This window comes from Hordeum vulgare, chromosome 2H, assembly GCF_904849725.1.
Source record: "Hordeum vulgare subsp. vulgare chromosome 2H, MorexV3_pseudomolecules_assembly, whole genome shotgun sequence".
NCBI classification, from domain to species: domain Eukaryota; kingdom Viridiplantae; phylum Streptophyta; class Magnoliopsida; order Poales; family Poaceae; genus Hordeum; species Hordeum vulgare.
The window spans coordinates 594,344,277-594,416,365 of record NC_058519.1 but is presented as its reverse complement, the minus strand read 5'-3'; the positions used below and the strand labels follow the sequence as shown (position 1 = coordinate 594,416,365).

Here is a 72,089-nt window from a genome sequence, read left to right as displayed (position 1 = left end):
ACTCCGTTCCAAAATCAGATCTGAAAAAAATCCAAAAACACAGAGAAAACAGGAACTGACACTTGACACTGAATTAATAAGTTAGTCCCAAAAAAGATATAAAAGGTAAACAAAACATCCAAATATGACAAGATAACAACATGAAACCATCAAAAATTATAGATACGTTTGAGACGTATCAAGCATCCCCAAGCTTAACTCCTGCTCGTCCTCGAGTAGGGAAGTGATAAAGAATGAATTTTTGATGCTTTCATGCTACCTAGCATAGATGTCCTTTGCAACTCCTCTTATGTGACGTGAATGTTCAGATCCATTAGATTCAAAACAATAGTTTTCTATTGACGTGGAAACAATAATACTTCAAGCAAACTAGCAAGGTAATCATGAACTTTCAAAATAACAAGGCCAAAAGAAAGTTATCCCTCCAAAAGCATATAGTGTGGCTATGCTCTATAATCATTGCACAACGAATTTAAATCATGCACAACCCCGGTATTAGCCAAGTAATTGTTTTCACACCTTTACTTTCTCAAACCTTTTCAACTCTCACGCGATACATGAGCGTGAGCCATGGTTTTAGCACTATAAGTGGTGTGGAGTGTGGTGGAGGTTGAAGACAAACATGGAGAAGATGGTCACATTAACTAGGCATATCAATGAGCTGTGGAGATGCTCATCAATAGATATCAATGTGAGTGAGTAGGGATTTCCATACAAATGATGCACTAGAGCTAAGAGTATGTGAAAGCTCTTAAAGAAAACTAGTGGGTGTGCATCCAACTTGCTTGCTCACGAAGACCTAAGGCAAATTTGAGGAAGTCTATCTTTGTAATATACAAGCCAAGTTATATAATGAAAATTTCCCACTAGCTATATGGTGGTGACAAAACGAGAGACTCTCAATCATGAAGATCATCGTTCTTAATAAGCACAGGTTTGGAAGGATAGTAGCATTGTCCCTTCTCTCTTTTTCTCTCATTTTTTGTGGTCTTTTTTTTATTTTTTTTCGTGGGCATCTTTGGTCTGTTTTTGTATATGGGCTTCGCTGGCCTCTTTTATTTCCTCACATGGGACAATGCTCCATCAATGATGATCATCACACTTACAACTCAAAACTTAGAGCAACGATGACTCTATATGGAATGCCTTTGGTAGTGTACCGTGACAATGATCTAGCATGGCATAGACATTAAAACATCATGCTAGCTATCTTACGATCATGCAATGGCAATGTAGAAGTGGTGGCACATGTCATGGTGGTAGTTGCCTGGCAATATATCTCGGAATGACTTTGAAAAAGCCATAATAGGTAGGTATGGTGGCTGTTTTGAGGGAGGCTAATGGTGGGTTTTGTGCAACGGCGAAAGTTGTACGGCACTAAGAAGATAGTGATGGTGGAAGGTGAAAGTGCATCTAAACCATGGACTCAACATTAGTCATGAAGAACTCATATACTTGTTGCAAAAGTTTTAGTAGTAATCGAAACAAAGCATTCAACGCATACTCCTAGGGGAAGGGTTGGTAGGTATAAACCATCGCGCGATCCCGACCGCCACACAAAGGATGACAATCAATAGACTAATCATGCTCAGACTTCATCACATAGCGGTTCACCATACGTGCATGCTACGGGAATCACTAACTTCAACACAAGTATTTCTAGATCCACAACACCTTACTAGCATAACTTCAATATTACCACAACCACAACTCAAAACTAATTGAGATGAATCAAACTTCTCTAACTATTCAATGCACATGAAGGTGGAAGTTTTCATATCCCTTTGGATAACTACCCCTTTTGAGATTACTTTCAAAGCATAGGTCAACTACCAAGCCACGCACCGCCATGCTCTAAAAGATATAAGTGAAGCACATAGAGCAAAATCAACTAGCTCAAAAGAACTAAATGAAGCACATGTGAGCTGAATTGTCTACCAAAGGATATAAGTGAAGCTCGACAAAATCACGGTTAGTGCATGTCTCTCTCTCTCTAGGTGTGCAGCAAGGATGATTGTGACACAAAAAAATAAAATACTCCTACTATACAAGACGCTCCAAGCAAAACACATAACACGTGGTGAATAAAAATATAGCCCCAAGTAACGTTACCGATGGATTGAAGACGAAAGAGGGGATGCCTTACCGGGGCATCCCCAAGCTTAGGCTTTTACGGCATCCTTGAATCATCTTGGGGTGCCTTGGGCATCCCCAAGCTTGAGATCTTGCCACTCTTTATCTCCTTGTCCATAAGAACTTCACCTAAAACTTGAAAACTTCACAACACGAAACTTAAACACAAACTCGTGATAACATTAGTATAAGAAAGCAAACCACCACTTCCTTAGGTACTGTAGCAAACTTAAATTATACTTATGTTGATGTTGAGTTCCTGTATTTTCAATCTTCCATGGCTAATACCCCCCGATACTATCCATAGTTTCATCAAAATAAGCAACCAACACAACAAAAACAGAATCTGTTAACAGCGGAGTAGTCTGTAGCAATTTGTATACTTCGTATACTTCTGGTACTTCAAAAATTCTGAAAATTTACGACATTCTGAAGAATTTCCGTAGCAATCAGCAGCAGAAATAATCAACTCAAAAGCTCTTTCAGAAAAAAATGAAAATTCTTTTCATGAGCAGAAAGTTTCTGTCTTTTCCAGCATGACCAAACGATCATCCCCAAGACTAATCATAACGGTTTTGCTTGGCACAAACGCAAAAAGAAACACAAAAAACACAATCATAACAGAATTATGAAAGTGCGAAAAACACAAAACAGAAGGAAAAAGGATAGATTCATTGGGTTGCCTCCCAACAAGCGCTTTTATTTAACGCCCTTAGGTAGGCAAAAGGTGATGGAATCACGTATAGTCATCTTTGGTGCTCAAACCATAAGTTGTGTGATCATTTATCATCTTAAGATCTTCATATTTATTGGATGACTCACCACTAGCTTTAGGAACAAAAACAGACTTGACGGTCTTTTTGAGAGTGAGATTTGGAGTATTTTGCACAGCGGCAAAAGTGGAACCCAAGTTGGTTATGACATCTTCTAGTTTGCCAATTCTAGAAGAATCATTAACTATAGGTTCCTTCTCCCTTAATTTTTTCAAAACATTTCCCACTTTGGATCCGTACTGAGTAATTTGATTGTGGATCATTCTATCCAAACCCTCAATAAGCTCAACTGTGGCAATTTTGTTTTCAATAGCGTCAAGCCTTTGCATCACATGTTCCAAGGATAAGGTAGTTCCATTAACCATGAGCGGGGGTGGGCCTACCAAATTCATGATAGCTCCATAGTAGTCAACAGTATGGCTCCCCAAAAAATTCCCGCCTACAATGGTATCAAGGATATACGTATTCCAAGGAGAAATTCCAACATAAATACTGCGAAGAAGAACGGTAGTGGATTGCTTACGAGTATATCTACTTTGAGCATTGCAAATCCTATACCAAGCATCCTTTAAATTTTCTTCCTCATTCTACCTAAAATTGAGAACTTCATTCTCAGGGGTATCGTTTGGACTGGTGGGTCTAACCATTGATGGACTATCTCACACACAAACGAGCGGGAAGAGAGAGAGTGAAACGGGCAAAACAAAACGGCAAAGGAGAAAGGCAAATGAAAACGGCAAATGTGAAGTGGGGGAGAGGAAAACGAGAGGCAACTGGCAAAAAAGTAAATGCAAGAGATGAGTTTGTAAGACCTACTTGGATAGATCTCTCCTTCCCTAGCAACGGAGCCAGAAATACTTCTGCTACTGGAACAAAAGACCTTCCAACGGCGCCAGAAACAAGCGTGCTGACAGGAGACTATTCTTGTCTTGATACAACTCAGCAACGACACTAGGAATCCTTCTGCTATGGCTACGCCTTTAGGGACTTCCTTGGCAAATATGCAAAGGATTCCCCCGTGGCCTTGGAGCCTTGCGTTGGTGTTCCCTCAAAGCGGAAAGGGTGATGTAGCACAGCGGCGGTAAGTATTTCCCTCAGTTTTGAGAACCAAGGTATCGATCCAGTGAAGGATTATCACAAGTACCTACACAAACCCAAAGATCTTGCACCCAACGCTATGAAGGGGTTGTCAATCCCTTATAGATTGTTTGCCAAGTGAGAATTGAAAGCAACAAAGTAACAAAGCAAAGTAAAAGTGAAAGTGGAAACGATAGGTGTGAATTGACCCGGGGGCCGTAGTGTTCACTAGTGGCTTCTCTCATGAAAGCAAGTAGACGGTGGGTGAACAAATTACTGTCGAGCAATTGATAGAACCGCGCAATTATCTATGGCAATGATTATATCTATAGGCATCACGTCCAAAACAAGTAGACCGATATTTTCTGCATCTACTACTATTGCTCCACATGTTGACCGCTATCCAGCATGCATCTAGTGTATTAAGTCCAAGAGAATAGAGTAACGCCTTAAGCAAGATGAGATGATGTAGATGGACAATCTCATATTTACGATAAAATACCATCTTGTTACCCTTGATGGAAACAACACGATGCGAGCCTTGTTGCCCCTTCTGTCACTCGGAAAGGTCACCACACGGTATGAACCCAAAACCAAGCACTTCTCCCATTGCAAGAATCATAGATCTAGTTGGCCAAACAAAACACAAGACTCGGAGAGACTTACAAGGATATCAAATCATGCATATAAGAAATCAGCAAAGACTCAAATATATATTGTAGATAATCTGATCACAAATCCACAATTCATTGGATCTTGACAAACACACCGCCAAAGAGGATTATATCGGATAGATCTCCATGAAGATCATGGAGAACTTTGTATTGAAGATCCAAGAGAGAGAAGAAGCCATCTAGCTACTAACTACGGACCTGTAGGTTTGCAGTGAACTACTCACGAGTCATTCGAGGGGCGATGATGTTGATGTAGAAGCCCTCCAACTCCAAAGTCCCCTCCGGCAGGGCACCGGGAAGGGTCTCCAGATGAGATCTCGCGGAAACGGAAGCTTGCGGCGGCGGAAAAGTGTTTTCGTGGATTCCCCTATTTTTTTCTGTATTTTAGGGAATATATACGCGGAGGAGCTAAGTCAGGGGGGCGCCAGGGAAGCAACAAGCCTGGTAGCCGTCGCCCCCTGGTGGCGGCTACACGGCTTCTGGGCCCCCTGTGTCTCTCTTGCCTTGGCCCTCAAGCCCCGTGATCTTCTTCCGTTTTAGAAAATTTTATTTTGGGGATTTTATTCTGTTTGGACTCCGTTCCAAAATTAGATCTGAAAAGAGCCAAAAACACAGAAAAAACATGAACTGGCACTTGGCACTGAATTAATAAGTTAGTCCTAAAAAAGATATGAAAGGTAAACAAAACATCGAAAGATGACAAGATAACATCATGAAACCATCAAAAATTATAGATACGTTTGAGACGTATCAAGCATCCCCAAGCTTAACTCGTGCTCGTCCTCGAGTAGGGAAGTGATAAAGAATGAATTTTTGATGCTTTCATGCTACCTATCATAGATGTCCTTTGCAACTCCTCTTATGTGACGTGAATGTTCAGATCCATTAGATTCAAAACAATAGTTTGATATTGACGTGGAAACAATAATACTTCAAGCAAACTAGCAAGGTAATCATGAACTTTCAAAATAACAAGGCCAAAAGAAAGTGATCCCTACAAAAGCATATAGTCTGGCTATGCTCTATCATCATTGCACAATGAATTTAAATCATGCACAACCCCGGTATTGGCCAAGTAATTGTTTTCACACCTTTACTTTCTCAAACCTTTTCAACTCTCACGCGATACATGAGCGTGAGCCATGGTTTTAGCTCTATAAGTGGTGTGGAGTGTGGTGGAGGTTGAAGACAAACAAGGAGAAGATGGTCACGTTAACTAGGCATATCAATGAGCTGTGTAGATGCTCATCAATAGATATCAATGTGAGTGAGTAGGGATTGCCATACAAATGATGCACTAGAGCTAAGAGTATGTGAAAGCTCTTAAAGAAAACTAGTGGGTGTGCATCCAACTTGCTTGCTCACGAAGGCCTAAGGCAGATTTGAGGAAGCCTATCATTGGAATATACAAACCAAGTTATATAATGAAAATTTCCCACTAGCTATATGGTGGTGACAAAACGAGAGACTCTAAATCATGAAGATCATGGTTCTTAATAAGCACAAGTGTGGAAGGATAGTAGCATTGTCCCTTCTCTCTTTTTCTCTCATTTTTTGTGGCCTCTTTTTTTAATTTTATTTTTTTATTTCGGTGGGCATCTTTGGCCTCTTTTTGTATATGGGCTTCGCTGGCCTCTTTTATTTCTCACATGGGACAATGCTCCGTCAATGATGAACATCACACTTACAACTCAAAACTTAGAGCAACAATGACTCTATATGGAATGCCTTCGGTAGCGTACCGTGACAATGATCTAGCATGGCATAGGCATTAATGGAAACATCATGCAATGGCAATGTAGAAGTGGTGGCACATATCATGGTGGTAGTTGCATGGCAATATATCTCAGAATGACTTTGAAAAAGCCATAGTAGGTAGGTATGGTGGCTGTTTTGAGGGAGGCTAATGGTGGGTTTTGTGGACCGGCGAAAGTTGCACGGCACTAAGAAGATAGTGATGTTGGAAGGTGAAAGTGCATCTAAACCATGGACTCAACATTAGTCACGAAGAACTCATATACTTGTTGCAAAATTTTTAGTAGTAATCGAAACAAAGCATTCAACGCATACTCCTAGGGGAAGGGTTGGTAGGTGTAAACCATCGCGCGATCCCGACCGCCACACAAAGGATGACAATCAATAGACTAATCATGCTCAGACTTCATCACATAGCGGTTCAACATACGAGCATACTACGGGAATCACTAACTTCAACACAAGTATTTCTACATCCACAACACCTTACTAGCATAACTTCAATATTACCACAACCACAACTCAAAACTAATTGAGATGAATCAAACTTCTCTAACTATTCAATGCACATGAAGGTGGAAGTTTTCATATCCCTTTGGATAACTACCCCTTTTGAGATTACTTTCAAAGCATAGATCAACTACCAAGCCACGCACCTCCGTGCTCTAAAAGATATAAGTGAAGCACATAGAGGAAAATCAACTAGCGCAAAAGATATAAGTGAAGCACATGTGAGCTGAATTGTCTACCAAAGGATATAAGTGAAGCTCGACAAAATCACGGTGAGTGCATGTCTCTCTCTCTAGGTGTGCAGAAAGTATGATTTTGACACAACAAAAATAAAATACTCCTACGATACAAGACTCTCCAAGCAAAACACATAACATGTGGTGAATAAAAATATAGCCCCAAGTAACGTTACTGATGGATTGAAGACGAAAGAGGGTATGCCTTACGGGGGCATCCCCAAGCTTAGGCTTTTACGGCATCCTTGAATCATCTTGGGGTGCCTTGGGCATCCCCAAGCTTGAGATCTTGCCACTCTTTATCTCCTTGTCCATAAGAACTTCACCTAAAACTTGAAAACTTCACAACACGAAACTTAAACACAAACTCGTGATAACATTAGTATAAGAAAGCAAACCACCACTTCCTTAGGTACTCTAGCAAACTTAAATTATACTTATGTTGATGTTGAGTTCCTGTATTTTCAATCTTCCATGGCTAATACCCCCCGATACTATCCATAGTTTCATCAAAATAAGCAACCAACACAACAAAAACAGAATCTGTTAACAACAGAGCAGTCTGTAGCAATCTGTATACTTCGTATACTTCTGGTACTTCAAAAATTCTGAACAATTACGACAGTCTGAAGAATTTGCGTAGTAATCAGCAACAAAAATAATCAACTCAAAAGCTCTTACAGAAAAAATGAAAATTCTTTTCGTTAGCAGAAAGTTTCTGTCTTTTCTAGCATGACCAAACGATCATCCCCAAGACTAATCATAACGGTTTTGCTTGGCACAAACGCAAAAAGAAACACCAAAAATACAACCATAACAGAATTATGAAAGTGTGAAAAACACAAAACAGAAGGAAAAAAGATAGATTCGTTGGGTTGCCTCCCAACAAGCGCTTTTGTTTAACGCCCTTAGCTAGGCAAAAGGTGATGGAATCACGTATAGTCATCTTTGGTGGTCCAACCATAAGTAGTGTGATCATTTATCATCTTAAGATCTTCAGATTTATTGGATGTCTCACCACTAGCTTTAGGAACAAAAACAGACTTGACGGTCTTTTTGAGAGTGAGATTTGGAGTATTTTGCACACGGCAAAAGCGGAACCCAAGTTGGTTATGCCATCTTCTAGTTTGCTATCTCTAGAATAATCATTAACTATAGGTTCCTTCTCCCTTAATTTTGTTTTCAACTGTGGCAATTTTGTTTTCAATAGCGTCAAGCCTTTGCATCACGTGTTCCAAGGTTAAGGTAGTTCCATTAACCATGAGCGGGGGTGAGCCTACCAAATTCATGATAGCTCCATAGGATTCAACACTATGGCTCCCCAAAAAATTCCCGCCTACAATGGTATCAAGGATATACATATTCCAAGGAGAAATTCCAACATAAAAACTGCGAAGAAGAACGGTAGTGGATTGCTTACGAGTAGATCTACTTTGAGCATTGCAAATCCTATACCAAGCGTCCTTTAAATTTTCTTCCTCATTCTGCCTAAATTTGAGAACTTCATTCTCAGGGGTATCGTTTGGGGTGGTGGGTCTAGCCTTTGATGGACTATCTCACACACAAACGAGCGGTAAGAGAGAGAGTGAAACGGGCAAAATAAAACGGCAAAGGAGAAAGGCAATTGAAAACGACAAATGTGAAGTGGGGGAGAGGAAAACGGGAGTCAACTGGCAAAAAAGTAAATGCAAGAGATGGGTTTGTGAGACCTACTTGGATAGATCTCTCCTTCCCCGGCAACGGCGCCAGAAATACTTCTGCTACTGCAACAAAAGACCTTCCAACGTCGCCAGAAACAAGCGTGCTGACATGAGACTATTCTTGTCTTGATACTCCTCAGCAACGGCACCAGGAATCCTTCTGCTACGGCTACGCCTTTAGGGACTTCCTTGGAAAATATGCAAAGGATTCCACCATGGCCTTGGAGCCTTGCATTGGTGTTCCCTCGAAGCGGAAAGGCTGATGTAGAACAGCGGCGATAAGTATTTCCCTCAGTTTTGAGAACCAAGGTATCGATCCAGTGAAGGATTATCTCAAGTACCTGCACAAACACAAAGATCTTGCACCCAACGCTATGAAGGGGTTGTCAATCCCTTATAGATTGTTTGCCAAGTGAGAACTGAAAGCAACAAAGTAACAAAGCAAAGTAAAAGCGAAAGTGGAAACGATAGGTGTGAATAGACCCGGGAGCCGTAGTTTTCACTAGTGGCTTCTCTCACGAAAGCAAGTAGATGGTGGGTGGACATATTACTGTCGAGCAATTGATAGAACCGCGCAAAGTCGTGACGTTATCTATGGCAATGATTATATCTATAGGCATCACGTCCAAAACAAGTAGACCGATATTTTCTGCATCTACTACTATTGCTCCACACGTTGACCGCTATCCAGCATGCATCTAGTGTATTAAGTCCAAGAGAATAGAGTAACGCCTTAAGCAAGATGAGATGATGTAGATGGACAATCTCATATCTACGATAAAATACCATCTTGTTACCCTTGATGGCAACAACACGATGCGAGCCTTGTTGCCCCTTCTGTCACTGGGAAAGGTCACCACACGGTATGAACCCAAAACCAAGCACTTCTCCCATTGCAAGAATCATAGATCTAGTTGGCCAAACAAAACACAAGACTCGAAGAGACTTACAAGGATATCAAATCATGCATATAAGAAATCAGCAAAGACTCAAATATATATTGTAGATAATCTGATCACAAATCCACAATTCATTGGATCTCGACAAACACACCACCAAAGAGGATTACATCGGATAGATCTCCATGAAGATCATGGAGAACTTTGTATTGAAGATCCAAGAGAGAGAAGAAGCCATCTAGCTACTAACTACGGACCCGTAGGTTTGCAGTGAACTACTCACGAGTCATTGGAGGAGCGATGATGTTGATGTAGAGGCCCTCCAACTCCAAAGTCCCCTCCGGCAGGGCACCGGGAAGGGTCTCCAGATGAGATCTCGCGGAAACGGAAGCTTGCGGCGGCGGAAAAGTGTTTTCGTGGATTCCCCTATTTTTTCTGTATTTTAGGGAATATATAGGCGGAGGAGCTAGGTCAGGGGGGCGCCAGGGAAGCAACAAGCCTGGTAGCCGCCGCCCCCTGGTGGCGGCTACAGGGCTTGTGGCCCCCCTATGGCTCTCCTGCCTTGGCCCTCAAGCCCCCTGATTTTTTTCCATTCTAGAAAAATTTATTTCGGGGATTTTATTCCGTTTGGACTCCGTTCCAAAAGCAGATCTGAAAAGAGCCAAAAACACAGAAAAAACAGGAACTGGCACTTGACACTGAATTAATAAGTTAGTACCAAAAAAGATATAAAAGGTAAACAAAACATCCAAAGATGACAAGATAACAACATGAAACCATAAAAAATTATAGATACGTTTGAGACGTATGAGTTCTCCACGTTGATACGTGGAAGTGAAATTTGAGAAGCTTATTACTCTTGGGTTCTTGGTACCTTAGAGCTTGTTCTTCTTGGGTGCTTTGGCGGCCTAGAAGCTTGGTGGTGCCTCAGAGCTCAATCATTGTGGTGCAAAGCTCTGCGCAAGCGTCGGGATCTCCAATTCGGTTGTGGAGGTCGCCCCGAGCAGTTGAGGGTACCTTGAAGCCATATTTCATTGTGGTGAAGCTTCATGGTCTTGTTGGGAGCTTCCAATTAAGTTGTGGAGATCGCCCCAACCTTGTTTGTACAGGTTCGGTGACCGCCCTGAAGGGTCCCTTAATGGAATCACGTCATCTTGCATTGTGCGAGGGCATGAGGACATTACGGTGGCCTTAGTGGCTTCTTGGGGAGCATTGTGCCTCCACAACGCTTCAAATGGATATTAGCATCTACAAGGGTGTGAACTTTGGGATACATCGGTGTCTCCGCGTGCCTCGATTATCTCTTATTCGAGCCCTTTACTTATGCACTTTACTTTGTGACAGCCGTATTGTTTCTTGATTATATATCTTGCTTTCTCTTACTTGTTTATCTTGGTTAGCATAAGTTGTTGGTGCACATAGGTGAGCCTAGTTGTTTTAGGTTTTGTGCTTGACGAATCAAATGTTAGTTTTATTCCGCTACTGTTCAAGCCTAAATCGTAATTATTTTAAAACGCCTATTCACCCCCTCTAGGCGACATCCATGTCCTTTCACCTATATTTTCATATCTAATGGGTAACACCGCAGATTTGGAGGGGTTGATGTGCAGTCCTGTGGATGCTCCGTAATCATGAAGGATGTGTAGTAGTGCGTCAATCTCCCGTTTTGCAGGGTTTGCAAATATAACGATGGCATCAACATAGAGACTAATTCTAAGCTTAAGTTCCCATCCTGAAAGTGGTGGAATGATTTGTCTAGTAAATGGTGTAGTGGATCAATCTGGATCAATCGCCAGAATGAATAATAAGGGCGATAAGGAGATCACCTTGCCGCAGGCCCCGACAATGGTGAATCTGCTGTCCAGGAACACCATTAAGGAGGAATTACGACGAGGATGTGGAAAGTAGTAGTGCGATCTAATCTCTCCAGCCTACACTGAAACCCATCTTCTGCAGTAGCTCTAGTTATTTTCTTTTGCATGAGTTGTTTAAACATTTGTTATTGTGCTCATCAACTCTGTGCAAAGAATTGAATATGTCAAAATAAATATAAGTAGTGCAACTTTCTGCAATAACTACAAGGCATGCAAGGAGAGGAGCAAGATTCATGCTCCGACTTGCAGCTTGGGTCTTCCGTAGAAAGAAAGGATGGGCGCCAGCGTTTTTTCCGCTTGCTGGATGAAGGAAAGGCTGTTTGGAGTAGATTATGAATATCTTCATGTAGGCTTATGGTGTGCTTATTTTGTGATGGTGGTTTGCAAAGGTTTCTAGTTTGAACTGATGCAAATAGTGAGAGTTATTTGGCTTTGAGGTTATCCTTTTGTTCTTGGAATGTAATCCTGCCATTCACAAATATAAAACGTTTTGGATATGTCAATATGGATTACATATGTTCTAAAATGGGTGAATAGACACAGTAAAACATGTATATATATATATATATATATATATATATATATATATATATATATATATATATATATATATATATATATATATATATATATATATATCCAAGTTAGGAAAAGTTAGAACATCTTATTTTTATGAAAGGAGAGAGTATCATAATTTTGGGACCTACCTAGAGGGAACGGTCCTCGTGGGATTGATTTATCAATTTCATTGGGAAATTATTATTTTTGAGGAAATTGCATAAATACACATCATTTGAGGATGCGGTAACAAAAAACCACAACTCTAGAGGATTTTGACAAACACAAACAAAAATCTAGGACTAATCAGTAATAGAAAACACAAATAGATCTTACTAGTCACTTAATGAGAAATATGGTGTGCGGGTACCATGTGTTAAGTAACTAGAGAGATGACTCAGACGAGATGAGCCGAGCTCTTTGAAAAATATAGAATATTTAAAGTTAAAAAACAAACTTTCAAAAAATCGATTTTTTTAGTAATTCAGTCCATCTTTGTTGATCAATATTGAAAAATCAGCCTATTTTACGTAGCCGATTTAAAGTTTTGACAACTTTCGTATGAACGTGAATGAGTTGGCTTAAAAATTGTCCAAATATAAAAATGGCTAAGAGAAAAAGGCTACATATTTTCCAGATTGATGAGTGAAGATGGGTTGAATTCCTGGAATTGTTTCACAATTTTTTTGAGTATTAGCAAAAGAAATATTAAAACAATGTTCAGACAATGAATATTTTTTTACTTAGAGATGAGTTTACTTGGCTCGGCTCAAGCCAATTAGCCCCTCTAATCACTTAACACATGGGACCCACACGTCATATTTATCATTAAGGTATTAATCAAAGAAATTGGTGTTTTTGTTACTTGTTAGTCCTGTAGTTGTGGTTTTTTGTTAAAGTCCCCTAGAGTTGTAGTATTTTGTTACCTCGGCCCCAAAGTGTTGTGTATTCGTGCATTTTCCTCAAACAAAATTGGAGGGGGGCGGGGCTTATAATCCTAAAGGATATTTTTGATACATATATGCACTATATGATAATTGTGGCAATTAATTTCTTGGCAACCCACGATTGTATCAAAGAGTGAATAGATAGTCACCAACTTAGATGATTGCAATAGTAAAGAAGAAAGTAAGAACGAGTGCAATGCACCATGTGACGAGGCGAACATGAATATTTTTTTAAGCTTGCACCACCATCACCATTTGCTAAGGCCGACACACGCTCTTGTGGCACATAACTGGAGCGGAAAAGCGACCCTAAAGTTACTGGCCCCGGAGCTCTGCAAGATTGCTTCCGAGAAGAACATGACGGTGCAACATGAACTTTCTAATGAAAGCTCGAACAACTCGGGGAGTATGTCACCCTAGGTTAGTCAGGTTTCACCTTACACCCAACTAGGAGGATACCATATCTTAGAATCTTACTACAAATGGCACTTACTCTTTGGCGTTTGTCTATGCTGTCCAGTTCTATTTTCTTACCCCGGGTTCGAACCTGCGAGGATTTGGTGTGCACACCCTGATCTTAAATGCAAGTTCTTCACTTGGTTTGCCCTTCATGGCAGAATTCTTAGCCCGGACATGCTTGCAATCTAGGGTTTGACGCATGACCCATGATACCAGTAATGCCTCGAGGCACCTAAAATGGCGACCCTCTTGTGCAAAGATCATCCCTTCTTTGTTTATGTATGGGATTAAGTGATTACTTGGACAAATGAGGAACTTTGAGAGTCTAATTTTCTGTTGTACCCTAACGGTATTTCAATATGGTGGGACGAGCTGATTTTTTTACCCTCAAATCATAAAACAATAGTTCTATCATATTTTTTATATATAAATTAAATAATTACATGGAAGGTTCAAAAAAACCATCAAAAAATTACCCAACTTTTGTTCTAGGTATCAGTATTATTAGATTACAAATTATTTTCTATCCAAAGTGTGAAGCTATGTGAATACTTTTCTTTAACCTTGAACTTCACTATTTTCAAATCACTACTGGAATTCATAATTTTGCCGTCTGCTGACGCATGACAAAGGTACTCTTTGCTGTCAGCTGTCACAGTGCTAACGGCAAAGAGGTGGCTGATGGCAAAGGTTTATTTTGCCGTCGACCACCTCTTTGTCGTTCGCTAACGGACGGCAAAGAAGCCCTATGCGGACGGCAAAGGGTAGGCAGACGGCAAAGAACCCCCAAACGGCCGAAACACCACCCCCACCCACCCCTCCCCTTTGCCGTATGCCTGGGCACCCTTTGCCGTCCGCCTGGGAGCACGGCGGACGGCAAAGGGGACGGCGACTGCCCCCACCCGATGCCTCCCCCACCGCCCCTTTGCCGTCTGCCTGGGAGTCCTTTGCCGTCCGCCTGGGAGCACGTCGGACGGCAAAGGGGCGGCCCACCAACCACACTCAGGCCCGCCCCCTCCAACCCCCGCTTCGCACGTAGCCCATGCTCGAATCCCCCACCCCGCCCGACGTCCCTCCACGCCGACGTCCCTCCGCGCCGCCCCGACGTCCCTCCGCCCCCCGGTGCAGCCCCCTGCGCCGCCATGACGTCCCTCCGCCCCCCGGTGCAGCCCCCTGCGCCGCCCCCTCCCCTCACCCGCCGCCGGCCCCCTGCGCTGCCCCCTCTCCCCACTCGCCGCCAGCGCCGCCCCGTGCGCTGCCCCTCCCCTCACCCGCCCCCTGCGCCGCCCCTCCCCTCACCCACCCCTGCGCCGCCCCTCCCCTCACCCGCCCCCTGCGCCACCCTTCCCCTCACCCGCCCTCGACGCCGCCGCTCCTCTCACTGGCTGCGGGCGCCGCCCCCTCCCCTCACCAGCTTCCGGCGACGCCCCTCCCCTCACCGGCCGTCCCCAACTCCGGTGAGTGCATAGAATAGTTAGTTTTTTCTATTTTTTCTGTTAAATTAGATAGTTAGTTTATTAGGTAGTTAGTTTTTTTTATAATTTTTCTATTTTTAGTTAGTTTATTAGATAGTTAGTTTTTTTCTATTTTTCTGTTAAATTAGATAGTTAGTTTATTAGATAGAATAAAGTAGATAGAAAAGCAAAAAATTAGAAGATAATAGTAGAAGAAAAAAACTAGAAGAAAGAAGAAGAAGAAGAAGAAGAAGAAGAAGAAAGAGGAGAGGAGGAGAAAGACAAAAGAAAGAAGAAAAAGAAGAAGAGGAGGACGAGGAGAAAAAAGAAGAAGAAGAATAATAATAATAAGAAGATGATCAAGAAGAAGAAGAAGAAGAAGAAAAAGAAGAAAAAGAAGAGAGAGGAAAAGAAGAAAGAAGAGGAAAAAAGGAACCCCGGCACCCCGGCACAGACCCTCGATCCCCGACCCCTGACGCCCGATGCCACGGACCCTCGACCCTCGACCCCCGACGCCACTGACCATCGACCCCCGACCCTTGATCCCCGACGCCCGACGCCACTGACCCTCGACCCCCGACCCCTGACACCTGTTCGGTCTCTTGTTGACCGAAAAGACACCAACCCCCGACGCCAGTGACTCTCGACCCCCGACGACACTGACCCCCGACCAGCGATGCAACTAACCCCCAACCCCCGACGCCACCGACACACGACACCACCGACCCTCGACGCCACTAAGCCCCGACCCCCAACACCTCTTCTGCCTACTGTTGAATGAGAAGGTGATTTTCGGCCTTCTAGAGGCCGACGGGGGTCATAGTTTTGTATATTATGAGTTAGGCCACATATTTTCCGATTATGTTAATTATAAAAACATCGTATTTTTGTTGATCATGTGAATTTCAATGTGCAGTTATTCGACGACCTCCACGTGCGTTGGACGAGCTCCGCCCTTGCGTTTGTTGGTGAGCACAAATGACTTCTCCTCCTACCCCCTTAATTTGCTCTATGCCGGTCTTCGTGCTGATGAAACTTGCTAGCTATAGGTTTCTTCAATCATGAGTATGCGTGACCAGTATGCGTCTCCCGTTCGAAAGGGCGACATCTATAAATATACATTTCTTTGCATATTTATAACCGCCATCCTTTCGAATTGTCCAACATTATCCATGGACAGCCCGAGTATGTATAGATTGGGTTCGTTTTCCCGTATGCTGTGCTCTGGATCCGATGCAGAATTTCGTCAGTGCCTCCCTATTGTTCTCCGGGTACACATCCTCTCTGATTATTGCCGAGACGTGTATCAGGAGAACAGCGGGGAGGTGCTGCCGAAATTCCGCGTCACACCTAGAGCAGTACATGGGAAAACGAACCCAATCTACACATACTTGGGTGGGATTAGGACCTATCTTTACCTATTAGCGTGTAGGTTGCATGGACGTAATAAAACTGACAAACTTGATTAGCGTATGAATATATATGATGAATTATATATTTATTTCTTGTGCCCCCATAGGTAGCTAGGCAACATGAGTGATCGTGCTTGGATGTACATTGGTCACCCTAGTCAGAAAGACATGACCCATGAATGGTTAACAAAAACCAGGGGGTTTGTGAGAGCCGCATTTGCAAATGGCCAGCAAAAAACATGGTGCCCCTGTCCCAACTGGGACAACTGGAAAAAGCAGACAAAATTTGAAATGGGTAAACACATGCAGAAGTGGGGTTTTACGCCTAATTATACGGTGTGGACTTTTCATGGTGAGTCTGACCAACGTGCCAGAGCTGAGGTGATTCGTCGTCGCACCGACGAGCATGGTACCGGCATTGAAGACATGGTGCAAGACTTTGATGATGCTCGGGATTCGGACGATGAGATGGAGGAATCTGCAAAGGCCTTCTATGAAATGTTGGAGTGTTCAAAACGTCCTCTCCATGAGGAGACTGAGCTTTGTCAGCTGGATGCCGTCGCGCAAGTAATGGCTCTGAAGGCTCAATTCAACCTAGGCAAAGAATGTTACGACGCGATGATGACGATATTTGGACGCTTTCTACCAAAAGGCCATGTACTGCCTGCAAACCTGTACCAGTTAGAGAAAATCCTCCGTGCACTTAAGATGCCCGATGAGAAGATACATGCCTGTGAGAATGGATGTGCCTTATTTAGGCTTGAGGCAGCGGCCTTGAACTATTGCCCCATTTGCAATTCTTCCAGGTATATTGTGGTAGACAACGGTATGGGTGAGAAGAATCAGACCAAAATCCCCATTAGTGTTCTTCGGTATCTGCCAATCGTACGAAGACTTCAATGTCTTTTCATGGTTGAAGAGACGGCCAGACAGATGACATGGCACAAATTGGGCAAAAGAACCGAACTAGATGCGGATGGGAACAAGATGCTGGTACACACTTCACATGGTTTTGCGTGGAGGCACTTCGATGCATTACATAAGGATAAATCGGAAGATCCAAGGCAACCTAGAGTTGCCATCAACACGGGTGGGTTCAATGTGTATGGTATGACGGCATCACAATACAGTTGTTGGCCTGTATTTGTCATTCCACTAAATTTGCCACCCGGAGAGATTATGAAAAGAAAGAACATTTTCCTGACGTTGATAATTCCAGGGCCGAACTATCCGGGGAAGAATATGAATGTGTACATGCAGCCGCTTAAGGATGAGTTGCAAGAAGCCTGGGATAATGGGATCAAGACCTACGACGCGGCTACCAATTTTTTTTTTCAAAATGCATGTGTGGTACATGTACTCAACGCATGATTATCCGGCGTTTGCGCTATTCGCTGGCTGGTGTGTGCATGGAAGGTTCCCGTGCACCACATGCAAGGCAGCTCTTCAGTTCCGTTGGCTGCAGGCTGGTCGCAAGTATTCTTGCTTCGACATGCATAGACAATTCCTGGATCCTGACCATAAGTTCAGAAAAGACAAGAAGAATTTCATCAAAGGTAGAGTTGTCAAAAACACTGCACCAGCTGCGTTGACAGACCAACATACCCTTGATCAGTTAAACGCTCTCGAGCCTGATCCTTTGCGTCCAGGATACTTCAAAGGGTATAATACGGAACACGCGTGGACTCACAAGTCATGCTTATGGGATCTGCCTTACTTCAAAGACCTCCTTTGCCCACACAACATCGACGTGATGCACACCGAAAAGAATATTGCGGAGGCCATTTTTGGTACATTGTTCGGCATAGAGGGGAAGTCAAAAGATAATTCTAAGGCTAGAATCGACCTGGAGGCTCTATGTGACAGACCGTTGCAAAACTTGCGACAACGGAAAGGAAAGCAAAGCATAGCGAAGCCAAAGGCATGGTTCAATCTTGAAAGGCCAGCTATGAGGGAAATGCTATTGTGGGTGAAAATGCGGTTGATGTTCCCCGATGGGTATGTTGCGAATCTAAAGAGGGGAGCGAGTCTTGAGAAATTGAAAATATTTGGTCTCAAGAGTCATGATTGGCACATATGGATTGAGCGGGTAATGCCGGTGATGTTGCGTGGCTTTATCCCCGAGGATGAATGGCTAGTACTGGCAGAGCTGGGCTATTTCTTCCGTTCTCTTTGAGCGAAAGAACTATCGCCTGGTGTGCTAGATGAAATTGAAGAGTTGGCGTCTGAGTTGATCTACAAATTAGAAAAGATCTTTCCACCGGGCTTCTTTAATCCAATGCAACATTTGATTTTGCATCTCCCGACCGAGGCAAGAATGGGGGGGCTCGTTCAAAATCGATGGTGCTACTCAACTGAGAGGATGCAGAAGACGCTTCGAGCTAAGTGTAAAAATAAACATAGAATTGAAGCATCGATGGCCGAGAAATTCATTATAGAGGAGGCGGCAAACTTCGTGACAGCACACTACGAAGCCAAAAATCATCATTTGCATAACCCGAAGCCTCGGTACAATGATGGCGATCCAAAAAAAAGTTCGATCCAACCTCAGCCTATTCAAAGGTAAGCTCACACCATCCGGTGCTTCGAAAGGGAAATCGTTGGATGTGGAAGAATGGTGGACCATTTCATCGTATATCTTCACTAACCTAACAGAAGTGCGGCCGTACATCGAGTAAGTTCTCGGTAAATTATTGTTCCACAACTTCTAATTGCTTTGAACTACTCTTATTCCTGGATATTTGATATAGTCGATACGTCACCGAATTCTCGGATGGAGCGGTCATCGAAAAGGATTCCATCGAAGAGTATGAGCGTCTCGCAAAGCATGGAGGCGACTATCCCGGTTTCATCTCTTGGTTCAAACAAAGGGTAATTAATTACCATTAAGGGCCCATTTGATTTCTTGGTCTAATTTGCGGCTAATGCATCCATTCTTTCGTATGAAACTTGTAGGCTGATGCAGAGTCTATGGACGCCGAGTTGAGACAAGTCGCTAATGGTTTTGACTATAAGGTCCGTTCATTTGACAAATACAACATCAACGGGTATCACTTTTGTACCTTTGGCAAAGAGCTATCTATGCCCGACCTAAAGACTACAAATTGTTCTGTCTCTGCTATCGGCAAAGGAGGCACCGAGTATTATGGAAGAGTTGAAGCAATTTATGAACTTCTATTCTATGGTGAAAACCCACCGACCGTCGTAGTCTTCAAATGTTATTGGTTTGAGCCGAGGGAGACTAGAAGGACTCATGAACATATAGGACTAGTCGAAATCAACCCTTCTACAGTGTTATTGCTGCAGAATATCTCCCGAAACGCATCGCACGACCCTTCTACAGTGGAGCCTTCTCCAGGGCAGCCTTCTCTAGGTGAAACAAGCCAGAGCCACCGTGCTTCACCGCCGTGATGACGATAATGGTATGTTATTTCTAGTGTTTTAATAAAAAATTACATATACTTAGCTAAGTTCTCTCCTAAATGACATAATAAGGCTTAGGTAGCTCGAAGATGATCTATTCCCCCTAACTTAGGTATTGAATGGTCTATAATTAGCTTAGCTAGTTCCAAAATGGCTTAATAAGCATAGTTTGCTCATTAATGACACATTTTACCCAAGTTAGCTCCGAAATGACCTATAGTTAGCTAGGTTTCCACCTAAATGACATAACTAGCTCTAAAAAGGCATTCTTAGCTAATTTAGCCCGAAGAAGGGGACAAGAGGAGAAGAAAGAGGAAAAATGAAAGGAAGGAAGAAGAAGAAGAAGAGAAGAAGAAGGATAAGAAGGAGAAGGAGGAGACAAAGGAGAAGGAGCTCCTCCTTCTCCTTCTTCTTCCTCCTTCTTCCTCCTTTTCCTTCTCCTTCTTCTTTTCTTCTTCTTCTCCTCTTCCTTCTCCTTCTCCTCCTCCTCCTCCTACTTCTTTTAATTCTTCTTCTCTTCTTGCTTCTTCTCTTTCTCTTCTACTACATAGCTTAGACTCATCCAAGAAAGACTAAATTGGCTAATTATCCTACAAAATGACATAATTAGCTTAGTTAGGTGAAAACATCATAAGAACCTTGGTTAGCTCAATAAAATGACCAATTTAGCCAAAAAATGAAATAATAAGCTCAAAATGGCATAAGAACCTTCGTTAGCTCATGAATATTATATACTTAGCTTGGCTTCCACCTAAATGATATAATTAGCCAATTTAGCTCCAATATGGCTTAATAAGCATAGTTAGCTCCAAAATGAAATATTTAACCCAAGTGAGCTCCGAAACGACCTATAGTTAGCTAGGCTTCCACCTAAATGACATAATTAGCTTAGTTAGCTCCAAAATGACCTATTTAATAAAAAATGACCTATAGTTAGCTAAGTTCTCTCCTAAATGACATAATAAGGCTTAGGTAGCTCGAAGATGACCTATTCCCCCTAACTTAGGTATTAAATGGCCTATAATTAGCTTAGCTAGATCCAAAATGGCTTAATAAGCATAGTTTGCTCATGAATGACACATTTTACCCAAGTTAGCTCCGAAATGACCTATAGTTAGCTAGGCTTCCACCTAAATGACATAATTAGCTTAGTTAGCTCCAAAATGGTCTATTTAATAAAACATGACCTATACTTAGCTAATTATCCTCAAAATGACATAATTAGCTCCAAAAAGGCATTCTTAGCTAATTTAGCCCGAAGAAGGGGACAAGAGGAGAAGAAAGAGGAAAAATGAAAGGAAGGAAGAAGAAGAAGAAGAGAAGAAGAAGAAGAGAAGAAGAAGGATAAGAAGAAGGAGAAGGAGCCTCCTTCTCCTTCTTCCTCCTCCTTATCCTTCTCCTTCTTCTTTTCTTCTTCTTCTCCTCTTCCTTCTCCTTCTCCTCCTCCTCCTCCTCCTCCTTCTTCTTCTTTTACTTCTTCTTCTCTTCTTGCTTCTTCACTTTCTCTTCTTCTACGTAGCTTAGACTCATCCAAGAAAGACTAAATTGGCTAATTATCCTACAAAATGACATAATTAGCTTAGTTAGGTGAAAACATCATAAGAACCTTGGTTAGCTCATTAAAATGACCAATTTAGCTAAAAATGAAATAATAAGCTCAAAATGACCAATTTAGCTCCAAAATGACATAATTAGCCCATTTATCTCCAAAAAGACATAATTAGAAAATTTAGCTCCAAGAATAGGAGAAGAGGAGAAGAAATAGGAAAAATGAACAGAAGGAAGAAGAAGAGGAAGAAGAGAAGAATAAGAGAAGGAGAAGGAGGAGGAGGAGAAGAAGGAGGAGGAGAGGAGGAGGAGAAGAAGGAGAAGGAGGAGAAGACCATTTCCTTCTTCTCCTCCTTCTCCTTCTCCTTCTCCTTCTCCTTCATATTGATTTCTTTTTCTTATTCTTCTCCCCCTCTTTCTTCTCCTCTTTCATATTCTCCTTAGCTTCTTTCCCCAACAATGACATAATTTGCCCATTTAGCTCCAAAATGACATAATTAGCCCATTTAGCTCCAAAAAGACATAATTAGAAAATTTAGCTCCAAGAATAGGAGAAGAGGAGAATAAATAGGAAAAATGAAAAGAAGGAAGAAGAATAAGAAGAGAAGGATAGAAGGAGAAGGAGGAGGAGGAGGAGAGGGAGGAGGAGAGGAGGAGGAGAAGAAGGAGAATGAGGAGAAGACCTTTTCCTTCTTCTCCTCCTTCTCCTTCTCCTTCTGCTTCTCCTTCTTCTTGATTTCTTCTTCTTCTTCTTCTCACCCTCTTTCTTCTCCGCTTTCATATTCTCCTTACCTTATTTTCCCCAACAATGACATAATTTGCCCATTTAGCTCCAAAATGACATAATTAGCCCATTTAGCTCCAAAAAGACATAATTAGAAAATTTAGCTCCAAGAATAGGAGAAGAGGAGAAGAAATAGGAAACATGAAAAGAAGGAAGAAGAATAAGAAGAGAAGAAGGAGAGAAGGAGAAGGAGGAGGAGGAGAAGGAGGAGGAGAGGAGGAGGAGAAGAAGGAGAAGGAGAAGAAGACCTTTTCCATCTTCTTCTCCTTATCCTCCTTCTCCTCCTCCTCCTTCTCCTTCGTCTTATCCTTCTTCTTGATTTCTTCTTCTTCTTCTCCTCCCCATATTTCTTCTCCTCTTTCATATTCTCCATGACTTATTTTCCCCAACAATGACATAATTAGCCCATTTAGCTACAAAATGACATAATTAGCCCATTCAGCTCCAAAAAGACATAATTAGAAAATTTAGCTCCAAGAATAGGAGAAGAGGAAAAGAAATAGGAAAAATGAAAAGAAGGAAGAAGAAGAAGAAGAGAAGAATAAGTGAAGGAGAAAGAGGAGGAGGAGAAGGAGGAGGAGGAGAGGAGGAGGAGAAGAATAAGGAGGAGAAGACCTTTTCCTCCTTCTCCTCCTCCTCCTCCTCCTCCTCCTCCTCCTCCTCCTCCTTCTCCTTCTTCTCCTCCTTCTTGATTTCTTTTTCTTCTCCTCCTACTCTTTGTTCTCCTCTTTCATATTCTCCTTACCTTATTTTCCCCAACAATGACATAATTAGCCCATTTAGCTCCAAAATGACATAATTAGCCCATTTACCTACAAAAAGACATAATTAGATAATTTAGCTCCAAGAAGAGGAGAAGAGGAGAAGAAATAGGAAAAATGAAAAGAAGGAAGAAGAAGAAGAAGAAGAGAAAGAGAAGGAGGAGGAGAGGAGGAGGAGAAGAAGGAGAAGGAGAAGACCTTCTCCTTCTTCTCCTCCTTCTCATCCTCCTCCTCCTTCTCCTTATTCTTCTCCTTCTTCTTGATTTCTTCTTCTTCTCCTCCTCCTCCTCTTTATTCTCCTCTTTCATATTCTCCTTACCTTATTTTCCCCAACAATCACATAATTAGCCCATTTAGCTCCAAAATGACATAATAAGCTCAAAATGGCATAAGTACCTTGGTTAGCTCATGAATATTATATACTTAGCTTTTTTTCCTCTAAAATGACATAATTAGACCATTTAGCTCCAAAAAGACATAATTATATAATTTAGCTCCAAGAAGAGGAGAAGAGGAGAAGAAATAGGAAAAATGAAAAGAAGGAAGAAGAAGAAGAAGAAGAAGAAGAAGATGAGAAGAAGATGAGAAGGAGAAGGAGGAGGAGGAGAAGAAGGAGGAGGAGAGGAGGAGGAGGAGGAGAAGAAGAAGGAGGATAGACCTTCTCCCTCTTCTTCTCCTCCTTCTCCTCCTCCTCCTCCTCCTCCTTATCCTTCTTCTTCTCCTTCTTCTTGATTTCTTCTTCTTCTTCTCCTCCTCCTCTTTCTTCTCCTCTTTCATATTCACATTTTTGTTGTTGTTGTTGTTGATTACCTCATAAACATCATATGTTGTTGTTCTTCTTCTTTTGATTTAGCTAATTTCTCTCTGAAATAACCTATATATACTTCTTCATCTAGTATTATTCTTCTAACTTTCTTATTTGTCATTTTGCAGATTACATTCACTTCACGGGAAGCTTGGATTATATTGATGGAATGCTTGAAGATCATTTCTTGTACCATGGCTTCACGGAAGCTTGTATTGAAACTATTGGAGTATATGGATATATATGAAACTTTGTATGCACGTGGATGAAACTGGTGTAATATATGGTTTGGTACGGATGGAACTTGCATAATATGTATGTACTGTGGATGAAAGTTATTTTAATTTGGTTATGAGTACGGAAACAAATTGATTTATGTCAAATATATATATATATATCCTTATTATTGTGAAAAATGTTGGATATAATAAGAAATAAAATAAAAAGGGGCTGGTTCCCACCTTTGCCGTCTGCCCCCACATGGCAAAGAGGGGAGAGAGGGGGGCTTGGTTCCCCCCTTTGCCGTTGGCCCCTCATGACAAAAGGGGGGATGGAAGACGACAAAGAGGGGAGAGAGGGAGGCTTGGTTCCCCTCTTTGCCGTCTGCCCCCTCATGGCAAAGGGGGGATGGCAGACGACAAAGAGGGCAGGGAAGGGGGCTTGGTTCCCTCCTTTGCCGTCCGCCCCCTCATGGCAAAGGGGGGATGGCAGACGGCAAAGAGAGGAGGCTTGCCGTTAACACTTAACGGGACCGTTGGTGTATCCGCCGTCCCATTTAATTTGCCGTCCGCCTCCTCATGGCAAAGATTCTTTGCCGTCTGCTTCAAAAAAGCAGACGACAAAGAACCTCTTCACCGGATTTTTTTGCCGTTTGCTGACCGACGGCAAAGCCTTTGCCGTATGCCATGGCAGACGGTAAATTTCTAAATTTCAGTAGTGAATCTTGCTTGATAAAGTATCTCGATGCTTGGACTGTTTGAGTTTGTGCTCTAAACAATCTTCCATTTCATTGTATCCAAATATTCCAGCTAACAAGGATGATAATTTGTGTAGCAAACTGCGTGGGAACCTAAGTCATAGCAAGAGTGGTGTCTTCATATGGTGACGTGCCTCTTTTTTTGTTTGGGATTAGAGAGTTCCAGCAATCTTGTGCAAAATTGCAGTCCCATAGAAGGTGCACGGTGGTTTCCTGTGCTCTTTGATTGCAGTTGGGGCAATGAGGATTATCAAGTTGCATTCCCTTCCTTAAGAGAATAGACCTAGTGTTGATTCTGAAGTGAGCTACCAGCCAAAAAGATATTTTATGCTTCAGTCTTCTTAAACTATACCAAATTAATTTAAAGAATGGGTGCTCTTCATGCTCTCCCAGTAATTGATTGTAAATGTGCATGGAGGAGTATGTGTTGGGAAGTCCATTACAAGTCCATCTATCTGCCTGGTCTGGATTCAGCTCTGGTATTAATGTATCTAGCTGCCAAAATCGATGGAATGCCTCATTTGCCATTGGGAGATCAAAGAGATTAGTCCTGTCTTGGGTCTCACAAAGGTTTGAACAGATATGGAATCATCATGTGCAAAAGAGTGCAGTTCACGGAACTTTAGATGAAGCTTTTCATCAGTCCTTTTGTCTTGATAGAAGAGTGTAGTTTGACCAGACTTAAGTGTGCAACTACATAAAGATTTTAAATACCGTAGAAGGGAAATATGGGCTTTCTACTAAATTGATCTTTCAGATTTTCCCATTGGAGCTCTTGTGTGATAGTATTTTTCCCAAATAAGGTTGACCCATGGAATGTTTGCCTTGTTCATGAATTTATAAAGATTGTCTATGAGAATAGCCTTGTTGTTAAGAGCAATGTCCAAATTACCAAGTCCTCCATGTTTCTTTGGTTGCAGATTTTTGACCATGCAATGAGTGTAGTTCCTCCATCTCCATAAGAGGTTCCTTCAATATTTGTTAATATGTTCAATGACACGAACTGGAAGAGCCAAGGTGCTCATGAAAAGTACTGGAAGAGAAGCAAAGACGGACTTGATTAGGATTATTCTGCCATCATATGATAGCATGGTGGAACAACCTGAGAATCTTCTTTCAATTTTTTGCATCATTAGGCTAAAATCCTCTATTTTTGGCATAGATGTTCCCATTGGGAGGTCGAGATAGGTGAAAGGTAATTGTCATTGCTTGCATCCCAAGATGTTGAGAAGGCTCGGGATTTGATGGGACTGCACATTTATCGGTACCACGAATTATTTCTCAAAGTTAACCTTCAAATAGTGAATTCATAGTAATGCATGGGAAGGTTTTTGATGTGGGAAATTTTTGTGCAATCTGCAGGTAACACCAGGATGGTGTCTTTAGCATATTGAATAACTAGGAAGTATGAGAATGCCTAACTATCAATTGGAGTCTGAATAAGATTATGCTTCATTGCTTCAATTAAGATAGATTGCAAAAGATCAGCTGCCAGTACAAATAATAATGGGGATAGAGGATCTCCCTGCGTGACCCCTTGTTTGCAGTGAAACAATTTACCAAGCACCCCATTAAGAATTACTAAGGATGTACCAGATGTGAAGATCATGTTTACCCAATTGATCCATCTGTGTCCAAAGCCTCTTGCTTTTAGAATTGCTAAGATTGTTTTGTGATCAATTAGATCAAAAGCCTTTTCAAAGTCAAGATTTATGATCACAGTAGGTGAAAGGATGTGGATGTCTCCTAGAGGGGAGAATAGGCGCTTTAAAATAATTAAGGTTTAGGCTTGAGAAAAAGCGGAATAAAACTAACTTTAATTTGTCAAGCACAAAATCTAAAACAACTAGGGTCACCTATGCGCACCAAAAACTTATTCTAAGCAAGATAAACAACTAAGTGATAGCAAGATATATAACAAGAAATAATATGGCCATCACACGTAAAGTGCATAAGTAAAAGGCTCGGGTAAGAGATAACCGAGGCACATGGAGATGACGATGTATCCCGACGTTCACACCCTTGCGGATGCTAATCTCTGTTTGGAGCGGTGTAGATGCACAATGCTCCCCAAGATGGCACTAAGGCCACCGTAATCTCCTCACGCCCTCGCGCAATGCAAGATGACGTGATTCAACTAAGGGACCCTTGAGGGTGGTCACCAAACCCGTACAAAAAAGGTTGGGGCAATCTCCACAACTTAATTGGAGGCTCCCAACAATACCACCAAGCTTCAGCACAATGGATTGTGGCTCCTAGATGACCTCAAATGCTCGGGGCAATCTCCACAACCTAATTGGAAACCCGACGCTTGCCCGGAGCTTTACACCACAATGATTGAGCTCCGAGGCACCACCAAGCTTCTAGTACGCCAAAGCATCCACGAAGAACAATCACTAGGGTACCAAGAACCCAAGGGTAACAACCTTCTCAAATTTTCACTTCCACGTATCACCGTGGAGAATCAAACCGATGCAACTAATGCAATGGCAAGAACACACGAAGTGGTCAAGTCCTTCACACTCAAATCCGTCCATAACAACAAAAGCTACGGAATAATATGAGAAGACAAACAAGGAGCTCACAAAGAACTCCAAGATCAAGATCCAAGGGGTTCTCTCTTTTCTCTCAAGAACTAACAAGAATCATTGGAGGGATTGAGAGTTAACAAGCTCGAAGAAGGTCAACAATGGGGGAAGAACATGAGCTCGAGAGTTAGAGACCATTGGGGAAGAAGACCCCCATAAATAGGTCCCTCAAAATCCAACCGTTATGCACTCAGCGTGTGCACAAGCGGTAGTACTGCTCAGGCGAGCAGTACTTCCGCTAGAACGGAAGTTTCAAGGAAAAACATGCAAACGACAAAGATCTCGGGCGGTAGTGCCGTCGGAGAGGTACTATCGTTCGACCGAGCGGTACTACCATTCCCCCCAAGCGGTACTACCGTTGAAAATGGAAAAAGACCCGAAGATGCCAAAAGAAAAATATAAGCGAAAGAGAGGACGACAGGCCGCTCCGCCCGAGCGGTACTTCCGCTTGAGAGAGAAAATCTGCCCTGAATTGCCATAACTTTCGCATACCAGCTCCGAATTGAGAAAACTCAAGCTTGTTGGATTCAGGATGAGAATATCTATCCAATAGCTAGATGGTTACCTTAAGAAGAGAGAGTATAAAAAATTCAATTATATAGAGATGTGAAACCTCTATGAGTGAAGAACCAACAAAAACTCCAACATCAAAAACATCATAGAAGATGCATATGGACTCCGTTTTCGATGAACTCGAGATTGTCATAAAGATGACCATAAGCTCTAAAACTCTCAAATAGAAACACCAAACAAGAACCAAGAAATATGATGCAAGGATGCCAATGGTTTGAGCTCTCAACGAATGATAAGATCAAGCTACTCACTTAAGAGCCCCCCTTGATAGTACGACAATCTATCCTAAAATAGAAAAAACCTATCAAGGGAAAAACTATGCCTTGCACATAGTCCACTTGAGCTAAAATATGATGATCTTGACTTACTCAAGACATACCACCTTTCTTGATTGAGTTGGCTTGATGACGATAAGTTGATTGCCCCCGATACTCACTATGGGTGAGCCACTCTTCAGCACATCTTCACAAGCCCATTGCCACCACAATGGACGACAAGCTTCAAGCATGATATCTTCATGATGCTCCACTTGAACTTGCATAATGCAATCTTGATGACGATCACCACTTGATATCATCCGTCATGGGTTGAATGAGATCTTCCTCTTGACGCAAACCCATGGAAACACCCTAACCCCACATTGAACTGTCACGAAGACCATGGGTTAGTAAACAAAAGCGTAATGGACAATGCTTACCATACCATGGGATCACTTGATCCCTCCCGGTACATCTTGTACACTTTGTGTGTTGATCAACTTGATTCACTCTTTGACTTAGTCTTGATCAACCTTGTGTCTTTATGACCAATCTTTGGATAAATCCTTGAATTCCACCTTGGTCATCATATAAACGCCTTGAAACCAACAGATGGAATTCAAGAAGTGCCTATGGACAAATCCTACAAATATAACTTAAGGCAACCATTAGTCCATAGGGATTGTCATCAATTACCAAAACCACATCTGGAGAAATATGCTCTAACAGTAAGTTTCTTGGATTGATGACATTGATGAATATATTCAAATGCCCAACCTAAGCAATCTTGAATAGTTCTACTTTTGATGAAGCCATATTGATTATTGTGCACCAGTTTTAGAATCAACTTTTGCTGCCTGTTTGCAAGCAACTTGGTAATAATTTTGATAGTACAGTTGAGAAGTGAGACTGGTCTAAAATCATTTGCTCTGATTGAATTGTATTTCTTGGGAATCAGGGTGATGAATGATGTGTCGATGCTTTGCAGAGATATTTTACCTTCATATAAGTCAACAATTAGTGCGTAGAAATCCTCTGCAATAATATACCAGCAAGCTTTGAAAAATTCCCCATTAAAACCATATGGTCCAGGAGTTTTATGTGAAGGCCGGTTTTTAACAACATCATCAATTTCTGTTCTTGTGAAAGGACACTCTAGGTTTTCTAATCCTTCTACCCTCTCAATAAGATCAATTAGATGCAAATGATCTGAAGTGTTGACAGTCTGTCCTAATCTTTCTTTAAAGACCTTCCATAGTAGAGCAGCCTTGGGGTTGTGTTCAGAATGCTCATTGCCTTGATCATCGTGGAGCAATTTAATATAGTCTTGCCTATATTTGATTGAAGCTTTTGCTTGAAAGAACTTAGAGTTTTCAACTCCAAATTTAACCCATCTGATTATGGCTCTCTGCTTCCAGTATATCCTGTGATAAGATAAAGGTTCAAGCAGATGTTGTTTTAGCATGTCTCTGGTTGTGGGACGAGCTGATCGCAAATAAGTTGAAAGATGTGTGTAAACGTCTATGTGGTAGAGTCATCTACACCATTTGAAATGTCTGGAAAGAGAGAAATAGGTGAGTGTTCACGGGACGTCACATGACTTACCATGAAGTGGCTATGTTGGCATATGAAGCCATTAAGCAACATCTAACATTATCGAGTGTCATGCCCACCGTGGGCATCGGCTAATGGCCCCATGTAATTGTTTAGTTCTTGGGTTTCCTCCACATATTCCCCCACAAGACGTGCACCACCATATACACATTATGTTCAACCTGTTCTCTTAATGAAAAAGGCAGTGATCCTATCGGTTCCTAAAAAAAATTACCATCAAGATTTATTTAATAAGAAGATAGATAAAACAACCACCAAGCAGGTCTTCACCAAAATCATAAGACTAGGTAAATAAAGTAAGACACGCGCCCATGTTAGCATAGGAGAAAGAAGAACCATGCCTGATATTCTTTATCATTGTCGTGGGTATAAGCCTGACAGTAGATGTGTAGGGTACGAATGAGATGGGCAGAGTCCTAGCTACGGCAAGGTTGTATGAGTTCAGGCCCCTCTACGGTGGAGGTAACAGCCCTACGTCTCAGAGCTCTCGGAGCTTGTTGTCGAGTGTAATATGGAATACAATGATTTGCTAACCCCTCTACCAGCGGGGGAGGGCGGCTTATATAGAGTGCGCTGCCCTCCACAATGGTTCCGGTACGGGGGTGGAGTAGTGGGGATTTAATGCGTACGTTACAGGTAACGTATGCTCTAAATGCTAATAAATGCACCCGGAAACATACGGCAGTTTCTCTCCAGAGAGGTTTCGGTGTACCGAGTGTGTCCAGTCGGTTAGCTTGGTATTCTCCGAATGCTAGTCTTCGACTGGATGATTGAGGACCTGTTACCGACTGGATGATGGGGACTCCTTAATACAGTCGGGACAGACTTAGGGCCCTGTCCTTTGTGTGGGGTAGTCCTTGGGTAGGACCTGTATGGCAGGCCTATGACCCTACCCTAGGACTATGACCCCATCATTAGTCCCCGAATGGATTGGGGTTGAAACGACGAAGCAGTGCTTGCAGTTCGGATCCAACTGGATTAGATTCGGCTTGGGCGTTGCTTGCCTCTATCCATTTTATCTTTTCTAACCAACAATCCGAGTGGAAGTGCTTGCGAAACAGACTGTCAGGAGCCGAGTGTTTCCGCGGCATCTTTTGACGCGACCGGTCAACTGACAGCGGCGGATTTTCCGGGATCTCAAATTTCGGGTTCCGCGCGCTCAGCGGGGACGACGTCAGCGCAGTCGAGTAGCGCCTGACGCCTCGATTCTCGCGCCTTCAACTCCTCCACTGATATCGCCCTGGCCGGTCAGGCAGATAAGGTTTCGGGGCCACCCGCCAGTGACCCAGTCGGAACCCTATTTAAATCTGGGCGGCGAGGCTTCTTCGTTACGCTCGCCGAATCTTTCGCTCTCGCCTGCTCCGTCTTCCTCGCCATCTCAAGCGCTCCTACACTCCTTCATTCTCCTTCCTCTTGAGGGTTCGCCGTCGCCTCCATGACCAAGGGTCAGACCAGCAAGATGGAGGCGAGGAAGAAGAAGGGCAAGGCGGCGGCGCCTGCTCAGCGGCGGGGTGGATCCAAGGAGACTTCCTCCCCTCCACGGTGACAGAGGGAGATCTGCTGCAGCTGGTGGAGCACGGAATGCTCGTGCATAAGTCCTGGAGACTGCCGGCGGAGGACGAGGTCGAGCCAGCGCCTCGGGAGGGGGAGCGCGTCCTGCTCCTCAGCCATGTCCACCGAGGTTTTTCTTTGCCCCCGCATCCTTTCTTCAAGGGCATCATGAATCACTTCGGGGCCCAACTTCACCACCTTCCTCCGAATGCCATCGCCCATCTTTCTGCCTTTATAGTTTTGTGCGAGTGTTTCATCGGTTTCCCTCCCCATTGGGGTTTGTTCAAACACATCTTCTCCGCCCGATCCCAAACTATCAAACAACTTAGCCAGTCGGATGATAAGACGCACCTCCTCCAGCTCTGCGGAGGTTTAGGATTCCAGAAGAAGAGTCGGAGTAGCTATCCTGCTCTCCAGTTAAGTGAGTCGGTTAGGAATTGGCAGTCGACGTGGTTCTACTGCCAGGATATCGCCTGTCCGAATGCGTCGACTCGGCTGCCTCCTTTTAGTCTAGACCGGCCCGCCCCGCCTAAGCAGCTCACGCTCTCGAAGGCGGAGAAGAACGACGTCCAACCCTTGGTTGAGGCACTCGTGGACATCGTCAGGCGGGGGTCACCGGTATAGACCTGCTGGAAGTCTTCCTTGGTCGGCGGATCCAGCCTCTGCAGGCTCGCGACCATGCCATGTGGCATTACACGGGGCTCGAAGACTCCACTCGGACCAACGTGGTGGGCGTGACCGAGGAGAGGGTGACCTCGTGGGTGCTCCAAATCACGGGTCCCTGCGAGAACCCCAAAGGAGCTCGGCGAGTGAAGCCTTACAGCGCGGATCATCCTCCACCGAATCAGGTGAGTGGCACTCGTCGAGTGCATTGAACTGTCTTAATTCCTGTCGTTTGTCTATATCTCCGTGTGATGTCCAATGTTTCCGACTGAAATTTATGCAGGCGTGGACCAACTGGTTCTCCCCCGTCTCGAATGGGAATCCGGAGGAGGAAGAGGAGGAAGGCAGCCAGGAGGGCAGTGTGGAGAGCGCCGAGTACGTCTCCGACAGCGAGGAATCGGAGGAGGAGAACAGCGAGGAAGAGGATGAAGACGAGGAGCAGGACTCGCCACCTCCGCAACTGGAGCATCGGACCAAGCGCCGACACGAGCCCGCTGTCCCCTCAGCTCCTCCCGCGTCTTCGAGTGCTCCGCCTACTGCTCCAGTGGTCTCGAGTGTTCGAAGCAATAAGAGGACCAGGGATGCCGCCGCTGAGCCCGCGGGCCAATCTTCTAAGGCGCCCAAGTCGAGTGGGCCTAAACCTCGGAAGGCTCTGCCGCGAATGAGGGTCGCTGTCCCCGTCACCTCCACGTAAGTGTACTCAGTTTTCAGTTCTTTCTGATATCCAAGTGAACATCTGTTTACTGGCCGAATGGATCTCACTCGATAGGGTCGCTACTTCTGCCACCTCTCCGGCACGTCAGGAAGACGACCCCATGGACACGGACAACGTCGTCTCGTCTCAGCCAGGTGCGTTGTAGGAACGTCGAGTGTTTTATACTATCGCGTCCCAGCCAGGTGCTTCTTTCTTTTTCTGAGGCCTCGTGTCGTTCGGCCTGTCAGGGGCGATCCGCCTGGATGAGGGCGACCAGGGGAGAGCCGACCCAGCTGTGGAGCCTGTTCTTGAGGCTGCTCCTCCCGCTGCTGCTCTCGCCGCCGACGTGCTGCCGACAAAGGCGCCGCAACCAACTGAACCAGTGCTGGTGGAGGAGGAGCCGACTGAGGCGGACGTTGGGATGCCTCAGGAACCTACGATGATTCCAGGTTCGTCGAATGCTGAATTCAGCATCCAGCGTCTACCGGAGGAGCAGGTGGGAGCGGCCAAGGGGGCTATGGTGCAGGCGGAGCTGATGACTGGAGAAGCCAAGAGGGCCTATGACTCCATTGCGGCCTTGTACCAGCGGAGCTTGGAGCTGCGCGATGATATCCGAGTAAGTGGTCTAGTAAGTATTTACTTTTACCCTGTAACCCACTGGGTGTTATTAAATAGCAGCTGTTGTTTGCAGTGGGTTCACTCTGAGTGAACCCAGTGGGTGTAGTCCCCGAGACTTCTGTCGAGTGCTTGCACCGACAGTTGTCTTTATACACTTTGCCCTGAGTTTGGTTGTGTCTGTAGATAGGATTACCAAGTGCGAGTAGTTGTTGCAGTCGGAGTGCACTTACGGTAAGAGTCCCCGAGAGTAAGTTGTACTCAGGTCGGGTAGTATTGGCCTCGGAGGCGTAGGTGATAACATGCATTTCAATAGGGCAGGCCTATTTGAGGTGCATGCCAGTGGGGTCACTCTTAGTGAACCCACTGGGTGTAGTCCCCGAGACCGCTGTCGACTGCTTGCGTCGGCAGGGGTCTGAAGAACTTAGACTGTTAACTGTTGAACTTTCTGATTGTCCCTTGTTTCTTGTTGGCAGAAAACCTGTGCAATGGGATCAGCCTATGAGACTCTCAAGGCGGAGAGGAATCAGTTCGCTGGTGAACTTGATGCGGCCATGCTTGCAATGGCCGGGATGAAGGATGCTCTGGCGGAACGGGAGAAGTCATTGGAGCAGGCGCGTGAAGTGAACAAGGTGTTGACTGAGGAAGTGGAAAAGATGGGGAAACAGAGGACTGCGCTGATGAGTCAGATGGATGTGCTGAACAAACGATGCAGAGCACAAGAGAAATATGTCAGCGACTGGGCTCGGCAGATGATGACGCGTCTGGCTGGTAAGTCCTTCTTTTTCCGAGTGGTTGTGCTATGCGCGTAACACTCGACGCGTATTGTCTGTTTGTCCTATTGTCGCAGATTTTTGCTTTGACGCCGAAGCTGAAGCGGCTGACGTGGAGCGTTCGATTCTTGAGAACGTTCCACTCGGCGACGACGCCAATCGGGATCTGCTCCGTGCGCACATCCGCGTGGGCAAAGTTGGTCCTTTCATCGGTCGACTGAGAGAAGTCGTCGGCCGAATCGACAAGCAGCTTTGGCCAGAAGATGAGTCGCGGCAGGAGATGGAGAACCTGATGACCCGATTGGAGGAGATTCCCAACAGAGTGCAGTCGTGGAAGAAATCTGTAGCTCGTTGCGGTGCAGATGTTGCTCTGTCCTTGGTTCGAGTCCATTGCAAAGATGTGCGTGAGGAAAAATTGAAGACGCTGAAGGTCGCCAACACGAAGAAGCTTCGATTCGAAGACTTCATGGAGACGTTCCTTGAGAGTGCTACCCGCATCGCCGACGGAATCGACTTGGACACTTTCGTGGAGCCCTCCAGTCCTGGCGCCGGCCCAGCTGACGCGTAAGAAACTTTATCCTCGGTATGCCGAGTGTTTATCTATAAGGTAATTTGGCCACTTCTGTTGGCCGTCACACTTTTAAATCGGTGCGGGTAAGCTTGATCCGCACCGAGTTAGCTATCTTTTCGAGAATTTTTGAATCCGAATGAAAGCGTTTACTCTTGTGTTTGAATGTTGTTTCGAGTGCGATGTTTAGTGCATACTCGGAGAAGATTAGTACTTAGGTGATTCTTGATCACAGCTAAGTCCCCGAGTGCGACGTTTAGTGCACACTCGGAGGAAGTCAGTACTTAGGTGATTCTTGATCACAGCTAAGTCCTCGAGTGCGATGTGTAGTGCACACTCGGAGGAAGTTAGAACTTAGGCGATTCAGGGTCGCAGCTAAGTCCCCGAGTGTGACGTTTAGAGCACACTCGGAGAAAGTTAGAACTTAGGCGATTCAGGGTCGCAGCTAAGTCCCCGAGTGTGACGTTTAGAGCACACTCGGAGCAAGTTAGAACTTAGGCGATTCAGGGTCGCAGCTAAGTCCCCGAGTGCGACGTTTAGTGCACACTCGGAGTAAGTTAGAACTTAGGCGATTCAGGGTCGCAGCTAAGTCCCCGAGTGCGACGTTTAGTGCACACTCGGAGGGAGTTAGTACTTAGGTGATTCTTGATCACAGCTAAGTCCCCGAGTGCGACGTTTAGAGCACACTCGGAGGAGGTTATAACTTAGGCGATTCAGGATCGCAGCTAAGTCTCCGAGTGTGACGTTTAGTGCACACTCGGAGGGAGTTAGTACTTAGGTGATTCTTGATCACAGCTAAGTCTCCGAGTGCGACGTTTAGAGCACACTCGGAGGAAGTTATAACTTAGGCGATTCAGGATCGCAGCTAAGTCTCCGAGTGCGACGTTTAGTGCACACGTGGAGGAAGTTAGAACTTAGGTGATTCAGGATCGCATCTAAGTCCCCGATTGTGACGTTAAGTGCACACTCGGAGAAAGTTAATACTTAGGCGATGCTGGATCGCAGCTAAGCCCCCGAGTGTGACGTTAAGTGCACACTCGGAGAAAGTTAATACTTAGGCGATGCTGGATCGCAGCTAAGCCCCCGAGTGTGACGTTAAGTACACACTCGAAGAAAGTTAATACTGAGACGATGCTGGATCGCAGCTAAGCTCCCGAGTGTGACGTTAAGTACACACTCGGAGAAAGGTAATACTTAGGCAATGCTGGATCGCAGCTAAGCCCCCGAGTGTGACGTTAAGTGCAGACTCGGAGAAAGGTAATACTTAGGCGATGCTGGATCGCAGCTAAGCCCCCGAGTGTGACGTTAAGTGCACACTCGGAGAAAGTTAATACTTAGGCGATTCTGGATCGCAGCTAAGTTTTTTTTTTGAGACCGGAGTCTGCGGCCGCGGAAGAACTTTGATCCTGCAAAAAAAACTCAATCTGCGTTATATTATTTCCTCAATACTTGTTCTTTACATCGCTTCAGTCGACGGTCACGTGTAGAAGCGCTTCAGGAGGTCTCCATTCCATGCGTGCGGCTCGTCTGTCTCCCTCTGAATGTTGTAGAGTCTGTATGCTCCGTTGTTCGGCACCTTCGAGATGAAAGGCCCTTCCCAGGCCGAAGCCAACTTGTGGGGTCTTTGCTGATCCACTCGGAGCACTAAGTCGCCTGCTTGGAATGTGCGACTCGTGACGTGACGCACATGAAAACATCGCAGATCTTGCTGGTAAATTGTTGAGCGAGTTAGTGCCATGTCGCGTTCCTCCTCTAGAAGATCTACTCCATCTTGCCTTGCTTGTTCTGCTTCAGCTTCGGAGAAGAGTTCGACTCGTGGGGAATTATGAAGCAGGTCACTCGGAAGGACCGCTTCTGCTCCATAAACGAGGAAGAACGGTGATCGCCCCGTTGATCTGTTCGGAGTGGTGCGGAGGCCCCAAAGCACTGAAGGTAACTCGGTGACCCATGCGCCAGCAGCGTGTCCCACCTCTCGCAGGAGTCGGGGCTTCAAACCTTGAAGAATAAGTCCATTCGCCCGCTCAGCTTGTCCATTGGATTGAGGATGTGCTACAGAAGCAAAATCCACTCGGATACCCTGACTCGCACAGAAACCTTTGAATCTGTCGGAGTCGAAGTTTGTCCCGTTGTCCGTGATTATGCTGTGAGGTACCCCGAATCTGGAAATGATGTCTCTGACAAACTTGACAGCTGTTGAGGCGTCGAGTTTCTTGATGGGCTTGGCTTCTATCCATTTTGTGAACTTGTCGACTGCCACCAACAGATGTGTGTAGCCTCCTTGGCCTGTCTTGAATGGTCCGACTGTATCTAATCCCCAAACTGCAAATGGCCACACAAGAGGGATTGTCTTCAATGCAGATGTTGGCTTGTGGGACTTGTTGGAGTAGAACTGACAGCCTTCACATCTGTCGACCATATCTTTAGCCATCTCGTTTGCCTGTAGCCAAAAGAAACCAGCTCTGAACGCCTTGGCGACGATTGCTCTCGAAGAAGCGTGATGACCGCAGGTTCCCGAGTGAATATCCTCTAGGATCAACTGCCCTTCCTCTGGGGAAATGCAACATTGAAGAACGCCTGAAACACTCTCCTTGTACAATTGGCCATCAATGACAGTGAATGCCTTCGACCTGCGGACTATTTGCCTGGCTTGGACTTCGTCTTCTGGAAGTTCTTGCCTCAGGATATATGCAATGATCGACACCGTCCAATCGGGAATGACAGCCAGAATCTCCATGACCAGATCAACCACAGCAGGTACATCGACTTCAGTCGGATCTGTTGTGCTCTTGGGTTGTACCGGTTCCTCTGTGAAGGGATCCTCTTTGACTGAGGGAAGGTGGAGGTGCTCGAGGCAGACATCACTCGGGACTGGTCTTCGAGTGGATCCGAGTTTTGCCAACTCATCAGCTGCTTGGTTCTTCAGTCTATGAACATGGTGGAGCTCTAGACCTTCAAACTTCTTCTCCAGCTTCCTCACTGCATTGCAGTATGTGGTCATGGTGGGGTTCCTGACGTCCCACTCTTTCATCACTTGATTGACCACCAAATCCGAATCGCCGTAGACCATCAAGCGACGGACGCCGAGTGAGATGGCCATGCGCAATCCGTAGAGGAGAGCTTCATACTCTGCCTCGTTGTTGGAGGAATCAAAGTGTATCTGCAACACGTACTTGAGCTTGTCGCCCTTTGGTGATATGATCACAACACCAGCGCCAGAGCCATTCAACATCTTAGACCCATCGAAGAACATTGTCCAATGAGCCGAGTAGATGTGGGTCGGTTGCTGTTGTTCTACCCATTCTGCTATAAAGTCAGCCAGGGCTTGAGACTTAATAGCTTTCTTGGCCTCGAACTTGATGTCACAGTACAACATCTCCATTGCCCACTTCTCCACTCGGCCTGATGCGTCTCGATTGTGGAGAATTTCCGACAACGGAGCATAAGAAACGACAAATACCGAGTGGTCTTGGAAATAATGAGCCACCTTCTTCGCAGTCATATAGATCCCATAGATAAGTTTTTGACAATGGGGATACCTCTGCTTGGAAGGAGTCAGGACTTCGGAGACGTAGTACACTGGCCGCTGAACTTTGTATGCTTTGCCTTCTTCTTCTCGCTCGACTGTAAGAACAGTACTGACGACTTGATTTGTAGCCGCGATATATAGAAGAACGGGCTCTTTACTGAGCGGAGCAGTAAGAACTGGCTGGGTGGAAAGTAGGACTTTGAGGTCGTCGAATGCGACTTGGGCTTCGTCTGTCCACTCGAAGGTATCTGATTTCTTCATGAGTCGGTACAGAGGGAGCGCTTTTTCACCGAGTCGACTGATGAACCTGCTCAAAGCCGCTAGGCAACCTGTGAGCCGTTGAACATCGTGTATTCTGACCGGCCTCTCCATTCGGACGGTGGTCCCGATCTTTTCGGGGTTGACATCGATCCCTCGTTCGGAAACGAAGAAACCGAGTAACTTTCCGCTGGGAACACCGAATGAACATTTGGCTGGGTTGAGCTTGATATCGTACCTACGAAGGTTGGCGAATGTTTCTGCCAAGTCAGTCGGCAGGTCGGAACCTTTGCGTGCCTTGACTACGATATCATCCATATATGCCTCCACATTGCGACCAATCTGGTCGAGGAGACATTTTTGGATCATGCGCATAAAGGTAGCTCCTGCATTCTTCAGACCGAAAGGCATAGTGATGTAGCAGAAGCACCCGAATGGGGTGATGAAGGCCGTTTTTAACTCATCGGGACCATACAGACGGATCTGATGATAGCCTGAGTAGGCATCGAGAAATGACAGACGCTCACAACCCGCAGTCGAATCGACAATTTGATCTATGCGGGGGAGCGAAAAATGGTCTTTCGGGCAGACCTTATTGAGATACTTGAAGTCGATGCACATTCGGAGCGACTTGTCCTTCTTGGGCACTATGACAACATTGGCGAGCCACTCGGAGTGGTGAACCTCGCGAATGAAGTTGGCTGCCAGCAGCTTGGCCACCTCCTCCCCGATTGCCTTCCTCTTGTGTGCGGCGGACCGGCGCAGGCGTTCTCGGACTGGCCGAGCCGTGGAATCCACGTGCAATCGGTGCTCAGCCAACTCCCTGGGTACACCTGGCATGTCAGAGGGTTTCCATGCGAAGATGTCCCAGTTCTCACGGAGGAATTGGGTGAGCTCGGCTTCCTACTTAGGATCGAGGGTGGTGGAGATGTTCGTCGGGGCAGCAGTGGCGTCCGTCGGGTGGATGCTGACCTTCTTCGTCTCTCCCGCCGACTGAAATGCAGACTCTGAAGCCGGCTTTTTCGAGCGCATCAGGTCGGCGAGGTTGACTGTTTTCTTGTACTCGTCCAGCTCGAGGACGGCCATCTGCTGGTCGGCGACTCTTGATCCCTGCTGCAGACACTCTTCAGCCCGCTGCCGATTGCCTGTGACGGTGATCACGCCCTTCGGGCCTGGCATCTTCAGCTTCAGGTATACGTAACATGGACGGGCCATGAAGTGCGCATACGCTGGGGACCCAGAATTGCGTGATAAGCGCTCTGGAAGTCAACCACTTCGAACGTCAGCTTCTCCTTGCGGAAGTTCTTGTCAGAGCCGAAAATGACGTCCAACGCGATCTGGCCGAGTGATTTGGCCTTCCGTCCAGGAACGACTCCGTGGAACTGCATGCTGCTCTCACTGAGTCTGGACATCGGGATGCCTATCCCCTTGAGGGTGTCGGCGTACATGATGTTCAAGCCGCTGTTGCCATCCATGAGGACTTTGCGCAGTCGGACTCCTTCTACCACCGAGTCGACGACCAGGGCCTGTCTTCCCGGGGTGGGTACATGTGCCGGGTGATCCGACTGGTCGAAGGTGATAGCAGTCTGGGACCATTTGAGGAACTTGGGGTTGGAAGGGGTGGCCATGTTCACCTCTCTGTTCACCAGCTTCAGTCGGCTCTTGCTCTCGACGTCAGCAAAGATCATCAGGGTTGCATGGACTTGGGGGAACGGATCCTCCTTATCCTCCTCATCCTGTTCAGGATCCTTCTCACTCGGTTGTCCCTCGCTGAACCCCTGGATCAGGAGACGACACTGTCGAGTGGTATGCTTCGCGTATATGGGGTTGCCTTCTTCGTCCATCTTCGTGTGAACCGAACAAGGCTGGTCCAGGATGGGATTGTTGAACGGCTTCTTCTTGGGGGTAAACTGCGCCTTCCCTTTTCCCTTGAACTTGGCATTGGTCACGGCTGCAGCTTCTGCTTGCGGTGTGGGCGGAGCTTTCTGTTTCTGCTTCCGAGTGTTACCTCCGTCAACATCGCCGACTGTCTTGTGCTTGCCGCTCCGGATGCGGTCCTCTTCTTCGCCGTTTGCATAGCGAGCCGCTATCTCCATCATCTTACTCATGGAGATGTCACCTGTTCGACCGAACTTTAGGTACAACTCTCTGTATCGTACACCTGCCTTGAAGGCGCAGACTGCTTGATGCTCGGTGATGTTCTCCACCGTGTGGTAGAGAGTTGTCCAACGCTGGATGAAGTCGCGCAGGGGCTCATTCGGCTTCTGGACACAGTGCTCGAGCTCCACAAGGCCTGCACGGCGTTTGCACGTCCCTTCGAATATCCTAATGAACACTCGGGCCAGATCCGCCCAACTGTAAATGCTCGAGGGGGCCAACTGGTTCAGCCACGCTCGCGCCGAGCCGTCGAGCATCAGAGGGAGGTGCTTCATAGAGACATGGTCGTCCCCTCCTCCGATCTGGACTGCCACTCGGTAGTCATCCAGCCACGTTTCCGGCTTAGACTCTCGTGTAAACTTACTGATTCCCGCTGCCAATCAAAAGTTGGGCGGGATGTCAGCCGAGCGGATGGCTCGACTAAAACACTCGGGGCCGGACACGATGGCCCTGCTTCCACTCGGACGGTCCATATCGTGACCATCACGGTGGGCTCGACCCCTGTCGACTCTTCGCTGGGCTATACGTCCTCTTGCGTCGGGTCTTGGGTCGTAAGTGTCGCCGACTGAACGCCGATCATCATGATGTCGGGACCCATAGGGCCCACCCTGCGGAGGGGTGCGTGAGCGGCGGCGATCTTCATGAATCATGGAACGGCTGCCTCCCCTGTGGCGCTGATGGGATCCAGGGCTGTGAACCGACCGATGCGTGTTTGCGTGGACGGAACTATTATAGATCCGGTTGTGCGACTGAGAGACTGCCGAATTTCTACCAGCCTCTGAATCAGTCGGCTGGAGGGAATCGGCTATCTTGGCAGCTGCAGCCAAGTTGAGGAGGGGTGTGCGGAACAGCTCCACGTTGCTCCGCCGAGTGTGCCGACTAGCGGAACGGCGAGGTGGACGACGTGCGCCGGACGCTTCGCCGATCTCGTGCTCATTCCGGCCAGCCTGACGGGGATCTTCATGGGAGTTGGCCATGTGTACTTCTGCTGCGGGCCCGTGACCCGCATACTCGGAAGGAAACTCAGTCGGAACTGAGTCCGAGTGCTGGGCCGACGGGGCAACCACAACGGACTCAAGAACCGCCACTTGCGAAGATGCGTTCTGGCGCGCCTGGGCGTGTTGCACCCAACGCTGGAGCCGCGGACGGCGGGACCGCTTGCTGCGGCGCGCGGCAGCGGTGCAGGTCGACACCGGAGTCGACTGTTGAAGAAGAAGGACGCCGCGAGCGTCGGCACGGAAGTGCGTAGCCCCGCGACGGGGAAGCGCCTCGATGTGGAGGGGCGCATCCCGAAGCCACGCCGAGTCGTCGACGATGAAGGAGAGAGCGCCGAAGAAGATCTAGTGACCCATGCTTGAATCTCCACCGGACGACATGACGAAAAGAAGTAGTCACAAACTCGCCGGAAGTCGCTTAGACGCCTGCCCCACGGTGGGCGCCAACTGTCGTGGGTATAAGCCTGACAGTAGTTGTGTAGGGTACGAATGAGATGGGCAGAGTCCTAGCTACGGCAAGGTTGTATGAGTTCAGACCCCTCTACGGTGGAGGTAACAACCCTACGTCTCAGAGCTCTCGGAGCTTGTTGTCGAGTGTAATATGGAATACAATGATTTACTAACCCTTCTACCAGCGGGGGAGGGCGGCTTATATAGAGTGCGCTGCCCTCCACAACGGTTCCGGTACGAGGGTGGAGTAGTGGGGATTGAATGCGTACGTTACAGGTAACGTATGCTCTAAATGCTAATAAATGCACCCGGAAACGTACGACAGTTTCTCTCCAGAGAGGTTTCGGTGTACCGAGTGTGTCCAGTCGGTTAGCTTGGTATTCTCCGAATGCTAGTCTCCGACTGGATGATTGAGGACCTGTTACCGACTGGATGGTGGGGACTCCTTAATACAGTCGGGACAGACTTAGGGCCCTGTTCTTTGTGTGGGGTAGTCCTTGGATAGGACCTGTATGGCAGACCTATGACTCTACCCTAAGACTATGACCCCATCAATCATGTATGCTAATCACAAGTTAAAAAAAAAAATTTGTGTGTTCATGAATGGTATATGTGTTTGACGGTTGGAGCAAAATATGTAATGCATGGTTCACATTTGGTACAAAGATGGCGGCTTAGTTTAATTAGAAAACACTATTTATACATTTATCACGTATTTCGTAGGTTTGTTGTTTTAATAATGTAAAATGAGAACACTCTTACATTTGTTTTACTGTACTATCATTTTAAGTTATTGTTAAGAACATAGTTATACATTTTTAACTCAATTCTCACAGCAATGCGCAGGTCATCACCTGGTAATCATGTTTTACTGTGCACATGCCCCGTGATGTTCACAAATCAGTTCTGATGGCCAGAGAGAATTTGATCTTGACTGCACATTCGGAATTCGTTATCTTAGCGCAAGCTGGTCGATTCATTTGGGCGACGGGACGCGCGGAGTGCAAAAGCTAGATCGGCCATGCACCATTGAATGCGCGCGGCACGTACATGTCACGGGATGTATAGCAATATAGCTAGCTAGGGTACTGGACAAAAGTGATATCTATGATCGGGCATCGCGAATCATCGAAATCGACACGAGCTAAATTCCATCTTCTACTAGCCAGCTAGCAAAGTAAGTACTGCACTGTTGTGCACCAAATTAACTGGAAAGTCGGAGGCTTGACAGCGACTTGAGCTAACCGAGAACGATACTACACTCTTCAGAGGGATACACCCGTACGCACGCTAGAGACTCACGCATCCGAGAAATCCGGCATCTCCGTTGGCAGCTTTGTATGATACCTTGATTTGTATCCTTCCTCCACCAGCTCACCCAGTACCCCAGTCCACACAATTCCCCTGGCATGATCATCTTGCACGTACCCCTGCGCAGCTAGCTCCTCAGAGTTCAGATGCATGCAGTACAGGAGAAGTGAATCAAGATACTCTTCCCTTCCCTATAAATACCACCCAGGCTCCCCTTGTATTGCCACACCCACACACAACAGAAGCACTACAGCAACCGCGCGCCTGGAAGTGTACTTTGTACACGTTGATTGGCGTAGCTAGCTAGGCAGACATGGCGAAGAAAGTGCAAGTGATAGCCATGCTCCTGGCCCTGAACCTTCTCTTCTTCACCTTCGCCAACGCCACTGGTCCCTGCCCACCTAGCGGGGGCAGCGGCGGGGGAGGAGGGGGCAGCGGGGGCGGGGGAGGCGGCAATTGTAATGGCGGGAACTGTGGTGGGGGCGGAAACGGTGGGGGCGGCAATTGTGGTGGCGGGAACTGTGGTGGGGGCGGAAACGGTGGTGGTGGGAATGTTGGAGGCGGAAACGGTGGTGGTGGCAATGGTGGAGGCGGAAACTGTCCGGGAGGCGGAAACTGTGGCGGGAACGGTGGCGGTGGGAATGATGGCGGTGGGAATGGTGGTGGCGGTAACGGTGGCGGTGGGAATGGTGGCGGTGGGAATGGTGGCGGCGGGAACGGTGGTGGTGGAAACAGCACCCAGTGCCCGCTGGATGCGCTGAAGCTGGGGGTGTGCGCGAACGTGCTCGGCGGGCTGCTGAACCTGACTCTGGGGAGCCCGCCGGTGCAGCCGTGCTGCACGCTGATCCAGGGGCTGGCGGACCTGGAGGCGGCGCTGTGCCTGTGCACGACGCTGAACCTCAACCTTCTGGGCATCAACCTCCGCTTGCCCATCGCCCTCAGCCTCGTCCTCAACAACTGCGGCAGGAACGTCCCCTCCGGCTTCCAGTGCCCCAACTGAGACCGGACACTGCACCTCATGCATGCATGCATGCATGCATGCAACGCACGTATGATCGGCTATTTAATTTGAAGTACCACCGCGTACTTAATTGTGTGCTTTAATTACGTAATCGTCTGCTGTTCTGGCTTTATGTGTGACTGGATTTGGATTGCGGGGAAGCTACGTACTACCACTTCTCCAGGTTCTACGTACGTACATGCACGCACGCACTGTTACCTGTGTGCGTAAGGATTTCGTTGTGTGTGTGTGCTTGATGTGTTATTGTAAACGCCACATGTTTGTGATGAGTTCGTTAATGCCAGAATGCTCGTGATGTACCGCTATCTTCGACTAAATAAAAGATTTGCCATTTTCCATTATTGTTATAGACAATAATTGCCAGAATCGTTTGGTGCCGGAAATTGGGTATAGCCATATAGTGTTTGACTGGTTTCACACTCTCTTGATGTCATACTTTGGTACTACTATTGAACTATTTGTATTGACTTGTCTATACTTTTTTTAATAACTTAAAGAGAGAGAAAGAGCTCTTGTATGATAGCTGGCAACCCTAGCATTCTACCGATACTCATCGCCGATTATGACTTTATTAATTTAAAGTTGGGCTGGTTTCAAGCCTTTCTTCTAAACAAATGTTATTGAGAACCTTAGTGGCTTGGAAAACTAATTCTACCGCAAACAGGAGTACACACAAAGTTATAACGAGAGATAATTGATTGATTCTTCCCGTCCCGAGTCGAGTAACAGTTAACACTAACTTTCCATTACTTCCATAACGAAACAACCATTAACAAGCTATTTCAGAATATACTAACACAGTGAACCTCTTGTTGAAATTACTCCCTCCGTCCCAAAATAATTGCCTTAACTTTGTACTAGCTCTAGTATAAAATTGTATTAAGCTTAAGACACTTATTTTAAAACGGAAGGAGTATTAAATAAGACCATGGTCAGTGAAGGATTACTAGTTACTAGTAGTAGCTCGCTTAATTCAGTAAAGGATTACTAGTAGTACTCCCTATGGTCCTTTTTATTTCGCATTTAAGATTTGTCTGAGGTCAAACTTCATAAATTTGACCATGTTTATATGACAAAATATCAATATCTACAATAATAAAGTTATACAATATGAAAACTAAATTCATTACCATGTATGATTCATATAATGTTATAGTTTTTCTTATAAAATTGGTCAAATTTTATGAAGTTCAACTTCTGAAAAATCTTGTATGCAGAGTAAAAAGGACAAAAGGGAGTACAAGATAGCTAGACAATTGTCCCTCTGTTTGTAAATTAGATGGATTTGGAAAGAAAAGATGGAGTCAACATTTTCGAACTTTAATTGTAAACAACATATCGAGATTCATCAAATAAAGAAAAAAACCGGGTTCCCATGACTATGTAATTTTACAAACTGAAAAGACATACTTGTGTAAAATAATTGTATAGTTACACCATGGAAATTGCAGTGATGCCTAAAATGTTGTACATTTTGAAAACACATAAAATAAGTAGAAGACGATGATAGTTTGTTTTTGGTTTATATAAACAAATATATTTTTTGGGAGTGATATGGTTCAGTTAACTTAGAAATGGTTGTTTCCCTTTCAGTTGTTCCTGTTCAATCAATATTTTGCCATCCCTACTGTATATGTAGTCTAAGTGAACAGTTTTCAACAGTGACCTGAAAATAGCATAAACCGATATTTTTATTGCCTCCCAGCTTATACCACCAAAACACCATACTCTATCTGGTACTTCTATCTTCTTCCCAAAATAAGATATCAATAGCTTCAAAGATAATAGCTTCAAAGACAAAACATCACCATAAATGCCATGTGTGACGGCAGCGCTTTGGCGTCGTTTCCCCCGTTGGGAGCGGTAATCTTGGAGGTTTTCATGGGCTCGAGGGTCCAGCGAACATCATCTTTGGTGGAGCGGTGTTTCATCTTGCGCATCGACGACTGTAGATCTCGATGGCGGGGCACAGTGGAGTCTCGGCGTTCGATGTGTGTAGATGTGTGTAGACGGACTCGCGTGGGAGGATGGCGCTGTTTGGTGTCGTGGCGGCATTGAAGGCAGACCTGGCAAGGTCGTGGCGTCAGTATCTGCTCTGAAGGTGGGTCGGTGGAAGACGTTGACGACTGGTGTGTGCCCTAGACCAGGTATATGGTTTGGCTGGGGCCTTCGGTTGTAGATGTTAGGCCTAGGTGCGAGGTCTGTTTGGTATTAGGTTCGGACTATCAGCACCCCTTCATCAAGTGAATAGAAGTAGTAGCAGATATTGCCAAGATGATGGCTTTATACTTATCAGTTTACTACTTTGTAAGGTCTTTATGAACAATTAATAAAGTGATTATAGACATCGTCCAGATGCAGAGGCCGGGTTCCTCCTTTCTAAAATAATAATAATAAATAAATAATGTCATGTGTGAGGTATTGCTAGTACTATCAAATCCAGAAATCTTACTGTAAAAGTCTTAAATTTTCAATATACAATGTATACATAAATAAATAAAATGTCACTCATGTCACAAAAAATCAAACACAAATTGAAACACAGCTCAAGAAATGGAAAATGACAAACATAGCTGTACTCACAGGAAAAAAAAGTACTCCCTCGTATCCAAAATAATTGATGCAGCTAGCTTTAGTATAAAGTTATGCTAAAGGTGCGTCAATTAATTTAGATCGGAAGGAGTATCTAGTATAAATTGGGATGTCAATTCGGCTCATTAAGATTATCAACGTTGAATTTATCTTTTATCTCTTGAGCTATGTAGTTTATGATATTATAGATACTCCCTCCGTTTCAGTTTATGAGTCCGGCATGTATATCTAGGTCGTTAATTTGACCAACTTAATAAGAGGCATATATTATAAAAAATATATCATTAGAAACTTTAGATGTTCTATTTTTAATGATGTAATTTTTATGTTAAACAATATATTTTATATAAGTTAAATTAACGACCTAGGTACTACATACGAGTGGGTTATTTTAATAGTCCAAAAATTGTGGGTGCGCATGGATACGTTCTTCCTGGGTCGAAACACTGATCGACAGCTGGCCTCGTTTCATATTATGAGAGATTGACAGCTTCGGACCTATATGTGGATCTAGTGTTGTCACATTGTTACCTCTCTGACTTAACTTACAGCGAAGGGAGAGAGAGCTTACCTGAGGCTGGACCATTTTCCTTAGCGAGTGATTCCGAAGGTGAGGTGACTGCTCACTTGCTACTTCTCAAGCTTTTTGTCGCGTGCAGAAAGCGGAATATTTGCTTTTTCGATCAGCGGAGCAGAATATTTTTAACCAGCGAATACTTGAATCGGGGTCAAGAATAATCCAAGCTAGCAAGTACCAACCTGTCATCTCAAGGTGCGAATGACTACAACAGGTGCCTAACCTCACCTGACGAGCTGTGCGCCCATGCACATGCATGCATACATGTGCAGAGTGGCTGAGGGGCTGTTTGGTTCTATGTCTTCAACCGGTCCACCGAAACGAAGAATGATTTTGTTCTTTTTTTGTTTGTTTGAATTGACCTGGCGAACACTCATGTCCACTTTCGCGTTTGGATCGGCGCTTGCGTCCAACGCTATCATGACCTGTTTTTAAGGTGGCGTGAAAAAATATACCGTAATATATTGAAAATAAAATCGCTAATTAAACATTAAAGCCGTCCACAAAGGCGGCGAGAGTCCACGAGTCACTTTGCATTAAGTAAAAACATTTAATAAAACTAAAAATAGGTGAACGCACAACTTCTTTCTAGGTGGTTTTGGAAATATATTTGATTGGACTAATGATTCCACCAAGTACATTTCAGAAAAAGTTTAATGAATGCAATGACAAAGGATTGTGAAGAGACCCCCTAGATGCAAGGAACATCTATTGACAACAAGCTTCAAGACTCTATATTTTGCTTTTATGTGGGAATCACAATTAAGTGCATAGGAAAGTCAATACTATTAAAAATATGATAAGATATCTATGATGATCTGGTTGCTCAAGTGCTTAGTGTTAGCCTGAAAATATTGACATAGTGACTATGGGGCTGTTTGGTTCCATCGTCCCTCCAACCGATCGACTCAAACGGACGGTAATTTTATCCGTTTTTTCGTTTGAATCGATTTGACGGACACCCATGCCCGCTTTCGCATTTGGATCGATGTTTACGTCCAACACTGTCATGTCTCATTTTTGAGGTGACACAAAAAATATACCATAAATATTTTGAAAATAAAAATCGTTAATTAAACATTAATGCCGTCCAGAAAGGTCGTCGATAGTCCACAAGTCCACTTTGCATTAAGTGAAAACGTTTAATAAAACTAAAAATTAGGTGAAAGCACAACTTCTTTCTAGGTGATTTTCGTAAATTATAGCAACATATACTTCATTGTACTAATGATTCAACCAAGTATATTTGAGGAAAAGTTCAATGAACGTACTGCCAAAGGATTGTGAGGAAACCCCCTAGATGCAAGGAACATCTATTGGCAACAAGCTTCAAGACTCTATATTTTGCTTTTGTGTGAGAAATTACAATTGAGTCCATTGGAAAGCCAATACTATTAAAAAGGGGATGAGGTAACTATGATGATCCAGTTGCTAAAGTGCTTAGAGTTAGCCACCAAAAATCCTTATGAAATTCTCCCATAAATATTCTATCCAAAGCCTAACAATCAAATTTGATGCCACCAACATTTCCGAAATCGGGCCTACCGAGTTTTACCCAAGACATAATCCAAAGCCAACCCAACCATCTCGGTGCCACCAAGTTTTGATTTCGGTGCAACCGAAAAACAGTGACCAATTCCCTGATTACCATTCACTGAAAATTGGACTTTCTGATTTTTGCAAACCGGTGCCACCGAGTTTGGGTAACTGCCAACATCAGCCAAATCAGACTTACCGATATTTATACATCGGTCTCACTCAAACGCCAAAAGTTGCTACATTTGCACTAGTTGGTGCAATCGAGTTTTCACTTTAGTTTCATCGAGTTGGGTAATAATGTTGTAATAGTTGGATTCTTGGAGATGCCTATCTATACCCCTCCACCTACCTCTCATTCCGAGAGGAAGCACTCACAACAAATCAACACTTGCCCCATCTATTTTCTTAGAGAGAATCACCTAATCATGTGTTGAGATCAAATATTCCACTCCAAAAATATGGATCTTGATTTCTAGCCTCCCCAAGTTGCTTTCCATCCAATCAATCTCTTCTAACCAAGCCAAATCTGTGAGAGAGTGATTGAGTGTTGAGGAGACTATCTTTTGAAGCACAAGAGCAAGGAGTTCATCATACTTACCACATCCATTACCTTTTGTAGAGTGGTGTCTCCTAGATTGGTTAGATGTCGCTTGGGATCCTAAGACTTTGTGTGGAGTTGAACCAAGAAGTTTGTAAGGGCAAGGAGATCACCAACTTCATGAAGATCTACCCCGAGTAAGGCTAGTCCTTCGTGTACGTCAACCATGATGGAATAGACAAGATTGCGTCTCCGCAGATCCTTCATGAGTAGAGCCCTCCATGGACTCTCACAGTTGTTATCCTCCGTGGGTGGAAGTCTCCATCAACGTGGATGTACGATAGCACCACCTATCGAAACCATGCCAAAAATTTATGTATCTTCCTATCCCTACCCTCTAGTTACATGTGCATGTCTTTACTTTCCACTGCTATACTCTTAGACTTGCAAGCGTAGGGTGTGCTTGACTTGGTATACTTGCTAAAAGTAGCGAACTATTAAATTTGGGAAAATACTAAGTTTTTATTTAGTCAAGTAGTCTAATCACCCCCCACTCTAGACATACTTCAGATCCTACAAGTGGTACGAGAGCCTTGGTATCCATTGCATTGGTTTCACAACCTAGGAGAGAATGGCATCTAGTGAGGGAAATTACCATCGTAGAGGTCCATATTTTGATGGTACAAACTTTGCTAGTTTGAAGCATAAAACTAAAATTCATTTTCTTGGTCATAACCCCGCCATTTGGGTTGTTGTTCATGTTGAATTGCAAGCTTAATTCTTTGGTGATGGAAAGGAACCGGATCATGAAGCAACTACGGAAGAATTAAAGATGTTGCAATACAACGCCCAAGCATGCGACATTTAGTTCAACTGCCTATGCCCTGAAGAGTTTAACAAGATTAGTCGTCCTAAGAATGCAAAGGAAATTTGGGATACTTTGGTTGATATGCACGAAGGTACGGAGTCCGTCATGGAATCTAAGTTGGATGTGCTACAAAGTAAACACAAATTCAAGATGAAGGATTGTGAAGGAGTCGCTCAAATGTACTCTAGGCTCCCTCTCATCATAAATGAGATTGTTGGCTTAGGAAGCAAAGAGATGAACGACAAATTCATCATCAAGAAGATCCTTAGAGCCTTGGATGGAAAGTACGACATTGTGTGCACATTGATCCAAATGATGCCAAACTACAAAGATCTCACGCCTACAGAAGCCAGCAGAAGGATTGTTACTCATGAAATGTCACTCAAAGACAAAGAAGACCTTCATAATAAGTCAAGGGGAGCATACAAAGCCTTAAGTGGCAGTCCCACTACCTCAAGTGACAACCTTGTTACCAATGTAGAGATAAGACACATGGTCAAGAAATTCAACAAGTTCTACAAGAGTAGAGGCAAAGAGAGAAGTTACAACTCAAGATATGAAAAGAAGCGTTCACATAGTCATGACCGGAATTGTTACAATTGTGGAAGGCCCAAGCACTACTCCAATGAGTGCACGCCCCCTCCCCCTCACACACACAAAATAAGAGAACATTCACTTAGAAGAAGAAGCTCAAGATATGAGTCACCTCGAAGAGAGAGAAGATCGTTATGAACGAACATCCTCCCGGAGAAGCAAGGACTCGGAGAAGAAGGACAAGTACACCAAGAGCTACTCAAGAAAATAAATTAAGCTCATATTGGTGAATGGGTATCTTGCTCCGAATCTGACAACCAATCCGATAGAAGCTACCACTCCAACTCCAACCATAGTCAAGATGAAGGTGTTGCCGAATTAGCACTTGTTTCCTCCAACGCCTATGACATATTTGATTCACCAAATGAAGGGATTAGAAGTTGCTTCATGGATAAAGGCCCCAAGGTATCACACCCCGAATACTTTGACTTTAATTGTGATGAGGATGACTTACTAGGAGATGATGACTTGCTCTTTGATAAAACTAGTGATATCACTGAAAATGAACTTGATAATAATCATGCTAGTCAAGATAAGTCGTGTGATGATGATAAGAAGGAGATTGAGCCTCTAACTAAAGAACTTAACACTCTTAAGTTAGCTCATGAATCTACTCCATAAGATCATAGAGAGCTTCTGAGAACTCATGAGAAGCTACGTTTCGAGAAGCTAAATTTAGAGCAAGAACATGAGTTTCATAAAGCTATCAATGAGGATCTAAAGAAGAGTTCTTCTTATCTGGCCAAACGATTACTCTTGTATACTTTTGTTCCAAAAGTTAAATATAAGCAAACTAGTAACAAAGGCAAGAAAGGTTCTTCAACTAGTAGCAACAATACAAATGCTAAATCAAGTGATGTTGCTTCTTGTAGTTCCATTGATTCCACTAATGATTCTCTTGGCCAAGTTTCACTTGAGCAAGAAAACGATTTATTGAAAGGAATTAGAGAAAAAGGTGTCTACAAGAGTCTTGCTGGAAGTATGCAATTCAAGGAGATTGTACGCAAGGAAGGATGACACCAGAAGAACCAAGGCATTGGCTATTTCAATGCCAATGGAGTTGAATGGGAAGAAGGTGAGTACACCAAGACGAACTTTGCTCCCCAAAAGGAGAAGTATTATCCTACTCTCCCCGAGGGAATAAATGCTCAAGATGACCTTCCACCACAAGTCCACAAGATCAAGGGCAAGGGAAGGCTTCAAGAATACATTGAATCATTTGAAGAAGAATCCCAAGCCATGGTCAAGTGGGTTCCCAAGGCCACCACTAGCTCTACTTCATAAAGTACTAACTCAACTCCAAGGATCCCCATCAAATTGATGTGGGTCCCCAAGAATAAGAACTAGAGAAGTTCTTGAGGGATGACTCTGCCAACAGAATTCACTCACACTAACTTTTGGCATTAAATATTTGCAATCAACTCCAATCTTATGCAATAGTTCAAGGAGTCACACATTCCCTCATAGGTAAGCAAGGGACAAGGTAATTAATGTATGGATGGACATCATCATAAATGTTTCTCATTCCATGTCCATAGATATCCTTGTATTTGTTCCCGTGTGGGACTAACCCATGTATTTGAGAAGAGTACAAAATAACAAGGATAGCTCCCAACTCAAGATGATCTTCATCAACTATGAGATTCCAATGCTACAACACCTACATGAAGTCTTCAATGACAAACCCAAGGTTAGTTTGTCCCTTTTAGGGGTGTCACATCAAGTAGAGATTTAGTCTAAGACTTGAGTCAAAGCATCTCACAAGGTGTGAACACATTAAAAGCTTTATGTAAAAGTGGCAACCCCACTTCTGCTTAAACGATGAGTATGACCTATGATCAAGTATCCTTACTTTGCTCCTAAGTCAATATGCTCATATATAGATGACTACGTCATCGCCAAAGTGCTTGGTACATAATACAGTGGTTGTTGCATGTTTGCCATGTTTTATTTGACATCTTATTGTGTGAACATGTTGGTATGCATATTTTTCTTCATTCGAGGATATCCAACTATAGTTATTTGGCTTTCATTTTCTTTGGCCAATTGGATGTACAAGAATGCCTAAGTTCCCCCCTCTAGATACTATGCTTTTTCGTCTCAAATTCTATTCATGCTTGATCACAAAATTTGAGCAAGGATTTTTCGAACACTCTGCGTGAGGAGCACTCGGAGTTCAGTTCCGACAAGGCCTGACTTCCCAAACCTCCTATGTGCCATTCGGTGTAACCAACTTTCAAAACTCGGTTTCACCGAAGCACTAGGGTTGTCTAGGTTTTCATTTTCGGTACCATCGATTCTAAAATCACGGCGTTACCGAATTGCTCTATCCTCACGAAGTTCAGCATCTCGGCGGAACCAAAATTTTCGGTTCAGTGTCACCGGCAAGAGGAGGGTATATATATCACGCAGACCCGAGCTTTGAAATTAAATTTTAAAACATCATCTTCGCACCCACTACTACTTCCGCTCATGTCTACGGACTTTCTACTTGCCTCTAGTGCTCCCTCGCCGTTGGAGCCCGCCGCCGCCAATGGGAATCTTCCCCTCCGTTGCTCCCGTAGCAAAATCTTCATCGAGTTATGGTAAGATTTTGTTCCCTTATGCGCTCCAAACTCCGATTCTTGCGCATTAGCATGAGTTCCACCTCTTTCCACTGTTTGCAATGCATCTATCCACGTGAAAATTCTATTGGATTAAGCAAACGAAATATTGTAGGTTTCGGTTTCTGTCGTACGCATATAGGAGTCATCGAGTGGAAATGAATCGATCTCACTAATTCAGGTATTAGGGTTGTGAGAACATTCTCGGTGAGATCGAGTCACTTTTTTTGGTGAAACCGAAAATGGTAATTAAGTCTTTGTTAAGGAGAATGTTTGTCTCGGATTCTCTGAAAACTAAAACTCGGTGGAACCGAAACACATACAATAGATATTAGAAACTAAGATGTCAAGTTCAAATCTTTGCAAAATAGCTGTGTTTTGTGATGCTCATATATTCCACTCTTCCATATCTATTCAGAGGGACAAAATGTCAGTGCAACATGTCTGGATCAAAGGATAGTGAGAACAAATTCAAAGAGTAGAGTTTTGATCTTGATCCAAGCACTAGACCTGGTGCTAGTTCTTTAGACCCTAGCACCCCCAGGTATCTGCCAAAGGCAGCCACTGGGACTAGGAGGAAGCTGAACTCAGATGAGGAGGATGCAGACTTCATTTCTGAGGTGAATACCTCCAAAAGGAATACTGTAAGATAGGAGTATGCCAGCACAGATGCAATGAGAGATCCTGAGTCTACCAAAGGAGGAGCAAAAACACTATAGGATCCTACTTCCTCCAAGCAGACAAACTCTTTGCCTAAGAAGATTGGGAAGAAAAGGTAGAGAACAAGGTTTGCAGAAGAAGTTGTGCACCCTTCTACACCCGAGTACCCTGATGATCAAGAGGAAGAGGAAGAGGAGGTTCCTCCTGCTAACCCACCTCCTTCCAAGCAAAGCAAGCTAATGAAGGATGACATGCCAAGCAAGCAAGCTTCAAAGGCTAAACCATCTTCTCCCAAGGCCAAGACTAAAGAACCTAAGCCAGTAGCCTCCAAGCCAGAGATGATTACCAGAGACATTCCATCGGCTGAAAAGAACAAGGGTTCTGCCTCAAGGGATGTTGCGGAAGATGATGAAGAAGAAATTGCAGTTTTGAATAAAGCTGAGACCTCATGTGTGAGAACACAATGATGATCATCCAGTTGCAGATGATATAAAGTAGACGAAGGATCAAGGGCTCAAAAAGTGGAGAGTTGTTGATCCCTATGCTATCATGAGAAGGATAGATGTTGATGCTCGCTTCCACACTATGGAGCAGCAATATTTCTATGAGAATGTCTTGTTAGACAAGAGTCTAGCTTTTAGTGACATGAGATATATTGATTGGAAGTTCATCAAGGAGAATGAAGACTACTTCCCGCATGTACAAGAGAACTTCAGGCCATTGATATTGAGAACCTTGTTGGCAGAGATATGATAGCCTGGAATGACAAGATGATCATGCAATTCTATTCCGCAACTCATTTCTATCCAGATGGTAAGATAACTTCGATGACTGAAGGCGCGAGGTACAAAACTTCTATTAATGAGTGGGCCACCATCTTAGGAGCCCTAAAGGTGCAGGGTGGAGATATTAGTGTGGATGTTGAGGCCAAGATGAACCACAATTCCATGACCAATATGTATAATTCAATTCCCAAGGAATATTAAAGTCACACAAGTTAGGCTCTGTCTACTTTTTGCAAGTAGGATTACCTACCACCAACACCATTATGAGGTACACCTTGATGCCTAAATCAGGTGATGGCAAGATGATCAAGGGGTATTCCATTAATATGCTGCATCATGTAAACACACACACTAGGATAAGGGTGATGGATCTGATTGTAGAGGCAATCAAGAGGACTGCTGCTAACCAAAAGAGGTCATGTGGGGATGCTCCATACATTCACATGGTGATCAACTCCAAAGTTGGAAAGAGCATGTACCTACTTTATCGTCAACACGTGCCACTCCAGCCCGATTTTAAGGATAATGTCGTGGTGATGGAACCCAATCATCCCACTTTAGAGACAACATAGGCTAAGGCCGAGGCCGAGGCCCAAGTAGAGGCAGCTAGAGCCACTAGTGCCACAGTGCTAAAGACAAAGAGTGACCAAATGGCATACCTCATTATCACCATCCAAGGGATGGACAAGAACACTAATGACATTCTGCTGGATTAGAAGAGCCTTGAGAGGATAGTGGAGATAGAATTTCATTTCCTGGCCGTCAAGGTGACTGAGCTAGCCACCATGGTCAACTAGTTGAAGTAGGAGGTAGATGCAATGCGTGCACCTAGATCTAGTGATGATGATAACAATCCTCCTCTCAAGACCCATACTTAGTTCAGGACACATGCCAGATCTTCTGCCATGCCAGTTATAAAGATGAGACCACCTTCATCAGCACCCGCATTAGTTCCATTAGCTCCCTCAGCACCTGTAGTGTCTACACCACCAACTTAGAGGACCTCAGTTGAAGCATTCACATATGTTGTTCTTTCGACTCCTTCCACGGCCGCCGAAGGAGACCCTGTGTAGAGCGACGCTTAGCTCTATACCTTCGAGATTTTTGGTAACTTGTTACCAAAGGGGAAGAAGTGTTATAGATCATAGGGCTGAGAGAGAGAGAGAGAGAGCGAGTGTTGCGCTTTGGTTGCTCTCTTTGTTTTCAAAACATATAGTTTATCTTTTACTTGTCATAAACTTCGTGGTGTTTGATCATACACTTTGTGATTGTCGATACTATATCCTTGTGATGTTTATATGATGATCATTCACTTATGTTTGGTATTATGCGCATTGCAATACATTCATATCATTTATGCACACCACCAAGATGTATGTGACATGGAAGAGTACCCCATGACCCTAACCGATTTTGCATATGCATTCAAATGCAAAATTAAAATAATGCAAAAAATTAGGGCGAGATCTTGCTTATCACATACTCCCTTTGCCCCGAAATATCTGTCGTAGGTGACAGAATTTTTGAACTAAGCACAATTTTTCATATACACCCTTTACATTTTAAATAGCCAGCAATCCAGTACAGCAGTGTCGTGATCCCCGTGATCCCAAATCCCGTGCCATGATCCCAGCTCTTTCCCACTGTTCTAGCTCCCCATGATCTCTGCACCTACCCACGATCCAACCTCCTCGTGATCTCTGCACCTGCCCACGATCTCACCTCCCCATATTCTCCTCACGTACCCGCAATCGACCCACGATGTCAATCCTATAGTGAGCTTTGTGGTGCAGATTTCCTACTCTAGGTTTTCCGCTGCCTCTCGTCGGAGCTCCTGCTCGAGGCCCTCCGTCGGGGCTGGAGCTCCTACTCGAGGCCATCTGCATCTGTCGGCCGAAGCTCTTGCTCGAGGCCCTGCACCGCTGCTGGTTGAAGCTCGCGCTCGAGGCCCTCCACCACTAGCGGAGCTCCTGCTCGAGGCCCTCTTCCGCTGTCGACCGGAGATTTCCTTGAGGCCTGCTCCCACCGCCAGCCAGAGCTCCTGCCCCAGGCCCCTCACCGTCGTCCCACCTCTGTCCCTATGCTCCATACACGTCGCCTCGCCAAGCTCCTTGACCAGCGCCTGGCCGAGCTCTAGCTCCTCGTGGAGCTCCTTGACTAGCGTGACTAGTCGAGCTGCATCTCCTTGACCATCACCTAGTTGACCTTAGGTGCCTCGCGAAGCTCTTTGACTAGCACCTAGGTCGAGCTATAGTGCCTCACCAATCTCCTTGTCCGGTGCCTCACCAAGCTACTCATCCGGCACCTCGCCGAGCTCCTCGTCAGACAAAAACTGAAGAACAAGAACCTCATGAAAATGAATCTAAAGAATAGTGTTAAACCAACAAGAACCAAAATAAAGTCACAATTCAAGTGAGACTACTGAAAGTACATGTTTATGCATGCCATGTTTTGATTCTTGGATGATGCATATATTCTGCCATTCCAACTCAATTTAGACTAATGTAGTTTTTTTGATTTGAACGATTTTAAAGTGTTGATAGAAATAGCATTAGGAAGAACTGAAAGATTATACATGTTCATCTAATTTGCATGGTATTTTCGAGAAAGCATGTTGTCGCCAACTTAACTATCAACTAACATTTTCAGTAAGTGATCATGCAAGAAGACAATTAACTTTAATACCTTGGTTGAACAAGGCAGTCGACGACAACCTGGAGGATAACTTGGATTGGTTCTGTATGACCTGCACACAAGGCCAAGAGAAAAATACATGTGTTAGTTAGTGCTTTCGTACCTGCTAGTATGATGAAATTTAGCAACCGCCATCACCACAACATGAAGGAAGATGATATTTTCATCTGGTCGAAAATTGATGCATGTATTTCGAGCTAGTATGCACATCTTGAAAACAAACAGTTTAAGTTGTTTATTCAGTTAGATTGTTCACTTCAGGTCAAGTGTAAAAATAATTTGATCGTGTGGACATTTATTTTCAGCATATATATGATTGTGTGGGAACAAAAAACTGATGGAAGAATATTGCATGAAGGGTTTAATGCATCACAAAGTCATAACAAGAAATTTGTAAACTCTGTCGGATGATAGTGCAACAAATTTTGCAACGCAGAGAGAAGTTTTACCGCTTATGCTGGTATTGGAGTAAAGATTCTTCTCTTGGGAGGCAACATCAACTCATTATCCTCGGTTGCTATGGTGGCAGCATTCCTTGTCAAGCTCGCAAGAACATTCAGCAAGGCATCGCCGGGCTCTAGTGTGCATGAACATATGGCAAGAGAGAAAACTGCTCAGAAGCATCCTTGTCACATAAGAGAAGAGCTCAAATCCAACCATTTATTAAAATCTCACTGTGCAGTAGATGCCAAGTTGTATTGAACTTTAATAAAAACTGAATGTTCATGAGAGGCCAAGTTGGAACGATTTTTTACGAAAACTAAAAGAAGAATGAAGAACTATCTCTTGGATTACAATACACTCACATAGTTATTAATGTGGCCAAGAATAAAATGTTTAAACATGAACAATTTGAATTGTAAACTGACATTTGTAATATAAATTATGCATGTCCTCTTACAGTAATCTACTCATGTCCTTTTACAGTAATCTACTGATACATCTCCAACGTATCTACTTTTCCAAACTCTTTTGCCCTTGTTTTGGACTCTAATTTGCATGGTTTGAATGGAACTAACCCGGATTGACGTTGTTTTTAGCAGAATTGCCTTGGTATTACTGTTGTGCAGAAATAAAAGTTATCGGATTGACCTGCAAATTCATGAACAATATTTTTAGATTTAATAAAAAATACCGGCGAAAAATACTGGAGAGGGGCCACCCCCAGGCCACAAGCCTATAGGGCGCCCCCTAGGCCGCGCCCCGTGGGTTTGTGGGGCCTCTGAAGCTCCACCGACTTCGTTTCCACTCCTATATATTCCCATCTACCGAGAAAAAAATCAGAGAGAAGAGTTCATCGCGTTTTACGATACGGAGCCGCCGCCACCTCTTGTTCTTCCTCGGGAGGAAAGATCTGGAGCCTCATTTGGGCTCCGGAGAAGGGAAATCAACGCTGTCGTCATCACCAACCATACTTCAGTACCAATTCCATGATGCTCTCCATCGTTCGTGAGTAATTCAATCGTAGGCTTACTGGACATGTGATGGGTTGGATGACATCTATCATGTAATCGAGTTAGTTTTGTTAGGGTTTGATCCCTAATATTCACTATGTTCTGAGATTGATGTTGCTATGACTTTGCTATGCTTAATGCTTGTCACTAGGGCCCGAGTGCCATGATTTCAGATCTGAACCTATTATGTTTTCATGAATATATATGTGTTCTTGATCCTATCTTGCAAGTTATCCACACCTATTACGAGTTATGATCCGTATCCCCCAGGGTGACAATAACTGGGATTCTTTCCGGTGATTACCGTAGTTTGCGGAGTTCATGTATTCACCAAGTGCTAATGCTTTGGTCCAGCTCTTTATTAAAAGGAGGCCTTAATATCCCTTAGTTTCCATTAGGACCCCGCTGCCACGGGAGGGTAGGACAAAAGATGTCATGCAAGTTCTTTTCCATAAGCACGTACGACTATATATGGAATACATGCCTACATTACATTGATTAATTGGAGCTAGTTCTGTATCACCCTAGGTTATGACTGTTGCATGATGAATGCCATCCGACATAATTATCCATCACTGATCCATTGCCTACGAGCTTTCCACATATTGGTCTTTGCTAAGTTACTTTTCCATTGCTACTGTTACAATCACTTCAAAACTGCTACTATCACGTTTGCCACCGTTATCGTTACTTCCATACTACTTTGCTACTAAATACTTTGCTATAGATATTAAGTTTGTCACGTGTGGTTGAATTGACAACTTAGCTGCTAATACTCGAGATTATTATTTGGCTCACCTTGTGTCGAATCAATAAATTTGGGTTGAATACTCTACCCTCGAAAAGTGTTGCGATCCCCTATACTGTGGGTTATCTGGACCTTTTGTTGGCGCCGTTGCCAGGGAGCATAGCTTTATTCTTTGAGTCACTTGGAATTTATATCTGTTGATCACTATGAAGAATCTGAAAGACGCTAAAACCAAGATCTATCCCTCGGCTACGAGGGCAGGTAAGGAGCTGCCATCTAGCTCTGCACTTGATTCACCGTCTGCTATGAGTAAGTTTGCGACACCTACTATGCATGATGCTACTTCTACTATGCATGATGCTACTTCAAAAATTCTATTATGCACCTACTGCTGAATCTAATATATCGCAAGTAATTGATGATGCTACTTATACTATGCATGATGCTTATTATGATACTTTGCTTGATACTATTGTGCCACTTGGTGAATTGCTTGATGAACAAATTGCTAGAGTGAATGTTGAAACTCATAATATTGCTGAATCTGGTGAAACTAAACACTATGATTTACGTGCTAGACCTAGCTCTCCTAGATATGAATTGCCTAATATACCTGAGGGTTATGTTATTGAAGTAGAAGTAGCTAGGGACTTTCTTGCTTGTAAGGATAGAGATGATCTTAAGAAATTGCTATGCAAGTGGAAGGAAAAATCTTTGAATGTTATAATGCAATATGATCCCAAGTTTGCTACTTCACCTATCTATATTACTGATAAGGATTATGAATTATCTATCGATCTTGAGTTAATTACTTTGGTAGAATCTGATCCTTTTCATGGTAATGAATCTGAAATATTGTGGCACACCTTACTAAATTGAATGATATAGCCACCCTATTTACTCATGAGGAAAAAAATTACTATTATATTCTTAAGCTTTTCCGTTCTCATTAAAGGGTGATGCTAAGATATGGTTTAATGTTCTTGCTCGTGGTTGTGTGCGAGTCCCGAGGATATGACTTATTACTTCTCTAAAAAATATTTTTTGGCCCATAAGAAACAAGTTGCCTTGTAGGAAATATTTAACTTTGTGCAAATTAAATAAGAGAGTCTCCCACAAGCTTGGGGGAGGCTTCTCCAGTTACTTAATGTTTTTCCTGATCACCCTCTCAAGAAAAATGAAATACTTGATATCTTTTATAATGGACTAACCGGTGCTTCTAGGGACCACCTAGATAGTTGTGCTGGTTGTGTTTTCAGGGAACGAACTGTTGAACAAGATGAACAACTATTGAACAATATATTGAGCAATGATAATGATTGGACTATTCCTGAACCACCTCGAAAACCAACTCCGAAGAAAAGAGGTATTCTATTCCTCAGTCCTGAAGATATGCAAGAGGAAAAGAAATCTATGAAGGAGAAAGGTATTAAAGCTGAAGATGTTAAGAATATACCACCTATTGAAGAAATAAATTGTCTTGATAACCCAACACAGGTATTAGAGGTAAATTGTCTTCGTATATTTGATGAAGGTGATATTCCTTATAATAAGTCTGCTAGCCAATGCTTGGATGAATTTGATAACTTTGTTGTTAAACAAGAAAATTTCAATGCTTATGTTAGTAGCCAATTGATACAGAATGCTTACATGCTTGATCTCTTGGGTGAATATATGAGTAGAACTATTAATGACCTTAGGCTTATTAGTAAACATGCTTCCATGGTAACTACTCAAGTAGAACAAGTACTTAAGGCACAAACTGATTTTCTCAACGAGATAACTAGTAAGAACAATGATCATGATGTTAGAGTTGTGACTAGATTTGGTAGAATGACTCAGGAATCTTTGTAACCTGAGGGCCATCCTAAGAGAGTTGAGAAAGAATCTTAGAGAGATAATAATAATGTACCTGGTCCTTCTAATAAAAACAAAGAGAATGATGATAGGACTTTGCAGGCTGCTAGTGAACCTGCTATAGAGTCACATGAAAACCCAAATGATATCTCTACTTGTGATGTTGAGACACAATCTGGTAATGAACATGAACCTAGTGATAATTTTAATGATGATGTTCATGTTGATACTCAAACTAGTAATGACAATGATTTGGAGTTTCAACCTGCAGTTGATCATGATAACCGACAACCTAAGAATAAGAGATATAATAAAAGAGATTTTGTTGCTAGGAAGCATGGTAGAGAAAGAGAACCATGGGTTTAGAAACCCATGAACTTCCCTCCTAAACCATCAAAGAAAAAGGATGATGAGGATTTTGAGCACTTTGCTAAAATGTTGAGACATGTTTCCTTACATATGCGCTTAACTGATATTCTAAAAATGTATCCCTATGCTATGTACATGAAAGATATTGTTACTAATAAAACAAAGATACCGGAAGCTGAGATTTCCACCATGCTTGCTAACTATACTTTTAAGGGTGGAATACCAAAGAAACTGGGAGATCTCGGAGTACCTACTATACCATGCTCCATTAAAGGAAATTATGTTAAAACTCCTTTATGTGACCTTGGAGCTCGTGTTAGTGTTATGTCGTTCTCTTTATATCGTAGACTTGACTTGAATAAATTGACACCTACTGAAATCTCTCTTCAAATGCCTTATAAATCAACTGCTTTACCTATCGGTATTTGAGAAGATGTGCGTGTTGTGGTTGCAAACGTCACTATCTTAACGGACTTTGTTATTCTTGATATTCCCAAAGATGACAGCTTGTCGATCATCCTTGGTAGACCCTTTCTAGATACCGCAGGGGCTGTTATTGATTGCAACAAAGGCAATGTCACGTTTCATGTCAATGGTAATGAGCATACGGTACACTTACCAAAGAAGCAATCTCAAGTACATAGCATCAACTCCATTGAAAAAATTCTAACGTCCATTATTGGAGGCTTTGAATTCCCTCTTCCTAGAACCAAGAAGAAATATGATATACTTATTGTTGGGGACATGCATATCCCCATTGAGGTAACCTAGTGCTATTCGAAAGTTCTTCGGTTCCATGTCATTCAAAAAAAGTTTGTCAATAATACTTGATCAACCTTATTGATGGATTTTTTTTACGGGCATGAGATGGATGAATTTAGAAAGCACAACCTTTTGTACCCAACCTTTATTTCTTGTTCTTTAGTTTCAATTTAGTAAAAAAAATATTATTTCTCTATTTTCCGTTTTATCCGTGCAATAGAAAAATGACTTGAAAATAAATGTTCTCAGAACTCCCTGGAAATTTAGTATGATTTTTTTAGAATATTTAAGAATTTCTAGTACTAAGAACATATCAGGGGGCTGCACCAGTGGGCCACAAGCCTGCAGGGCGCGGCCACCCCCCTTGGGCGCGCCCCTGGCTTGTGGGTCCCACGTGGGGCCCCTTCACTTTTTCCAGTACCCATCCACTCCTTCCTCGAGAAAAAATCCCACCATTACTCAAACCCGTGTTTTAGCTAATCTTGCTGCCATTTTCGATCTCCTTGCTCAAAGCTTCATTTGCAAAACTATTTTAGGGAATTGTTCATCGGTATGTGACTCCTCCAATGGTCCAATTAGTTTTTGTTCTAGTGCTTTATATATTGCAAAATCTTGTTGCTGTGGTGACCTTCTCTTGAGCTTGAATGTCAAATTTTTAGGGTCCCAAGTAGTTTTGATGCATGATATAGCTTCTAGGAACTTGTGGGAGTAGTTGCTGTAAGCTTTGATTGAGTTATGTTCATCTTTATTTGGAGTCACTAAAAAATTCAGATTATTTTTAAGAAAAAGAAAAATGTTAAGGAAAATATACCAAGGTGGTTCCTCAAGCAAGAAGACCCCGAGACTAGTGATATGCTAGCCCGACCTTGAACACCCAAGGGAAGCTCAAGTGCAGCCTTGTGAATGGCCATCGGAATTATTCATGGTCCAGGCTGGATTCAAGGAAGAATTTTACGTGTATATACGAAATGCTGGCCTTGAAGATTTATTTCAAACCAATGCAAGCAATATTATCAACTCACTGATTCCTTCGTGCGGAGGTTTGAATTTTCATCCAGGCGTAATACACATTCCGTACTATTTAATCTTTATGACGAATCCTATACTATGGACCTAGAGGATTTTAACCATGCATGCAAAATTCCACAATGGGGTAGCTTTAGTGATCCTCACAAAGCTGAATATAATTATTTTCTTGCTAGCATCACTAGGGGAGAAACTAGAAATATTACACAGGCTACCGTGGGGAGCATTCATTTTCCTCCCATACATTATCTTGCTCTCTTCATAGGTAGATGTATTAGTGGTAAGTGATACGTCTCAAACGTATCTATAATTTTTGATGGTTTCATGCTGTTATCTTGTCTTCTTTGGATGTTTTATGTACCTTTTATATCTTTTTTGGGACTAACTTATTGATTCAGTGCCAAGTGCCAGTTCCTGTTTTTTCTGTGTTTTTGACTCTTTTCAGACCTGATTTTGGAACGGAGTCCAAACGGAATAAAAACCCCGAAATGATTTTTTCCCGAACGGAAGAAGATCAGGGGGGCTCTGGGCCAAGCCAGGTGGGCTCCTGGGAGCCCAAAAGCTCCCACTCCGCCACCAGGGGGAGGCGGCGGTGTCAGGGCTTGTGGCCTCCCTGGCCGCCCCTGACCTAGATCCTTGGCCTATATATTCCCAAATATTCAGCAAAAAATCAGGGGAGCCTCGAAAATACTTTTCCGCCGCCACAAGCTTCCGTTTCCGCGAGATCTCATCTGGAGACCCTTCCCGGCGCCCTCCCGGAGGGGACTTTGGAGTTGGAGGGCTTCTTCATCATCATCATCGCCCCTCCAATGACTCGTGAGTAGTGCACTTCAGACCTACGGGTCCGTAGTGAGTAGCTAGATGGCTTCTTCTCTCTCTTGGATCTTCAATAGAAAGTTCTCCATGATCTTCATGGAGATCTATCCGATGTAATCTTCTTTGGCGGTGTGTTTGTCGAGATCCGATGAATTGTGGATTTGTGATCAGATTATCTATGATATATATTTGAGTCTTTGCTGATTTCTTATATGCATGATTTGATATCCTTGTAAGTCTCTCCGAGTCTTGGGTTTTGTTTGGCCAACTAGATCTATGATTCTTGCAATGGGAGAAGTGCTTGGCTTTGGGTTCTACCATGTGGTGACCTTTCCCAGTGACCGTAGGGGCAACAAGGCACACATCAAGTAGTTGCCATCAAGGGTAAAAAGATGGGGTTTTTATCATTGGTTTGAGATTATCCCTCTACATCATGTCATCTTGCTTAAGGCGTTACTCTGTTCTTATGGACTTAATACACTAGATGCATGCTGGATAGCGGTCGACGTGTGGAGTAATAGTAGTAGATGCAGAAAGTATCGGTCTACTTGTTTTGGACATGATGCCTATAGATATAATCATTGCATAGGTATCGTCACGACTTTGCGCGGTTCTATCAATTGCTCGACAGTAATTTGTTCACCCACCGTCTACTTGCTTTCATGATAGAAGCCACTAGTAAATACTATGCCCCCCAAGTCTATTCACATCATCATTTACACCTCCGCTTTTACTTTGCTTTGTTACTTTGCTTCTTTTAGTTCTCACTTGGCGAACAATCTATAAGGGATTGACAACCCCTTCATAGAGTTGGGAGCAAGCTTTTGTGTTTGTGCAGGCTCTTGTGATACTCCTCCACTGGATTCTCAAACTGAGGGAAATACTTACCACCGCTGTGCTACATCACCCTTTCCGCTTCGAGGGAACACCAACGCAAGGCTCCAAGGCCACGGGGGAAATCCTTTGCATACTTGCCTAGGAAGTCCCTTAAAGGCGTAGCCGCAGCTGAAGGATTCCACGTGCTCTCGACACGACTATTTTTGGCGCCGTTGAAAGGGGAAGCACAGCTGACATCAGAAGCATTTCTGGCGCCGTTGTCGGGGAGGAGAAATCAAGATCTATCCAAGTAGGTCTCACAAACTCTTCTCTTGCATTTACTTTTGTTGCCAGTTTCCTCTCGTTTTCCTCTCCCCCACTTCACATTTGCCGTTTTCATTTGCCTTTCTCCTTCGCCGTTTTCTTTTGCCTTTTTGCTGTTTTCTTTTGCCCATTTCACTCTCTCTTCCTGTTTGTTTGTGTGTGAGATAGTCCATCAATGGCTAGACCCACCACTCCAAACGACACCCCTGAAAATGAAGTTCTCAATTTCAGGCAGAATGAGTAGAAAATTTGAAGGACGCTTGGTACAGGATTTGCAATGCTCAAAGTAGATCTACTCGTAAGCAATCCACTACCGTCCTCCTTCGTAGTTTCTATGTTGGAATTTATCCTTGGAATAGGTATATCCTTGATACCATTGTAGGCGGGAACTTTTTGGGGAGCCATACTGTTGACTCCTATAGAGCTATCATGAATTTGGTAGGCTCACCCCCGCTCATGGTTAATGGAACTATCTTGACCTTGGAACACGTGATGCAAAGGCTTGACGCTATTGAAAACAAAATTGCCACAGTTGAACTTATTGAGGGTTAGGATAGAAAGATCCACAATCAAATTACTCAGTACGAATCCAAAGTGGGAAACTTTTTGAAAAATTTAAAGGAGAAGGAACTTATAGTTAATGATTCTTCTAGAATTGGCAAATTAGAAGATGTCATAAGCAACTTGGGTTCCGCTTTTGTCGTTGTGCAAAATACTCCAAATCTTACTCTCAAAAAACCGTCAAGCCTGTTTTTGTTCCTAAAGCTACTGGTGAGTCATCTAATAAAGATGAAAATCTTAAGATGATAAATGATCACACTACTTATGGATTGAGCACCAAAGATGACTATACGTGATTCCATCACTTTTTGCCTGGCTAAGGGCGTTAAACAAAAGCGCTTGTTGGGAGGCAACCCAACAAATCTATCCTTTTTCTTTCTGTTTTGTGTTTTTCACAATTTCATAATTCTGTTATGATTGTGTTTTTTGTGTTTCTTTTAGCGTTTGTGCCAAGCAAAACCATTATGATTAGTCTTGGGGATGATTGTTTGGTCATGCTGGAAAAGACAGAAACTTTCTCCTCAAGAAAAAAATGTTCATTTTGTTTTTCTGTAAGAGCTTTTGAGTTTATTCTTTTTTCTTCTGATTGCTATGAAAATTCTTCAAACTGTCGTAATGTTTCAGAATTTTTGAAGTACCAGAGGTATACGAAATATACAGATTGCTACAGACTGGTCTGCTGTTAACAGATTCTGTTTTTGTTTTGTTGGTTGCTTATTTTGATGAAACTATGGATAGTATCGGGGGTATTAGCCATGGAAGATTGAAAGTACAGTAACCCAACATCAACACAAGTAGAATTTAAGGTTGCTACAATACCTAAGGAAGTGGTGGTTTGCTTTCTTGTACTAATGTTATCACGAGTTTCTGTTTAAGTTTCGTGTTGTGAAGTTTTCAAGTTTTGGGTGAAGTTCTTATTGACAAAGAGATAAAGAGTGGCAAGAGCTCAAGCTTGTGGATGCCCAAGGCACACCAAGAGATTCAAGGATGCCGTAAAAGCCTAAGCTTGGGGATGCCCCGGGAGGGCATCCCCTCCCTCGTCTTCAATCCATCGGTAACGTTACTTGGGGCTATATTTTTATTCACCACATGTTATGTGTTTTTTCTTGGAGCATCTTGTATCGTAGGAGTCTTTTATTTTTGTTGTGTCACAATCATCCTTGCTGCACACCTAGAGAGAGAGACATGCACACACCGTGATTTTGTCGAGCTTCACTTATATCTTTTGGTAGACAATTCAGCTCACATGTGCTTCACTTATATCTTTTGAGCTAGATACTTTTGCTCTATGTGCTTCACTTATATCTTTTAGAGAACAGCGGTGCGTGGCTTGGTAGTTGATCTATGCTTTGAAAGTAGTCTCAAAAGGGGTAGTTATCCAAAGGGATACGAAAAGTTCCACCTTCATGTGCATTGAATAGTTAGAGAAGTTTGATTAATCTCAATTAGTTTTGAGTTGTGCTTATGGTAATATTGAAGTCATGCTAGTAAGGTGTTGTGGATCTATAAATACTTGTGTTGAAGTTAGTGATTCCCGTAGCATGCACGTATGGTGAGCCGCTATGTGATGAAATCTGAGCATGATTAGCATGTTGATTGTCATCCTTTGCGTGGCGGTCGGGATCGCGCGATGGTTTATACCTACCAATCCTTCCCCTAGGAGTATGCGTTGAATGCTTTGTTTCGATTACTAATAAAAATTTTGCAACAAGTATATGAGTTCTTCATGACTAATGTTGACTCCATGGTTTAGATGTACTTTCACCTTCCACCATCACTATCTTCTTAGTGTCGTGCAACTTTCGCTCGTGCACAAAACCCACCATTAGCCTCCCTCAAAGCAGCCACCATACCTACCTACTATGGCTTTTTGAAAGTCATTCCAAGATATATTGCCATGCAACTACCACCATGACATGTGCCACCATGTCTACATTTCCATTGCATGATCGTAAGATAGCTAGCATGATGTTTCCATTGATGTCTATGCCATGCTAGATCATTGCCACGGTACGCTACCGAAGGCATTCCATATAGAGTCATCGTTACTCTAAGTTTTGAGTTAAAAGTGTGATGATCATCATTAATGGAGGATTGTCCCATGTGAGGAAATAAAAGAGGCCAAATAAGCCCACAAAAAAAAAGGAGGCCAAAGAGCCCACCAAATAAAAAAACAAGAGAAAAAGAGAGAAGGGACAATGCTACCACTTTTTCCACACTTGTGCATATTAAGCACCATGATCTTCATGATTGAGAGTCTCTCATTTTGTCACCACCATATAGCTAGTGGGAAATCTTCATTATATAACTTGGCTTGTATATTCCAATGATAGGCTTCCTCAAAATTGCCTTAGGTCTTCGTGAGTAAGCAAGTTGGATGCACACCCACTAGTTCTCTTTAAGAGCTTTCACATACTCGTAGCTCTAGTGCATCATTTGTATGGCAATCCCTACTCATTCACATTGATATCTATTGATGAGCATCTCCACAGCTCATTGATATGCCTAGTTAATGTGACTATCTTCTCCTGTTTTGTCTTGCAACCTGCTCCACATTCCACACCATCTATAGTGCTATAACCATGGCTCACGCTCATGTATTGCGTGAGAGTTGAAAAGGTTTGATAAAGTAAAGGTGTGAAACAATTACTTGGCCAATACCGGGGTTGTGCATGATTTAAATTCGTTGTGCAATGATGATAGAGCATAACCAGACCATATGCTTTTGTAGGGATAACTTTCTTTTGGCCTTGTTATTTTGGAAGTTCATGATTACCTTGCTAGTTTGCTTGAATTATTATTGTTTCCACGTCAATAGAAAACTATTGTTTTGAATCTAATGGATCTGAACATTCACGTCACATAAGAGGAATTACAAAGGACATCTATGCTAGGTAGCATGAAAGCATCAACAATTCATTCTTTATCACTTCCCTACTCGAGGACGAGCAGGAGTTAAGCTTGGGGATGCTTGATACGTCTCAAACGTATCTATAATTTTTGATGGTTTCTTGCTGTTATCATGTCTTCTTTGGATGTTTTATGTACCTTTTATATCTTTTTTGGGACTAACTTATTAATTCAGTGCCAGTTTCTGTTTTTTCTATGTTTTTGACTCTTTTCAGATCTGATTTTGGAACGGAGTCCAAACGAAATAAAAACCCCGAAATGATTTTTTCCCGAACGGAAGAAGATCAGGGGGCCTGTGGGCCAAGCCAGGTGGGCTCCAGGGAGCCCACAAGCTCCCACTCTGCCACTAGGGGGGAGGCGGCGGTGTCAGGGCTTGTGGCCTCCCTGGCCGCCCCTGACCTAGATCCTTGGCCTATATATTCCCAAATATTCAGCAAAAAATCACGGGAGCCTCGAAAATACTTTTCCGCCGCCGCAAGCTTCCGTTTCTGCGAGATCTCATCTGGAGACCCTTCCCAGCGCCCTGCTGGAGGGGACTTTGGAGTTGGAGGGCGTCTTCATCGTCATCATCGCCCCTCCAATGACTCGTGAGTAGTTCACTTCAGACCTACGGGTCCATAGTTAGTAGCTACATGGCTTCTTCTCTCTCTTGGATCTTCAATACAAATTTCTCCATGATCTTCATGGAGATCTATCCGATGTAATCTTCTTTGGCGGTTTGTTTGTCGAGATCCGATGAATTGTGGATTTGTGATAAGATTATCTATGATATATATTTGAGTCTTTGCTGATTTCTTATATGCATGATTTGATATCCTTGTAAGTCTATCCGAGTCTTGGGTTTTGTTTGGCCAACTAGATCTATGATTCTTGCAATGGGAGAAGTGCTTGGTTTTGGGTTCTACCATGTGGTGACCTTTCCCAGTGACAGTAGGGGCAGCAAGGCACACATCAAGTAGTTGCCATCAAGGGTAAAAAGATGGGGTTTTTATCACTGGTTTGAGATTATCCCTCTACATCATGTCATGTTGCTTAAGGCGTTACTCTGATCTTATGGACTTAATACACTAGATGCATGCTAGATAGCTGTCGATGTGTGGAGTAATAGTAGTAGATGCAGAAAGTATCGGTCTACTTGTTTTGGACGTGATGCCTATAGATATAATCATTGCATAGATATCGTCATGACTTTGCATGGTTCTATCAATTGCTCGACAGTAATTTGTTCACCCATCGTCTACTTGTTTTCATGAGAGAAGCCACTAGTAAACACTACGGCCCCCGGGTCTATTCACATCCATCGTTTACACCTCCGCTTTTACTTTGCTTTGTTACTTTGTTGCTTTTAGTTCTCACTTGGCGAACAATCTATAAGGTATTGACAACCCCTTCATAGCGTTGGGAGCAAGCTTTTGTGTTTGTGCAGGATCTTGTGATACTCCTCCACTGGATTGATACCTTGGTTCTCAAACTGAGGGAAATACTTACCACCGCTGTGCTACATCACCCTTTCCGCTTCGAGGGAACACCAACGCAAGGCTCCAAGGCCACGGGGGAAATCCTTTGCATACTTTCCTAGGAAGTCCCTTAAAGGCGTAGCCGCAGCTGAAGGATTCCTGGTGCCGTCGACACGACTATTTTTGGCGCCGTTGCAAGGGGAAGCACAGCTGACATCAGTAAGAATGAGCACAACCACCTTTACCTGGCCTTAGTATTCTTAAGAGTGCGGTCATGGGTGATAGACGATATAACTTAGGACCATTATTGCTAGGAGTCTACACGAAAATGTTAAGTTCGGAGATTTCTTTGGTGGAATTTATGCCACCCGTGTAGCCAATTATCTTAGGATACCTATAAAGGAGAATGATATTGAGCTACCACCTTCTTTTCTTGATTATGAGTCTATGGTGTGTTACCAGTTCCTCAAGAGAAATGAACAACATCTACAATATCGACTAATCTTTTAGAGACAACATGTTGTCCATATTACCCTTACTGCTCCTGCCTTCTTTAACTTTCAGGCAAAACAGAGGTACTTCATAACCAGAGAGGAGGTAGACGAGTACGAGAGAGAGGCGACAGCCGTTCTCCTCCACGGAAAAGCCATTCACGCGGCAGCTGCCGCAGCCGTGTACAACCCCAACTATGAGTTTGGATATTATCCGGGCCAGCCATGGCCTTAGACCAACTTAGGCCAAAAGCCTAAGCTTGGGGGGAGTACGTATTTCTCACCGACATTACATTCGTGTTCACACACTCATTCTAGTTGTCGGTGTTCATACTTTTTGATTGTACTATCCATGGTAGTTTGTTTCTTATTTTTATTTTCTTCTTGTGTGTTTCATTAATCTTGAGAAAATCCAAAAAAATAGTATTAGCTTTACCTTCTAGTGGTTAGTTGTAGCGTTAAAAGAAAACCCTAAAAGATTTTTCGTTCTTCTTTTGCTTGTTGCGGGTTTTCCCGTGTAAATATGTTCCCTTTCTTCTTTGGGTCAAAAGGAGAAGACCACAATAGCTTGCTGAGTGGCTCTCGTATCTATTGTCATTTATCTATCAGAGAGTCCATACTTCCTTGTCTTCTCCTTTGAGTTATTGCTTGTAGATTCTAGCTTAGTCCAATGCAC

General features: G+C 43.8%; 1 protein-coding gene across 1 annotated transcript; it reads left to right on the top strand.

Annotated features, from left to right (window-relative positions):
* Window positions 1-43,562: 43,562 nt before the first annotated feature.
* On the top strand, window positions 43,563-44,713 carry LOC123430677 (putative glycine-rich cell wall structural protein 1). Its single transcript, XM_045114524.1, has one exon. It carries the CDS (start codon window positions 43,665-43,667, stop codon window positions 44,349-44,351), a length of 687 nt encoding a protein of 228 aa, XP_044970459.1. The 5' UTR covers window positions 43,563-43,664; the 3' UTR covers window positions 44,352-44,713.
* The last annotated feature ends 27,376 nt before the right edge of the window (window positions 44,714-72,089 follow it).

Excerpts from the sequence above, each read along its gene's own strand:
- LOC123430677 (XM_045114524.1), top strand. The coding sequence starts at position 43,665 with ATGGCGAAGAAAGTGCAAGTGATAGCCATGCTCCTGGCCCTGAACCTT.